Raw genomic sequence first — 72,089 nt, forward strand, 5'->3', positions numbered from 1 at the left:
TAAATATTATTGGATTGTTGATGCCATAGGCATGTATAGATGTTTTATTATGTTATTATTATCAAATTAAGTTCATCAATTAACTAATATAACTAAAAGTTTTGGCTTACGGTCCCCACATTATTTAACTAAGACAGGGACATAATTATTGAACTTGTAATTAGTTAAGCAAGATTAAAAATAAATTGAAATACTGTAAAAAGAAAGCCTACGAATTAAGAGCAAGTTTCTTTTCTCACTTTGAGCATGCAAGTCATTAATTAAACGTGCATGAAATTTCAAATATATTATCTTGAAGCTCAAAAAGCAAGAAGCATTCAGAACCTAAAATAAAGAACAAACACATTATTGGTTTAGAGAATACTAGTGTGTGAAATTATTATATATTAGTTAAGCAGCCATGATTCCTTAAAAGTTATGTCCGACTAAGTTATCTGCCAATGAAAAATAATCACTACTACATACAGGGCTAGGCGGTGTGATTCTTTGAGTCATGAATCACGCGGTGAAAAAGAAGCCATGAAGAAAAAGGAATAATAAGCCAAACTTCTATTTGTGCTTTCATGCCATTTCTAATGGGAAGGGAACAAAATTCTGGCAGCAATACCCAAAAAATTAAAGCAGATTAACATTAACTAAACTGTATTTTAGGGCTTTAATTAAATAAGACTTTACCATTTTATTAATACAGCAAATTTTATTTATTTTATTCTTTAGTCGCTCATTTACTCATTTATTTATACTCATTTGTCTATTTTAGATGAATACGAAGATAGTACACGCCTTCATTTATTAGTAAAGGATGTGCATAATTTGGCAGAAGGTTTGTGCATAATTGTCAATTTCGATAAATATTATGCAGCAATAGGAGAAGCAGCTGGACTCCTTGCAAGAGTTTGTGGGCAATTGGCCACTGATTGTGTAGCATTTTCAATCAGTTTTGAAAAGTGGTCAGACATTCTAGCAAGCTTTTTTGAAAATCAATGGAATATTTTTATTCTAGTAAGAAGATTACTCAAACTCTAAAGCTTATTTCTTTGCCATTATTTAGTTATATTTGCTGGTTAATATATGTTCTTTGTTATAATATTGAAGGCTCGATTTTGCTTCAAAGTGAGTGATAACTTGGCCAAATGATTTTTGCTCCAATCGCTTGGCAAAAAATAGAGGGAACATAGGATAAAGCTTTGGAATGATTTTTATGATCCGAGGTTGAGTAAAACCAAGATCATAAATAATGCACCAGAAGATATTGCTCCTGATCAATGGGCTTTACTCGTAGAATATCGTTTGAAGCCTGAAACTCAGGTAAGTACTTACTCTCCTAGTTAAATGTTGTCCTTTTTTACAGCCTTTGGAATATATATAATTATTAGGCATACCCACTAAAAAGCCTTATATGAAGCAGATATTGCTGCTGCCTGCTCTTGTATTTTATTTTATATAAAGTTGATAATGAACTAGTGATAGCTTCTCATGCAGTAGTGCTGCACTCTTTTGCTCTCTTGAAACCATTATTATTGTTATTATTATTATTTTCTTGACTCTCTTTTTATAAGCTTTGTTATATGTTGAATGCATGTTTGCCTCTATTTAATTGTGTCTAAATTTAACTTGCAGAAACTTTGTAAGAGAAATCAAGAAATTCGGCAAAAACAAATAATTCCTCATACTTTAGGTGCTAAATCAATTGCACGAAGAAGGGCTGAATTGGTAATCAATTAATGCATGCATATCTAATCTATCTCAAATATAATGCATGCATTATCTCTTAATTTTCTGCATATCTAATCTATCTCAAATAATAATTAGATGAATTATATATACATGATTGAAGTTAGTAGGCTGCTATTTTTTGATCGAGTCTTTCTACTTTTCTTAAATTTTAGACGGAAGAGACGGAAAAAGAAGTTAGTAGGGTTCAAATGTGGGATATCACTCAAAAAAAAAAAAGATGGAAGTTATGTTAATGAAAAGGCAAAAGAAATAGCGGTAAAACTAAAGTGCAATAAGTAACTTGCTTGTATTTTTTTTCTTTCTTTTTTATAAGATAATACTATTTTTTATTCTTTCTCTTTCTTTTTATATATGTAGAAGAAGATTGAAGCACATAGCAGCCAACAACCAATGGAATCAACTGTTAATTCTCCTCTTGATGCTCTTGGAGTAGTTTTTGGAAAAGAGCACCTTGGTCGTGTTCGAGGTTTAGGTATGGGAGATGTTCCAACAATTGCTTTCAAGAACAACACTACAAGGATTAGTCAAATGAATTTAGGTTCTTCAAATGATGCTGGCACATCATCTACTTGTGGTCCAAATGTGCAAAAAGAGTTGGATACCGTTAAAGCGCAATTGAAAGTGCTAGTCTCCTATATTGCTTCTAAGGAAGGAGGTAAAATTTCAATACAATTGGCTGGAATGTTCCCTACTCAACAAGTTTTACAGGTACAAATACAATTATCCTCTTTTTTTTCTTTTGCTTTATCTCCTTCAGTATTTCTTAGGTTCATAGTAAGAAAATCCTTCCTCAATTCATTAATGGAATGTTGTTAGATTAGGAAGTTATAATCCTATAGCTATTTATGGATTAATTCATAAATTAAAAACATTACAAGAAATATGTTGAATATTGATATAGTTTTCTGTATCAATTATAACTTTAATATGCTACAGCCTACATAAAATAGTGTTTGGGATTGTTGTTGCTCCTCATATATTACTAAATTCTTTTATAATTGCTGAAATGTAAATGGTTGTCGGATCTTTTGATACTTTGTTTAAGTGGATTTTGTTGGTTTGGATAATCGTTTTTGTGCTAGTTCTCTTAGTAGATCCTTTGGTAAGGGTCACTCTCCGCATCCTTTTCTTGAAGGTTTGGAGGATGAGAAGGAATGCATTACCACTGGCTCTGATAAAGATGAAACTAAGTAGTTCAATTCCTCCTATTTAAATATATATATATACACCATCTAATAACTAGCATTATATATTCCCATAATTAAGTTATATATATATATATATATATGGTTTTAAATTATGGTTGCAAATTTAATGCTTCGAAATATGTAGAGAGAGATATGCATGCATGGATGATGAATTAGTTTGCTTATTTGATTGTTGATTAATGAATAAGAAGGTTATCTCACAGTGATGAAGCATATAGATTTTTTTCAGAGATCAGAATTAATTAGCATGTATGTGTGCCTGTATTGAATGAAAGAAATTTAAATGCTTCATTATTGAACTATTATGTAATCCTCAGTTATTATTAAGGATTTAATTGAAGTGTTTGAAATCTTTCTCATATTTTGATTTTGATTGATTTTTTTTAATTTAGTGTGTATGATGAGTGTTTGAAATCTTTTTCATATTTAATTTGCTCTTTTATGTGATTTTTTTTAGATGAATTCAAATTCATAATTATCCACTTATTATTAATATATTTCTTTTTCTTGCATTTTTCGTGGTCATAATAATTATATTTTTGTTGTAGGAATTGGATCAAGAGAGTGAGATTCCATCACCAAAAGAGTTAGGAAGTAGGTCTTCTAGAACAAGTAACAAGGAAGCATGACCTTGCTTGATATGTTAAGACGTATATTAAGGATTATATGTTAAGACGTATTATTGAAAAATGTTACTTTGATACTTTGTTTTTGGATTATGACATTTCAATTATGACTTGGATTATGACTTTTGGATCATGGATGAATTAAAAATCATCTTATGATGTTCATTTATTGCTATGCCTTTTGGTTATTATGAGATTTTTGAGTGAGTTTCGAAAATATCACTTTAAATTAGTGGTTTCAATCTTATTTTAAAAAGCATAAAATTATCATCATAATTAGGTACAAACGGCGATTAGAAACCCTCATTTTAAATGAAAACGATGCTATTATACGCTGGTAAAAATAGCGGTTAAAAACTGTCATTTTAAACAAAAATGATGCCATTATAACCTAGTAAAAACGGTGGTTAGAAATTGCCATTTTAAACATAAAAGATATCATTATAACCTGGTAAAAATAGCGGTTAGAAACCGCCATTTTAAACAGAAATGATGCCACAACATCCTGGTAAAAACGGCCGTTATAGCCGCCATTTTAAACAATTCAAAAAACTTTTATTTTAACCCTCACAAAATCGCCATCATAACCAAAATGGCGCCCAGAATAACGGCGTTTCTTGGAGGCACCATTTTTTGTAATAATGATGGTTCTAACTACCGTAATTTTCAAAAATAACCGTTATTTTAATCCTATTTTTTTGTAGTGAATTACCATACACTCGTTAGTTATTTAGAAAAATTGTGTTTGAGAAAAAGAATAAAGAATAGATGAAAGGTGAAAGTTATTAAGAAGGATGATATATATATATATATTGCAAGAAGTTCCGATTCAATATCGTAGACAACAATCACTATATTTTTTTGATACATATAATAATTTTGTTAGAGACTGCGCTATAATAATATTACGATGGCAGCGGCTATATTATCGCTTCTTAGTTTATGTCGCAGTTATTGCCTGTCATATAATAATTGTATGTTTAAAATAGTAAAAAATTTAAAAATTGTTAAAAAAGTATAAACATGAAATTTTTTATTTTTGTAAAAAACCAAAATATTCTACATATAATAGTTTATATTCTTGTAATTAAAGATACTTTACATTTCTTTCCTAACAATCTAAAAATTAATTCCATTAGGTACATATAGTAAATATTAAAACTATAGCACTTTTTCTATTGTCCACTTGTCAACTTCTTGCTGAAAATGCCTAGCTCATAGATACAAAGCCAAAAAAAAAAGAATGCATCTAATTTTAGATAAAATAAAATCAGTATCTATGATTCAGAGTATTTTCCAAAACAATACCAGCTATAATACCAAATTCTTTTAGTTTTCTCTAATAACTAAATTAATGATTAGCATGTGAAAAGATCACGTGATACCATAGTTACTCAATTAAAACTAAGACATAATTGCATTCCACTCTCATTTTTTCTTTCCGAATTTTTTTTATAAAATATAAAAATTTTAATTTCCAAAACAAATTAAAAATATATAATTTTTTAATATCTATTTTTTGGTGTTGTCATAAAATTTGTTTAACAGATAGACAAACTTGTCCATTTATATAAAATTTGCTTATGCATTTGGCAAATTTACTTAAGTTATGGTATAATTTGGATTGTATTGGTATATTTTTATTTTTTTAATTAGTCTAATTTTATTTAAATAATTTAAATTTTAGATTATCAAATTTAATTTTAAAATTTAAATAGATATAATTTAAATAATTAATAATTTAATTTAATAAAAATAAAAACACTCATTATTATTGTACTCATATGATTAATTATATTTATTCAGTTTTCAAAAAGTTAACTATCTGAAACTATTAATTTTAAATTAAAAAAAGTATACTTGTATTATTTTTAAATTAAATAAACATACACGTATTATTTTAAATTTTGTTAATTTAAATAAACGTACTCGTATTATTTTAAATAATTTTACAATGAATAAAAGTAGATTTATTTAAAAATTTTAAATTTTAAATAAACGTACGCGTACTATAAGTATAATTATATTTTAATTTAAATTTAATGGTTTTAAACTGTTAATTTTTAAAATAAATAAATATAATTAATAATATGAATATAATATTATGATTATGTTTATTTTTATCAAATTAAATTAAATTGTTAAATTTAAATTATATCTATTTAAATATTAGATTATTTAAATAAAATAAGAATAATTAAAAAAATAAAATATATCAATAGGATTTAAATTATAGCATTATCTAAGTAAATTGGCTGAATTTTATGAAAACACACAAAAAATGGATCTTGAAAAATAATAATGTATTTTTAAATTTTAATTAGGTTTGGGAATTAAAATTTTTATTTATTTTATAAAAGAAAAAAAAATTCTCTCTCGAATATATTATCTTTGATAAACAAATAACAGTCTTGAAACTATACCAAAAGCTTAACGAAATTGCTGGATTCTTGGCCAACCAATTTCAATTATTCATGTGATGTGATTTGGCATTTCTCTCACGTTAACCCACCCCCTTCCATGTAACTAATTAAATTAGCATCATAATACAAAGTTTTTTATCGTGTTTAGTTCACTAAATACCCATTTTTCTCTCGTTTCCCATAGTGACATGGCCAATCCAACACAAACCTCTCTTTTCTGTTTGGTGCATTCCACAGACCATTCCCATTAATAGAGCTCTTTCCAATTTCCACACACACAAAACAAACAGAGCCCCACGTTTGGCTTCAATTTAACTCCTCTCATATAAAACCACCTACGGCCCCTTCCTTCTAGTTCTCTACTTTCTCCTCCATTCTCGTAAATAAAAAAAAAATAAAACAAAATTTGGAAAAATAATAAAAGAAGATGGGAGAAGAGAAGGGTTGGTCTGTGAACGTGCCCTTGCTGAACGGGGGAAATGAAGAAGGGTCTCGGCAACCGAGCAGAAGGGTTGTGATTGGGGCAGTGTGCGGGTTCTTGGTACTGATTTCGTTAGCGGCATTGATAGGATTTCACAATGCATATAGTGGGGAGACCTTGTATTGTGCGGTTCAAGGAACAACGCATGGACAGCCAATTCTTTCGCGAGGGGTATCGGCCGGTGTATCGGAGAAGACCAATAGGCATTTGGGAGCAAAGCCATTCCCTGGCTGGAGCAACACCATGCTCTCGTGGCAGAGGACTGCCTTCCACTTCCAGCCCGATAAGAACTGGATGAACGGTAATGCCTCCTCTTTCTTCTTCTTCTCATTCATACTTGTTAATTAATTAATCAATAGAAAGAGCATATATATGTTTTTCTTAATGCCCTCATATATGTATACCCCTATAACAATCACTAAATTAATTATTTATATAAAATATATATTAAAAATAAACTAAACAGTTTATGTATTCATACATAAATATATAATGATTTGATTTGATAGTTAATTTTTTCTGTTAGCGTAACATTTTTGTTTTCTTAAACGAAAATGTTCAATCAATTTAAAAATAAAATAAAATGAAGATTTTTTTTATTTGTTTGTTTAGTCTTCTACGTTCCATGGAGATAGAACAATGGAGATGGAACAGAGGCAAACCTACGTGCAATTATATATCTTTCATGTTTAAACACAAGCTAAATTCAAATGTTAAGTGACGACAATATCAAACATAATCAACTATAATATTGAATAGGAGGGATTGGTACACGTTTCTTTATATATAAAAAATATGTTTTTGTTCTTTCAAAATTTGAATTTAGGAATTTTTATTAAAAGAAAAATTATTTATTAAAATTAAAAGAAAAATTATTTGAATGGAAATTGTATTGGAATGAAATAAGTATTGAGTATACTCACACATTTTGTAAAACAGGTAGATACTTGTTAGCTATTCATTAAGTCTCCGATCTTTTCATTTCTTATTAATACAAAATTACTCTAAAAATATTAAAAATAATTACCAAATATACAACTATTCTAATATATGTTCAAGTGCAATATATTTTATTACTGTATTACAATAAAAATTATTTTTTTCATTTAAATTTAAATTATAAAGCACTTTTATTCTAGACTTTCTTATCTCAACTTAACATTTTCCGTCCCTTATTTTTGTTTGACTTCTTTGGTTTGCTCTCTGGTTTGCTCTGATGGTGTGGAAAACGTACTTGACTCCCTTCAGATCCTAATGGTAAGAGGATTTTTATCTCATTTTATTATTTAGAATATATATTTACAAGTAAAGAAAAAAAAAAGAGTACGCTTTAAGAAAATATATTGAAATAATTTGAATGAAAATAGCCCTACTTGCACAATTTTGAAGTTTTGTTAACAAATTTTTATTTTTAGTAATGTTATATATGTGCGTTAGACTAATATTATTAGTCAATAGAATTAAGGCTTATTTGGGTGAACTTCTAAAAAAAATATTTTTTTAAAATATTTTTTTTTCAAAAAATCTTTTATATTTAGATATAATCATATAAAAGTACGTATTTATTTATTTATTTATTTATTTATTACCTAAAAAACATTTTTTGTTTTTAAAGAAAAAATCTTTTTAAAAAGGATAAAAATGATAACTTCTTAAAAAAAGATATATTTTTTTTTAATTTTTCTAATATTTTTATTTTTACTATTAAAAATTTACTAAATACGTTAAATATAAAAAAATATTTTTTTGTTAATTTAATAGTGCTCAAACAAACACTTAATGGAATTCCTGTTCTCTTTCTTAAATGAATTAACATTTTAATGTATAATTTGAATTATATTTATTAATTTTAGTGACTATTGATAAAAATGAGTTCTCTATTCTCTTTACCTCTCGTTTACCAGAGTGCTGCTAAAAGTTTTAATTTAATGTCAATATTTTTTTCCTCATTTAAATTGTGTTTTGTTTATGTTTTATTTTTTATTTTTATTTTAATATTTTTGTTTCTTTTTATAAAAAAATAAAAACAAAAGAAAATAATTATTTTTTATTTTATAAAATTATAAAAATATAAAATGCTAAAAATATAAACAAAAAATAAGTAGCACTTTACTTTTTAAGACCAAGTTATGTTTTCATGGATGAATGATGAATCATAAAGTTTTTAAATTGATCACATTGTTAGTATTTATTTTTTTTATTTTTAGGTATTTTTCTTATAATTAACTTATTGATAAAATTTGTATTTATTTTTTATTTACACTTTAAATCATTTTATTCGTAAAAAGTTTTAATATTCAAACATCATTATAATATCTCAGGTCCTGTATACTACAAGGAATGGTATCACTTCTTCTACCAGTATAATCCAAACGATGCCGTTTGGGGTGACATAGTTTGGGGCCACGCAGTGTCAAGGGACATGATACATTGGCTTTACCTTCCAATCGCAATGGTTCCAGACCAATGGTACGATGCAAATGGTGTGTGGACCGGCTCAGCCACCATCTTATCCGATGGCCAACTCGTCATGCTCTACACCGGTTCGACCAACGAGTCGGTTCAAGTACAAAACCTGGCTTATCCGGCTGATCCTTCCGACCCTCTCCTTCTGAATTGGACCAAGTACGACAAAAACCCGGTTCTATCCCCTCCTCCGGGCATTCATTACCGCGACTTCCGCGATCCGACGACGGCCATGCTGACGTCGGAAGGCAAGTGGCGTATCAGCATTGGGTCCAAGATCAACAAAACCGGCATTGCGCTTATCTATGATACTGAGGATTTCAAAAATTTCGAGCTCAAGAATGGGTGGCTCCGGGCCGTGCAGGGAACCGGTATGTGGGAGTGCGTTGACTTTTATCCAGTGTCAAGCATCAATGATGTTGGATTGGATACCTCTGCCTATGGGGATGGTGTTAAGCATGTGGTGAAGGTGAGCTTGGATGATGATAGAAATGATTACTATGCAATTGGTTCTTATGATGAGAAGCTTGCAAGCTTCTTGCCTGATGATGTTAAGAATGATGTTGGTATTGGACTGAGGTATGACTATGGTAATTTCTATGCTTCCAAGACATTCTTTGATCCAAGTAAGCAAAGGAGAATCTTGTGGGGTTGGATTACAGAGTATGATAGCGAGTGTGTTGATAGAACCAAGGGCTGGGCATCACTTCAGGTATTGCGTTTTGTAGCCTTCAGTTTCGTCTTTTATATTTTAACAATAGTGTCTTTCAAACTTATGTTTGATAAAATTAAACTCAAAATAATATTTAATAAGTATAAATAATAATTGTGTTTGGTGAAATAATTTTTAATATTTAAAAAAATTGTAGAAAATATAAATATAAAACAAGTATAAGTATATATTTTTTTATGGGTTAGTAGTCAAATTAGTTCATGAAAGATAAGACAATCTTTAAATTCATCTTTTAAAGATTTTTTTAATCAAATTGGTCCTTCAAAGATTACGAATTAATCATATATGTCCTTCAATTACTTCACTCACAATTTTCGTTAACAATTGATGATGTGAAATGTTAACTGATGATAGCATACATGACACATAACATGTACAATTTGGACGTTGACTAAATATGCTTACTGAAAATTTATCAATTTAGTCATTAGGTTATATTAGGAATAAGATTTTTGTAATTGAAAAAAATGGCTAAATTAATAAATTTTCATAAATATATTTGATCAATATCCAATTACACATATTAGATATTATATATGTTATTAAGTAACGTTTTACAATATCAATCATTAAAAAAATTATTAATAGAGTGACTAGAGCATAAATATGATTAATTTGTAATCTTTAAAGGACTAATTTGATTAAAAAAATCTTTCAGGAATAAATTTAAAAAATATCTTATCTTTTATCGACTAATTTAATTATTAATCTATTTTTTTATTTATGTTAGATGTCAAATTTAACAATTTGTATAAAATATATGGTGAAATATAAAATATATTTTAAAAATAAATTAAACAATATATATTTATACACAAATATATTATGACTAATTTTAATATATATATATATATATATATATATATATATATATATATATATATATATATAGTATTTTTGTTTTTTTTATTCATTAAACAAAAGATGATATGTTTGCTTTTTAAAAGGCTTTACCAAACTAAGCATTGTTTGGTTTCGATTCTTCTATATTATACTAAAAAATATACCGCTATATTTTAATTGTGCAGGGCATTCCGAGGACAGTGAGACTTGATAGGAAGACATGGAGCAATTTGATTCAGTGGCCTGTTGAGGAGGTGAATAGTTTAAGATTGAGAAGCAGTGAGTTTAAGGATTTGAAGGCCAAGCCTGGTTCAGTTGTTCCACTACAAGTTGAAACAGCCACACAGGTTAGCGTCCATGTTGTCATATTGACTAAGAAGGAATTGAGTGAATACATCACTATGGTGGCAATTATTTTGAAAAGACAGACAAAAAAAATATTTAATCTGATCTTTGATATTTTTGTTTTGGGATTGATTAATTTGTGTGAAAAAAAAATAACATTAATTTTTTTTAATATAAGAGTTAATCAATTCCATAAAAATAAAATTCAAGAGTTCAGTTGAATATTTTTTTTTTGTCAAAATCTCATTATTTTTTAAAATAATTTTAAGAGCTGTTTTAGATTTTTTTCTATATATAATATGATGAACAAATATATCAAAAGGAAAAAGATTAAAGATTAATTCTTTTACAATTAATAATCAGTGCTAATATTTTGAGTGTGTCTAAAAATAAGCTTAAATAATTTTGTGCACATTATAGACAGATATAATTTTTTTTATTTATTAAAATCACAATTAAGTATAATCTTTGCTTTTTTTTTGTGACATAATCTTTTGCTTTTAAATACATAAAAGAAATATATAAAACGTAAAATATTTAAAATATTTTATATTACTTAACAAATGATTAAATTATTATTTCATTAAAAGTTTAAAAACATATTAAATCAATCATATTATTATAAATGAAATTAATTATGTAAAATAAAAATTAATTTTATTTCAAAATTGATAAAATTATTATTTGGCTTTATATTTTTTTCATTTATTTAATATACATTTTTCATCACCACCAATAACCATGACCACCATTAGATTATTGTGGATCTTTACCACGTCTTTTCTTCTCCAAACTCTTCTCTTTTATATAAATAACTAGATGATAAAATTAATTTTTATATTTTTAACATACTAGATCATTTCAATTTCAACTGTTTCTATAAAAGAAAATGGAGAGATTCTTGTTTACTTATAATGTAAATTCCCCGAATTTACAAATTAATTCAATTCGTATTTCTTATTCATTTCAAACAAAGAATTTAATTTTAAAATCAAATTAAGAATTCTAACTCTTGTATTCCAAACACAACCTAAGGGGTTCTTTCATTCATATGTAATGATATTTCTTTAAAAAAAAAAAACATTCGTACTCTTGTTCTTATTCATTTTTTCTAAAAATAAATCATTTAATTTTCTTGTAAAATCAAAATAATAACTTATTAGAAGTTAATATATTTAAGTATTATAATTTACTTAATAAAATACATAAAACAATACTTTACCAAATGATACATTTGGTGAAAGACAAATTGTTCTTAATAATATTAATTTGATAACAAATTAGTCTAAAAATATTTTTCAAGTACGAAATGAATTACAAAAGTATTATTTAATTATTTTATTCAATTTTCTAATATATTTTTATATTACAACGTATATTTCTAAATAGCTATTTATTTAACTACATGTTAAGTAATTATTGTAAAAGATTTATTTGAGTTTGTTAATTTTTGCCTCTTATATAGTTATATTACTATGAGATTCCTGCCTCCGTAGCTTGCCTAATGTATATTTGTTGGATAATGTAACAGTTGGATATTGTTGCGGAATTTGAAGTAGACAAGGAAGCACTGAAGACAACATTACCGGAGAGCGATACAGACTACATTTGCGAAAGCAGCGGCGGAGCTTCTGGCCGTGGTGCCTTGGGACCTTTTGGTCTTCTTGTGTTAGCAGATGCTGGACTTTCTGAATTTACTCCTTTGTACTTCTATGTCTCCAAAGGACTCAATGGAAGTCTTCGCACTACTTTCTGCTCTGACCAGTCAAGGTATTGTTTAAATCAACTATCATTTATTAATGTATAAATATATGTGTTTAATTTACTTTCAAATGTATATTTCATATTTTAATATGTATTTTATATTGAAATTTTGTTACGCTGGTTTTTTGTAGGTCTTCTGTAGCAACGAATGTTAACAAGAAGGTGTTAGGTAGCGTTGTGCCAGTTTTTGGAGGTGAAAAGTTGTCTTTAAGAGTACTGGTGGACCATTCTATAGTTGAAAGCTTTGCTCAAGGTGGAAGGACTTGTGTCACATCTCGGGTGTATCCAACAAGAGCAATCTATGGAGCTGCCAAATTATTCGTCTTCAACAATGCAACTGATGCCACTGTCACAGCATCAATCAAAGTTTGGCAGATGAACTCCGCATTTATTCGCCCATACCACCCTGAAACTGACACTTAGAATATCTTCATCTTGGCTCATCAAAATTATTCTTGAACATTTTTCGGTTTTTAGTTAGAGAGGACACAAAAGAAAAAAGGCCTTGTAGTGAATTACCCAGAGTTTGTTACCGGTTCTTCTTCAAAGGCTAATACCCGCGATTTTTAGTTTGATTAATGACTGGTAAAGTAGTTGTAATTTGATCATGTCAATGCAATTGTACTTGCAAGAATTCCATTTATGACTGAGAGTATTTGATATCAACAATGCTAGAAACAAAAGGCTATTAGCAAAAAATCAGACAAATATCTTTGAGTGAATCCAAAATCTCTACGAGTTAATATATATGAATGTTTCTTTTACTAAATATTAGAATATTTCTTTTTCATACTAAATGGATGTTCTTTTATATATTTTTCAAATTTTATTGCATTACAAATATGAATGTTTCTATTTCTTTAAGAATTTCATATTTTTTTTAAAATTTTATAGATATTTAATTATTTTTGCTAAAATATAACTAGATATTTCTTTTGTTAAGTATTAGAATTTTTTTTCATATTAAATAAATATTTTTTTATATTTCTGTAATTGTTCAAGAACTCCTTTTGGTTAAGATCAAGTGTGTAGTTTGCAATCTCTTTAATCATCAAGTGTGTAGTTTGCATTAGCCACATCATATGCTCGAACAATATTGAATCCACATCCACAAATATCACTCTCTTCTTGTTGCTCGTGAAGTGGAAGTGATTCTTCTCCGCCTTCTTCATCGAAATTTTCATCAAAACCCTGAATGGATTCTCTCGCAAGATGAAAGGCTCCACCATAAACACCCTCCTCTCTTTTCCAACCACAACAGTCACCAGCCTCTCATGACCATCAAATAGCCCATCATTGCCTACTGGCCTATATCCCATCCGAGAGTTCATGGAGCGTCACCAGATCAACGAGACCGGCATCACCAAGCAATCCATGGAAGGGGCCAGAAGAATAGAGCTTCAAAATTGGAACAAGAAGAGGAGATCGGTTCTTATCAACAGTGGCGAATACGATGAGCCAAATGTCTGGTGATAGAAGAGGAGTGGGTCGCGATGGAAAGGCGGAGAGGGCTGACGGTGAGAGAGAGGGGTCTGTGTGTGTGATTGTTGGAGGAGCGTAGGTTAATGTGAGAGAGAAGAGGAATGTTTTTATAGGTTTTAATTAGGTTTACTTAATCAATTTTAAATTTTTTAAATTTTGAATTTAAAAAATTTAAAATTAATGAATTATTAATATAAATTAATGTAGTTTTGTTTAGTTTTTAGCTGGTAACCTCTTGATTCCATATACTTTTTCATATAAAAAATATTCGTTTAATATGAAAAAATATTCTAATACTTAACAAAAGAAATATCCAGTTATATTTTAACAAAAATAATTAAATATCTATAAAATTTAAAAAAAATTATGAAATTCTTAAAGAAATAGAAACATTCATATTTATAATACAATAAAATTCAAAAAATATATAAAAAAGTATCCATTTAGTATGAAAAAGAAACATTCTGATATTTAACAGAAAAAACATTCATATATATTAACTCGTAGAGATTTTGAATTCATCCAAAGATATTTGAAGTCAGTTTAGTATATGGGTAAAACAGTGGGCTGGGCCGATTATTGTAAAGAGTAGGTTGGGCGGTTTCTTCATATTTGCATCTATAAAGCCCACGTCATAATTAGCAAAAATCGTACTGGTAGAGGGGATTTCGTGGATTTTATAGATTTACCTCCTTTGGTTTTAAAGCAGATCATAGCTGATGATAGAGAGGGGGCTTCTATACCTCCGGTATATTGCAGAAGTTTGTATTGAATCCTAATTTCCTTTGGGAATTTTAGCCCATAATCTCACAACAAAAGAAGTGGCTCTTTAGAATTGTCCAAAGTAATATCATAGGGTTTACAACAAAACAAAATTTGCAAGACCAGCACCAAAAAGTTTATTTAGAACCTTTCTATCTGATTTACGTAGCAATTTCACCATCCAAGTAACAAGTTCCTTCTCAATATTTCAAATTAATTGTTTCCAGGTGAACAAAAATAAATATGATTCGCCCAACCCACAAATTTGAATTTTACGGATCATTCCAGCTTCACTAGACTATCATGTCATATTCAAAACCGAATCTTTATCAGATCAGTCCTCAAAGTCCTCAAACTTACACTTTATGAGTTCTGATAATGAACAAGCCCAAAATTTTTTACTTTTATATATTTGACTCACATGGCTTTATACTTAACACAATAAGGGATAAACTCGCAAAGTTTAATCTCAAATTCGATGATGGTATATTTTTAAAACATTCACAGTTATCTAAAGCATACAGAGTATATAGTAAAAAGACTTTGAATTGAAAAAACTATCCATATAAAGTTTAAAGAGCTTGAAAATGATCTTAAGACAAATATGAAGAAGATTAAAAATAAAAGACAATTCCAGAATTTCAGATATTATTGTAGCTGCATTAGAATCTTAAAAGACAGAATTTGAGATGATATCCTCACCTCATCACTTTAAACTCTTGAAGATGAAGAATCGAAAGAGAAATGTATAAAAGAACCGAGGAAGACTCAAAACTACGAAGACGTATGTAACGGATTGAAAAGTTGTCTCAAGAAGAGAAGGGTTTATGGACGAGGAAATAGTCAAATTTATTTTTGAAAGATTACTCATTTTTTAAATTAGTCTCAAAAATATTTTTTTTTAATCATGTTTGTTCTTTAAATATTTTAGTTGGTCATATTAATCTTTCCGTCACTTCTGTTGTTGATGGCGTCGAAATTCATTGATATGCCACGTTAAGTGGCATCACATTGCACACCTAGCAGCCCTAATTAGCTGCTAACATAATAGGATTTGAAATTTGATCAAACCAATTCTAAATTGAAGAATTTTAATACCTCAAGGTCCCTTTATATTTGAGATTGAATTGATCTAATTTAAAAAACTTATCAATTTATCGAATTAGTAGTTAATTAGAATTGTCAGGTATGTTCAGTATGGTATCACTTAATGTGCTAGATCGATAAATTTTGATAAAATCAATAGCAAAAGTGATAAAAGGACTAATGTAACTAACTATGAATTTGATTAAAAAATTATTTTAGAGTCTAATTTAAAAAATGACTAATCAGAGACGAATTTGATCATTTACTCATTTATGAACTTTATGTTATGAAGTTAAATAGACTTTAAAAAGAAGTGGCACATGAATTGATTTTTAGGCCAATTTGTTATTGTCTAACTTGGTTGGATTTAATCACAAAAAAGATTTAATCACTCAGTATTTTTATCAATTTTAAATGTGATATAATAATAATAATAATAATAATAATAATAATAATAATAATAATTTAAACTTTTAAATTTTAGAGTATATATCCATTTTGGTCCTCAAAGAATTTCAAACTGGACACTTTACTCCTCAACTAAAATTAATTACTCGATTGGTCCCTAATAATTAATTCCGTCAGTCACTTAGGTCCTTTACTCCGTTAACTCTAACGGAGGACAAAATAGTCTCTGACAATTCTAATAGGGGACAAAATGGTCCCTAACAACTCTAACAAGGACAAATGATCCCTGACCCCTTTATTCGAAAACGACACTATTCTTCCCCAATTTTTATCATATCTTGCATAACCCTAACATTCATACTCTCCTTCTTCACCTTCACAGTCTTCTTTTCTATCTTTTCCTTCCTCCTCTTTAACTCCAAGATTAAGCCATGGTGTAATTGTCACACGTGTCGCACCTACCTCAACATGTCATGGACCACACACTTCCTAAATCTTTGTGACTCGTACATCCACCCCCTCTACACTTCACCCACCAAAAACATCCACTTCCACGTCTTCGATAACATAACCTTCAACCCCGACACGTCCACGACATCCTCAAGACCAAGTTCCACAACTACTCCAAGGGTACACCTTTCTCCACTCTCCGACAAGCAATATAGATTGTTGGACATTAGGACATCATGAGAAGATTCTCCTTCGACATCATATGCAAATTCTCATTTGAAATAGACACCGAATGCTTCATTCCTTCTTTTCCAGAGTCCAAGTTGGCAGACAGCTTTGACCTCACATCCAAGCTATCAGTACAACGAGCAATGTCGCCGTTGCCGCTTATATGGAAACTGAAGCGATTACTGAACATTGGTTCAGAGAAGAAGTTGAAAGAAGCGATCGGAGTGGTGGACAATGTGGTCATGGTGATGATAGGGCAGAGGAGGAGGAAAATGGCAACGACGACGACGGGTCTTAACAAATCAGACTTGCTGTCAAGATTCATGGGATCCATCAAAGACGATAACTAGTTGAGAGACATAGGCATTAATTTCCTGAATATGAATTGGTTGAGAACAAGTTGAGGATTTTTTTCTTATGAACATTAAATTTATAGAGTGTGCATTGTGTAGTTTGAAGTTACAGTGTTAGACTGCTAGTGTTATGCGAGATATGATGGAAATTGGGAGAGAACAATGTCGTTTCTGAACAGAGGAGATCAGGGACCATTTTGTCCCCTGTTAGAGTTGTCAGGGACTATTTTGTCCTCCGTTAGAGTTAACGGAGTAAAGGACCTAAGTGACTGACGAAATTAATTGTTAGGGGCCAATCGAGTAATTAATTTTAGTTGGGGACTAAAGTATCCAGTCTAAAATTCTTTGAGGAACAAAATGGGTATATTCTCTAAATTTTATAACAAGCATATAAGTAAGATACAGCATAAATAACATATATACGACTGTTTTTTGTAAGTAGTTATGGCATGCATATGGGCCAAGAAATGGACATGTATTATATTAAATTATTAATAAACATGTAACATACTTGTAAGATGTAAGTCCTAACATACTACTATAACTTGATGCAATATAATTACTCTTTTCTTGAAGAAACAAATATTCATGGATTGGCTTGGCTTGGCTTGACATCGTTGGATGTTGACTCTTGTCAGATTAAATTAGTATTATCACTCTCAACTCCGTACTTTACAATCTGTCTGGCCATATCAACTGCAGTACAAATAATAAATAGCATTTTGTTGAGAATTATAAATTATTAGAGCGTGGGAGGTGCCTTCTATTCATGGTATTCGTTCCTCGTCTAGTTTTTCTTTTCAAATAAAATATTCTCGTTTGTTTTAAAATTGATAAAGTATGTAATACTTCACAGAAGGCATTAGAAGTTTTATTATTCGATTAGTAACTAAGTATTCTATTTACTAAAACATTAAATTTCTTAGTTTAAAATTAAGCTTATTTTGTATACTTTTTCTTTTCAATACAAACAGGCATAAATGGACCATAGAGTGGGGAATAAATAATTCAATTCCACTACTCTACAACACTAGAAAAACAAATTATTAAACCAAACATAGTAATTAAACCATGTTGGCTATGAATAATTATTATGATCAAGATTTGCATATCTAAGACGCATAACTTGGCTTGGAAAAGGATCAACCAAAACCATGTTGGCCACGAAAGATGCCATTATTTCAGCCACTCCATTACTTCATAACCAAGTACAGACTACTAGCACTATATTAATATCAACTCCCAAAGCATAATCATGTACATTCAATTCAAATTTACAGCTGGTTTCAATTAAAAATGGTATAATTTTTTATTCATTTTTGGGTGGTCTTTAGAGATGCAATATGTTCCGAAAAGCTTAAAGACCAAAGCACCAGCTACTGTAAATTTGCTCGTTTTATCACTTCCATGAATTCTGTGATCTCTCTGCTGCATTCTTCTTCTCGCTAGAGCTTATCGTAATTCTTTAGGTTAACTAGTAGGGATAGAAGACTTTGTTCGGTGAAATGCCAGCTTCAAAAATCATATAGTAGTATACCACCCTAAGAAGAGTAAGGTTATTTCGCCAATTAAAATTATCAAACAGTTTTTATTATAGGTAAGAAAAGTGTCACTACAAGAAATAATGGATTTAGCGACGGTTTTAATTGTTAATGAGAAATGAAATCATTTTCAAAATGGAGATTTAGGTTTGGTAACGAATTGGGTGTTTGAGTGACTTGATGGAGTAGTGTAAATGATGGCTGAAGTTTGGTTTATGTTGGTGTTAAAAGAGGTGGATTTGAAAAAATGACAAAAATGAATTATGCAAAAATTTTTGGTAAAAAGTCATTTTTAGCCAATTTGGACAAGCCATAATTTGGCAGTTGGAGTTTGAAATTGAGTGAAACTTGTCTTGAATTAAAGCTGGTGATAAGTACTTTAAAACCATCGAAGAACGAAGAAAAAATAAATTTTGTAGCAAAAGTTATAAAGGTTTAAAAATCTGTGTCGATAAATAAAAATTACAGATTTTACAGCACACCAAAAAACTTTCTGATGTTTGCATGTGCACAGGGATGTGCGTAGCACAAGACAAAATAATGGACTTGTACGTACGCACAGGGTGGTGCGTAGCACCACTCTGGGAAGCTTGCTGATCGGTGTGCGTTCACAGAGGTGTGCGTGTGCACACGACCTGTTTTCTACAAAATGCTATTTTTTTTATTGTTTAACCTTCTCGACAAGCTTGTAACCCCCCGTAACCTCCATATCACATCCGATGACCAATTTTAAAGCTTTGAAAAGAGAATGGGTAAATCTAATGAATTGAATTGATAAATTCCCGGATAAACACTTGGGTAACCGGATGAAAATGTTGTAGGGACGGTGGTTCGTCTCACCTACGTGAGGACGGTGGTTTTTTATCCCACTCACAGCCTGAGAATATTCATTCTTGTGATAAATGTGAACCTAAATGATTATGAATTTTAATTTGATTTCTAAAATAATAATAGATATATTTGATTGCGATTATATTCCCGATTGTGATTGAAGCACCTGCATCGGGTAAGGATGGTGGTCTTATCCTACTTGTCCGTGGTTGCGGTGTGATGTGGGGATGATAGTTTGTCCCACCACGGTGAGGACGGTGGCACTACAAAAAATTTGATTTTTACCGACAAATTTTTAGCGCCATATTAATATAGCCGTAATTTCTTTTGTTAAATGACTTCTTTTACAGCAAATAAAATAATTGCCTTTAATACTTCATTTGTAACGGCAATTAGATGAATGGCCATGAAATAATCATTAATTATGCCTGTAATTCTTCTTCTTTCAATCTTTTTTAATTACGAAGAATATCACTTTCACAGCTGAAGATATTTTCTCGTTTCTCGCTTTTCACACCTTTTTACTCTGTCACTGCCTCCACCTCACTTTGGTGTTGCAACCTCTTCACTTCGCCATTGTCGCCATCTCCTCCTCTTCCTCACACCAAGTTCTATGCCGAACGACTCACGTAACATTTTTCGCTACTACCTCATCCTCAATCTGCGTTGGTTGTTGCTGGTACATGTTACAGTTTCTGTCGATGGGTTGTAGCCTCATGCGGTGGTTTCTATCGCCACCTCTGCCATACATTATGATCTCTGGTTTCAGTTTGCATCTCAGTAACCTTTTCAACCTTCTCTTGTTTAATTGTGGTTCCTTATTTGAGAAATTCTCATTTTCTAGGGTTTATGTGATTCATGCTAATTAATTAATTCACAAGAAACATAAGTTTATAATCCCTTTATTTTTTGATGTTTTGTTTTTCATTTTATATTTTTGCTAATTCTGAAATTCATCAGGATTTTGTTGTTATCGCTGTCGCCAACGATTGTTGCTCCTCCTCTGTTTCTCTCTGGTTATGTGCAGGGCCATTAATGGATGTTTCTTGTATTCAAGACAGAGTTTTCTATTTCCCTGGGTCACAGTGAATTGGTATAACATATACTTCTTCACCTTGTTTCTGATTTTGTTTGTGAATTTCATTTTTTCCATTTTTGTTCTATGTATGCTTTCAAATTTAAGCCTTAAAGGGTGTAATTAGTGTTATATAATTTTGTTTTTTTTTTTTTTGTAGTTGCCAGAACCAGAATTGAGGTAGATGAAGAATCAGAAATCTCCCAAATACAATTTTCCATCTAAGATCTTATGTCGTGTCATTGATGTTAAGTGTCTGGTAATGTTTATCTTTTTTTGGTTCCTTATGTTGTGTTATGTGTTATTGATTGGCTCATTGGAATGATGATTTTTCATATAATGATTATAGAATCTTGTTAATTTTGTTTTGTAGGCCAAGATGAAAAGCAGTAAGGTTTATGCTCAAACCTCCTTGGAACCATCTTCAGATTGAGAATTTGATACATTTTCTGAACAATTAATTCTCTCATTAAAAATTGAAAAATGTTTAATTGATTTTTCTATTTTTTATCTGGTTTTGTTGTTGTAGGATATGACAATGGAAAATCCTACTCAGGAGTTGGTAGCAAAAGATATTCATGGGGTTGAATGGAAGTTTAAGTATATATACAGAGGTAACTTTTTTTTGGTTTATAATATTGGAAAATCTTCATTGTTTTTCTTTGAATTTATGTTTTAACTGAGAAATCCTGCTTATTGTTTTGCACAATTTGTTAAGGGCATCCGAAGAGTTACTTGCTTTCAATTGGCTGGAGTGCATTCGCAGGCTAAGAAAGAAATAAAGTTGTGGTTCAAGTAACATTAAAAGAGGTGGATGGAATTGAGTGTATTGTTTACTAGACAGAATAACTCACAATGGCCTAATTTGGACCATGAAATTTACTCCCAGTGGCTAGTATCTTGCTAGTGGAGGCCAAGACGGCATTGTTTGCATTTGGCATGTTGTATCAATTGATGTATCCAATATTTAATATGAACCATTATTAGTTTTAACTATAATATGAACTGCTATTAGCATAACTTATTTCAACACTTCAACTAGTATGATATTTAATTATTGTATCTCTTGTTTACATGGAAGCAGTGACATGCATTCAATTCAACCCTGTTGATGAAAATGACTTCAGCAGTGGCTCTATAGATGTTAAAGTTCGAATATGGGGAATGCACGAAGAGCGAGTGGTTGACTGGGCAGACATTCGAGATGTCATCACTGCCATAAGTTACCAACCAATTGAAAAGGTATGTTAATCTTACCAGTACTCAACTAAATCTTGTCAAAAAAAATTTTTGATCTATTTTTGCTTATTCTTAATATAAAAACTAAGGGATTTTGAACCTTAGATTATTTATTTGTGCAAGGATTTGTTGTTAGTTCCCTTACCAGCATATGTCGCTTTTATGTTGCTTCAGGTAAGTACTTATAGTCACTACAACATTTTCAGGTTGAGGCAACATTTAAAAAGTGTTGTCTAAAGGCTGCCAAAAGGTTGCTTTTGATCTATGGCAACACTTTTGGACCTAAGGCAACTTTTTTGGACGGCATTGCAGATGCAGCCGTTGCCTTAGATCAAGGCAACACTTTTTTGCTTCAAAAGCAATGCTTTTGAGAACAACACTTGGTAAGTGTTGCCTTTGGTTGAAAAATAACAACACTTCAAAGGTGTGTTTGAGACAACACTTTGCCTATTTTGGCCAGTACTAAAAAATGTTGCCTATTTGTAATAAAATGCAACCCTTTTATGTGTTACTTATAAGTTTGAATTTGTAAACTTTAAAGTGTTACCTATTAGTTTTGAATATGCAACCTTTTAAAGCATTGCCTTTTCTTTTGGATATGCAATCTATACAAGTGTTACCTTTTCTTTTGGATATGCAACCTATACAAGTGTTGCTTTTTCTTCTGGATATGCAACCATACAAGTGTTGTCTAATAATATACAAAATATGCAACTAATAGAAGGGTGGCTTTTTTGGTAAAAATAAAAATTATTTTTGTAATAAAAGTACAAAAAAATAAAATTTACAATAAATTTTTTTGTTCATACATGTGTAATTATTTTAATTAATAAATAAATTTGTGCACAATAGAAAAAATTTATAAAAGAGACAAAATAACTAATAATAAAGTTCTAATTAAAATAGATATTAAAAAGTTCAATTAGTATTTCAAATACATGTTCATCAATAATTCTCAACAAAATAATAAAATTCTTGTCTAATAATAATTGTCATAACAAAATAGTAATTAATATTTATCAAAAAGATGTCAATCTACTTGTATATTTTATATCCATGCTTGACTTGTCCCATATGCTAAATGCCTAAATCTGCAAATAATACACAACAAAAAATAAGCAACTTATCATTAAAACTGAAAAATTATAATAAATTTTTTTATGACATTAAATACTATAGATATAAAAGCAATAAATAGGTCTGAAAAACTCCTTCTAATGTGGCCAAGGTATAGGACGATGGGATTTCGTTGAAACAAAAGATATATTCAAACACAATCAATGCGAAAAATGAAAGCTTAGTTAATGTCATGAGGCCACAGTCCAAAATTTAATCAATTTAGCAACAAATTCCACATCTAACTACATATATATGTTCACTAAGATCTAACGAACACATACTAAAAGTCTTCTCATTAATGATTTTATTAAATTTAAATTTTTCTTAAATTTATCTTAAAGTTTTCTCAAATAGTTAATCATTCTCAATCTGCAACTCTTGCCACATCTTAGTAACCATTCATGAAGAAGAAGAAGAATAAGAGGCTGATGATGAAAGAAATAAAAAGAATAATAGAGATGGTGCTGTTGCATGAAAGGGAACCCAGTAGAAGAAGAAGAGGCACCAGCTCCGAGTGCAAGCAACTGTTTTCGTTTTCTAGAAGATTCCAAAGCTTGTGCTTCTTTCAATCTCTTAGCAGCACCACCTCCAATTGGGAGAGCATTGCTTTCAAGAATGGCTTTGTCGTCATAACAGCTCACGTCGAAGTTTGTAATGACCTTAAGGCCTTTGAACTTGATGGCTGCTATGTCATAAGCTTCTGCAGCCTTTTCTTCCGTACCTGCTGGTGGACGAAATTGTGATCAACAATAATGGCTCTTTGGCATGTACCTAAAAACTAACTCAACACTTTCTTTCCACAATTCCATTCAACTTAACCAGCAAGTGTACTGGGTCATCCAAGTAATACCTTACGTGAGTAAGGGTCGATCCCACAGAGATTGTTGGTATGAAGCAAGCTATGGTCACCTTGTAAATCTCAGTTAGGCAGATTAAATGGTTATGGGTTTCGAAAATTAATAATAAATAGAAAATAAAAAGGGATAGAAATACTTATGTAAATCAATAGTGGGAATTTCAGATAGGCGTGTGGAGATGCTAGAATCCTTTCGAATCTCTACTTTCTTATTGCTTTCATCCAATCCTTCTTACTCCTTTCCATGGCAAGCTGTATGTAGGGCATCACCATCATCAATGGCTACTTTTAATCCTCTTGGGAAAATGGTCCTATGCGCTGTCACTGCACGGCTAATCGTCTGGAGGCATCACCCTTGTTGATAGCTACATCCCATCCTCTCAGTGAAAATGGTCCAAATGCTCTGTCACAGCACGGCTAATCATCTGTCGGTTCTCAATCAGGTTGGAGTAGAATCCCTTGATTCTTTTGCATTTGTCATCACGCCCAGCCTTCAGGAGTTTGAAGCTCGTCACAGTCATTCAATACCGGAATTCTACTCGGAATACCACAGACAAGGTTAGACTTTCCAGATTCCCGGGATCCTACGCGGAATACCACAGACAAGGTTAGACTTTCCGAATCCCCATGAATGCCGCCATCTATCTAGCTTATACCACGGAGATTTTGTTGGGGAATCTAAGAGATATGCGCCCGGCCTAAGGTAGAACAGAAGTGGTTGTCAGTCACGCGCGTTCATAGGTGAGAATGATGATGAGTGTCACAGATCATCACATTTATCAAAGTGTTATGCAGCGTATATCTTGGAAAAAGAATAAAAGAGAATTGAATAGAAAGTAATAGTAATTGTATTGAAACTTGAGGTACAGCAGAGCTCCACACCCTTAATCTATGGTGTGCAGAAACTCCACTGTTGAAAATACAGAAGTGAAAAGTTCAGGCATGGCCGAATGGCCAGCCTCCTGAATGATCAGAAGACCGAATGATCAAAGACTAAACAGTCAAAAGATTAAACTGTCAAAAGATGTCTAATACAATAGTAAATTATCCTATTTATACTAGACTAGCTACTAGGGTTTACATGAGTAAGTAATTAATGCATAAATCCACTTCCGGGGCCCACTTGGTGTATGCTTGGGCTGAGCTTGATCTATCCACGAGCTGAGGGTTTTCTTGGAGTTGAACTCCAAGTTATAACGTGTTTTGGGCGTTCAACTCCGGATCATGACGTGTTTCTGGCGTTTAACTCCAGACAGCAGCATGTACTTGGCGTTCAACGCCAAGTTACGTCATCAATTTCCGAATAAAGTATGGACTATTATATATTGCGGGAAAGCTCTGGATGTCTACTTTTCAACGCCGTTGAGAGCGTGCCATTTGGAGTTCTAGAGCTCCAGAAAATCCATTTCGAGTGCAGGGAGGTCAGATTCCAACAGCATCAGCAGTCCTTTTGTCAGCCTTTTTCAGAGTTTTGCTCAAGTCCCTCAATTTCAGCCAGAAATTACCTGAAATCACAGAAAAACACACAAGCTCATAGTAAAGTCCAGAAATGTGAGTTTAACATAAAAACTAATGAAAATATCCCTAAAAGTAGCTTGAACTTACTAAAAACTACCTAAAAACAATGCCAAAAAGCATATAAATTATCCGCTCATCACAACGCCAAACTTAAATTGTTGCTTGTCCCCAAGCAACTGAAAATCAATTAGGATAAAAAGAAGAGAATATACTATAAATTTTAGAATATCAATGAATATTAATTATAATTAGATGAGCGGGACTTGTAGCTTTTTGCTACTGAACAGTTTTGGCATCTCACTTTTTTCTTTGAAGTTTAGAATGATTGGCTTCTCTAGGAACTTAGAATTTTGGATAGTGTTATTGACTTTCCTAGTTAAGCATATTGATTCTTGAACACAGCTACTTATGAGTCTTGGCCGTGGCCCTAAGCATTTTGTTTTCCAGTATTACCACCGGATTCATAAATGCCACAGACACATGACTGGGTGAACCTTTTCAGATTGTGACTCAGCTTTGCTAGAGTCCCCAGTTAGAGGTGTCCAGAGCTCTTAAGCACACTCTTTTTGCTTTGGATCACGACTTTAACCACTCAGTCTCAAGCTTTTCACTTGGACCTTCATGACACAAGCACATAGTTAGGGACAGCTTGATTTAGCCGCTTAGGCCTGGATTTTATTTCCTTGGGTCCTCCTATCCATTGATGCTCAAAGCCTTGGATCCTTTTTACCCTTGCCTTTTGGTTTTAAGGGCTATTGGCTTTTTCTGCTTGCTTTTTCTTTTTCTTTCTATTTTTTTCGCCATATATATATATATATATATATATATATATATATATATTTTTTCGCAAGCTTTCTTTTTCACTGCTTTTTCTTGCTTCAAGAATCAATTTCATGATTTTTCAGATCATCAATAACATTTCTCCTTGTTTATCATTCTTTCAAGAGCCAACAATTTTAACATTCATAAACAACAAGATCAAAAGACATATGCACTGTTCAAGCATTCATTCAGAAAACAAAAGGTATTGTCACCACATCAATATAATTAAACTAAATTCAAGGATAAATTTGAAATTCATGTACTTCTTGTTCTTTTGAATTAAAAATATTTTTCTTTTAAGAGAGGTGAAGGATTAATGGATTTTATTCATAGCTTTAAGACATAGTTACTAAACACTAATGATCATGAAGTAGAGACACAAAACATAAATGAACACAACATAAAAACCGAAAAGCAGAAAGAGATAAGAACAAGGAATGAATCCACCTTAGTGAGGTTGGCGCCTTCTTGAAGGACCAATGGTGCTTTTTGAGCTCTTTTATGTCTTTTCCTTGCTTTTGTTGCATGATTCCTAGTAATTTTGGTGTTCCTATCCTTAGTTGCTCCCAATAATTGTGTGGAGGGCAATTTATCCCCTGAGGTATCTCAGGGATCTCTTGATTTGCAGTCAAATGTTCTACCACTGAGCTATAAACCCTTTACATGAGTCTTTCCATCTCCCATGACTCAGAGGTGGAAGCTTTTGTCTTCTCCCTTTTTTTTCTCTCTTTTTTTTGGATGTCTCTGGCCTCAGGTGCCATTAATGGTTATGGAAAAGCAAAAGGCTATGCTTTTACCACACCAAACTTAGAAAATTGCTCGCCCTCGAGCAAGAGAAGAAAGAATAGAAAAAGAAGAAGATATGGAGGAGATGGAGGGATGTGTGTATTCGGCTATATGGGTGGGATTGGGTGGGAAAGAGAATTTGAATTGTAAAGGTAGGTGGCGTGTATGGGGAAGAGTGGATAGATGTGAGTGGTGAATGAAAAACAGAAGGGATGACCATGAATGTAGAGAGAGAGGGTGAGGTAGGTGGGGATCCTGTGGGGTCCACAGATCCTGAGGTGATCCTGTGGGGTCCACAGATCCTGAGGTGTCAAGAAATTCCATCCCTGCACCAAATAGGCATGTAAAATGCCTTTGCACACCATTCTGGCATTTAAACGCCGAGTGGTGCACATTCTGGGCGTTCAACACCCATATGTAACATGTTTCTGGCGTTGAACGCCAGTTTCATGCTTGTTACTGGCGTTCAGCGCCAGCTTTTCCTCTAGGCACATTCCTGGCGTTCAAACACCAGAATGTTGCTTGTTTCTGGCGTTCAGCGCCAGATTCATGCTCTGTTCTGGCGTTGAACGCCAGCCAGATGCTCCTTACTGGCGTTGAACGCCAGTCTATGCTTCCTCTAAGGTGTGGTTTTTCTTCTGCTATTTTTGATTCTGTTTTTAATTTTTATATTTTTTTCGTGACTCCACATGATCATGTACCTAATAAAACACAAAATAACAATAAAATAAAATAAAATAAAAATTAGATAAATAAAATTGGGTTGCCTCCCAACAAGCGCTTCTTTAATGTCAATAGCTTGACAGTGGCTCTCGTGGAGCCACAAGGTGATCCGGTCAATGTTGTATAGTCCCAACACCAAACTTAGAGTTTGGATATGGGGTCTTAACACCAAACTTAGAGTTTGGTTGTGGCCTCCCAACACCAAACTTAGAGTTTGACTGTGGGGGCTCTTCTTGACTCTGAACTGAGAGAAGCTCTTCATGCTTACTCTCTTTTGTCACAGAGGGATGGCCATGTGCCTGAAACACAAAGTAGTCCCCATTTAATTGAAGGACTAATTCACCTCTGTTGACATCTATCACAGCTCCTGCTGTGGCTAGGAAAGGTCTTCCAAGGATGATGCATTCATCCTCTTCCTTCCTAGTGTCTAAGATTATGAAATCAGCAGGGATGTAAAGGCCTTCAACCTTTACTAACACGTCCTCCACTATTCCATAAGCTTGTCTCAATGACTTGTCTGCCAATTGTAATGAGAACAAGGCAGGTTGTACCTCAATGATCCCCAGCTTCTCCATTACAGAGAGTGGCATAAGATTTATCCCTGACCCCAGATCACACAGAGCTTTTGCAAAGGTCATGGTGCCTATGGTACAAGGTATTAAAAACTTGCTAGGATCTTGTCTCTTTTGAGGTAAAGTTTGCTGAATCCAGGTATCCAGTTCACTAATGAGCAAGGGAGGTTCACTTTCCCAAGTCTCATTACCAAACAACTTGGCATTCAGCTTCATGATAGCTCCTAAATATTGAGCAACTTGCTCTCCAATCACATCTTCATCCTCTTCAGAGGAAGAATAGTCTTCAGAGCTCATGAATGGCAGAAGGAGATTTAATGGAATCTCTATGGTCTCTATATGAGCCTCAGATTCCTTTGGATCCTTAACAGGAAAGTCCTTCTTGCTTGAGGGACGTCCCAGGAGGTCTTCCTCACTAGGATTTTCGTCCTCCTCCTCCCTTGTGCATTCGGCCATATTGATTATATCAATGGCCTTGCACTCTCCTTTTGGATTATCTTCTATATTGCTTGGGAGAATACTGGGAGGAGTTTCAATGACTTTCTTACTCAACTGGCCCACTTGTGCCTCCAGATTTCTGATGGAGGATCTTGTTTCACTCATGAAACTGAAAGTGGCCTTTGACAGATCAGAGACTAGATTGGCTAAATTAGAAGTGTTTTGTTCAGAATTCTCTGTCTGTTGCTGAGAAGATGATGGGAAAGGCTTGCTATTGCTCAGCCTATTGCGTTCACCATTGTTAAAGCCTTGTTGAGGCTTTTGTTGATCCTTCCATAAGAAATTTGGATGATTTCTCCATGATGAGTTATAGGTGTTTCCATAAGGTTCACCCATGTAATTAACCTCTGCCATGGCAGGGCTCTCAGGATCATAAGCTTCTTCAGAAGCTGCCTCTTTAGTACTGTTGGATGCATGTTGCCATCCATTCAGATTTTGAGAGATCATGTTGACCTGTTGAGTCAACACTTTGTTCTGAGCCAATATGGCATTCAAAGCATCAATTTCAAGAACTCCTTTCTTCTGAGGTATCCCATTATTCACGGAATTCCTCTCAGAAGTGTACATGAATTGGTTGTTTGCAACCATGTCAATGAGTTCTTGAGCCTCTTCAGGCGTTTTCTTTAGGTGAATAGATCCACCTGCAGAATGGTCCAATGACATTTTTGAAAATTCAGATAGACCATAATAGAATATATCTAATATGGTCCATTCTAAAAACATGTCAGATGGACATCTTTTGGTCAGCTGCTTGTATCTTTCCCAAGCTTCATAGAGAGATTCACCATCTTTTTCTTTGAAGGTTTGAACATCCACTCTCAGCTTACTCAGCTTTTGAGAAGGAAAGGATTTATCTAAGAAGGCAGTGACCAGCTTATCCCAGGAGTCCAGGCTATCCTTGGGTTGTGAATCCAACCATATTCTAGCTATGTCTCTTACAGCAAAAGGGAAAATCATGAGTCTGTAGACTTCAGGATCAACTCCATTCGTCTTAACAGTCTCACAAATCTGCAAGAACTCAGTTAAAAACTGGTAAGGATCTTCAGATGGAAGTCCATAAAACTTGCAGTTCTGTTGCATTAAAGCAACTAGTTGAGGCTTAAGCTCAAAATTATTGGCTCCAATGGCAGGAATGGAGATGCTTCTTCCATCAAATTTGGACGTTGGCTTTGTGAAGTCACTAAGCATTCTCCTTGCATTATTATTATTTTCGGCTGCCATCTCCTTCTCTTGTTCTAATGTTTCTGAAAGGTTACCTTTAGATTGTTGTAATTTAGCTTCTCTTAATTTTTTCTTCAAAGTCCTTTCAGGTTCTGGATCAATTTCAACAAGAGTGCCTTTTTCCTTGTTCCTGCTCATATGAAAGAGAAGAAAACAAGAAAAGAAGAGGAATCCTCTATGTCACAGTATAGAGATTCCTTTATGTTAGTAGAAGAAAAAAGGGGAGAAGAATGTAGGAGAGTAGATTCGGATATTTAGATGGAGAGAGGTGAAGAGAAGTGTTAGTAATTAAATAATTAAATAGAATAAGTAAGAGGGGATAGAGAATTCGAAAATAATTTTAAAAAGGGGTTAGTAATTTTTGAAAATTAAAGATAAAATATAATTAAAATTAAAATTTAAAACAATTAATTAATTAAAAAGAATTTTTTGAAAAAGAGATGAGATATTTTCGAAAATTAGAGAGGGAAAAGAAGTTAGGTGGTTTTTAAAAAGATAAGAAACAAACAAAAAGTCAAAGAGTTAGTTGAAAAAGATATTAAAATCAAATTTGAAAAGATAAGAAGATAAGTAGTTAGATAAGATATTTTGAAATCAAAATTTTGAAAAAGATAAAATTTTGAAAAAGATAAGATAAAAAGGTAAGATTTTTAAGAAAAAGATATTTTGAAAAAGATTTAATTTTTAAAATGACTTAGCTAACAAGAAACTACAAGATAAGATTCTAGAATTTAAAGATTGAACCTTTCTTAACAAGAAAGTAACAAACTTCAAATTTTTGAACCAATCACATTAATTGTTAGCATATTTTTGAAAATATGATATAAAAGATAAGAAAAAGATTTTGAAAAATAATTTTTTTAAAATTTTCGAAAATAAGAAAAAAAAAATGAAAAAGATATGATTTTTGAAAAAGATTTTGAAAAGATAAGATTTTTAAAATTGAAATTTTGACTTGACTTGTAAGAAACAACTAATTTTAAAAATTTTTGACCAAGTCAACCCAAAATTTCGAAAATTTGGAGAGAAAAAAGGAAAAGATATTTTTTTGATTTTTGAAATTTTAATTATGAGAGAGAAAAACACAAACATGACCCAAAACATGAAAATTTTGGATCAAAACACAAGATGCATGCAAGAACACTATGAATGTCAAGATGAACACCAAGAACACTTTGAAGATCATGATGAACATCAAGAACATAATTTTGAAAAATTTTTGATGCAAAGAAAACATGCAAGACACCAAACTTAGAAATCTTTAATGCATGGACTCTAACAAATGAAAAATGCATATGAAAAATAACAAACAACACAAAACAAGAAATCATCAAGATCAAACAAGAAGACTTGTCAAGAACAACTTGAAGATCATGAAGAACACCATGAATGCATGAATTTTAGAAAAATGCAAGAAAAAAAAATTTTAAAGCATGCAATTGACACCAAACTTAAAAATTGACTTAAGATTCAAACAAGAAACACAAAATATTTTTGGTTTTTATGATTTTATGATTTTTTTGGATTTTTATTAATTTTTTTGAAAATATTTTTGGAAAAACGAAAAAGAAAAGAAAAATTTTGAAAAAGTTTTTGAAAAGAAAATTACCTAATCTGAGCAACAAGATGAACCGTCAGTTGTCCAAACTCGAACAATCCCCGGCAACGGCGCCAAAAACTTGGTGGACGAAATTGTGATCAACAATAATCGCTCTTTGGCATGTGCCTAAAAACTAACTCAGCACTTTCTTTCCACAATTCCTTTCAACTTAACCAGCAAGTGTATTGGGTCATCCAAGTAATACCTTACGTGAGTAAGGGTCGATCCCACAGAGATTGTTGGTATGAAGCAAGCTATGGTCACCTTGTAAATCTTAGTTAGGCAGATTAAATGGTTATGGGTTTCGAAAATTAATAATAAATAGAAAATAAAAAGGGATAGAAATACTTATGTAAATCAATAGTGGGAATTTCAGATAGGCGTGTGGAGATGCTAGAATCCTTTCGAATCTCTACTTTCTTATTGCTTTCATCCAATCCTTCTTACTCCTTTCCATGGCAAGCTGTATGTAGGGCATCACCATCATCAATGGCTACTTTTAATCTTCTCAGGAAAATGGTCCTATGCGCTGTCACTGCACGGCTAATCGTCTGGAGGCATCACCCTTGTTGATAGCTACATCCCATCCTCTCAGTGAAAATGGTCCAAATGCTCTGTCACAGCACGGCTAATCATCTGTCGATTCTCAATCAGGTTGAAGTAGAATCCCTTGATTCTTTTGCGTTTGTCATCACGCCTAGCCTTCAGGAGTTTGAAGCTCGTCACAGTCATTCAATACCGGAATCCTACTCGGAATACCACAGACAAGGTTAGACTTTCCGGATCCCCATGAATGCCGCCATCTATCTAGCTTATACCACGAAGATTCTGTTGGGGAATCTAAGAGATATGTGCCCGGCCTAAGGTAGAACGGAAGTGGTTGTCAGTCACGCGCGTTCATAGGTGAGAATGATGATGAGTGTCACAGATCATCACATTCATCAAAGTGTTGTGCAGCGTATATCTTGGAATAAGAATAAAAGAGAATTGAATAGAAAGTAATAGTAATTGTATTGAAACTTGAGGTACAGCAGAGCTCCATACCCTTAATCTATGGTGTGCAGAAACTCCACTGTTGAAAATACAGAAGTGAAAGGTTCAGGCATGGCCGAATGGCCAGCCCCCTAAATGATCAGAAGACCAAATGATCAAAGACTAAACAGTCAAAAGATTAAACTGTCAAAAGATGTCTAATACAATAGTAAATTATCCTATTTATACTAGACTAGCTACTAGGGTTTACATGAGTAAGTAATTGATGCATAAATCCACTTCCGGGGCCCACTTGGTGTATGCTTGGGCTGAGCTTGATCTATCCATGAGCTGAGGCTTTTCTTGGAGTTGAACTCCAAGTTATAACGTGTTTTGGGCGTTCAACTCCGGATCATGACGTGTTTCTGGCGTTTAACTCCAGACAGCAGCATGTACTTGGCGTTCAACGCCAAGTTATGTCGTTAATTTCCGAATAAAGTATGGACTATTATATATTGCGGGAAAGCTTTGGATGTCTACTTTCCAACGCCGTTGAGAGCGCACCATTTGGAGTTCTGTAGCTCCATAAAATCCATTTCGAGTGCAGGGAGGTCAGATTCCAACAGCATCAGCAGTCCTTTTGTCAGCCTTTTTCAGAGTTTTGCTCAAGTCCCTCAATTTCAGTCAGAAATTACCTGAAATCACAGAAAAACACACAAGCTCATAGTAAAGTACAGAAATGTGAGTTTAACATAAAAACTAATGAAAATATCCCTAAAAGTAGCTTGAACTTACTAAAAACTACCTAAAAACAATGCCAAAAAGCGTATAAATTATCCGCTCATCACCTGCATGCAACAATTTTTCTTATATTCACATTATTTATTATAATTCACCTTTCATTTTTCTCTATTATTTATCTTTCTTACTAAATGTTCCTAAGTAAAGATCTTTGTTTCCGGCGACCCTTCCAATTCTTGCTTGCCATCTCCCATGTTGGTGATGCCTAATAATAACAATAATAAATTATATAAACTCCATTGGTGATGATTACAGAATATAGATTAGATAAATTAATCTTGATTAGAAACCATGTAACTCCACGATACATTGATGCACCTCTCGAGAAACCAATACTTTTCCTGCAATTGATGAACAAAAAATAACTGAGTTTGAATAATATTCTACTCAAGAATATTCATTGCACTAGTACAACCTTCTTATGGTGGCTACAAATTCTTGTCTTGTCATGTGTTTCATTTCATCCAATTTTTCTCATAGTTGCTGATCTGTAAAAATAGTGATAGATACGGAGTTATATATAGAATTAATTGATTGAAGTGAAGCATCAAGGTACATAGAGTAAATTACAAGAAAGTTGGTAGTAGTGGATGTCCCCCAATACTTCAATGCAGCCAAATCATAAGCCCTAGCTACTTTATCTTCTTTATTATATCCACCTGCATTTATATATTCATACCAATTAAATAAACTAGATTCTCCCTAAACACATAATAACAAGAAGGAATCAAAGAGAGACTCTTACCCAAATACACTGAAGGAAGAGAGAAGTCGCATTGCATTCATGAAAATCACAAGAGAAAAGTCATAAAAACCTTGATTGAATGTAAAAATAAAATAAAATACAATAAAGTAGTAGACACACACCTACCTTTTCTTGATTGTCCTTCCCTTCTGCAGCTATTATCCCAAAGATGAGCTTCATATCTTCCAGTCCATCTATGTCTATTTATTTATTTTTTTCATTAATTAATATTGGAATATACATGGCAGGAATTTCCAAATTAAACACAAAATAATGAAATTGAAACCTTGTTACGCCATGGTATATTAAAGTTCTCTGGCCAAAGGTATCTAGAGTTCTTCTATTAGAAGGTGGGGCTTCAATAATGCTATTATTGTCACATCTGGTTGTTGATGAATCCTTATTATTATTATTATTATTATTACTACCACTTCCCATGGACAATGTGAGTGCTTGCAGATTATTATTTGTTTGAAACTGCTGCTCCTCCACCTCATAGTTGCTGTTTTGCTGTAACGGCAAGAGACTGTTACCGGTGAAGAGGTGTGTAGTGAGGGCAACAAGATCTGATGATGATGATGAATCTTCCTCTGCCTTCCTCACACTAAGAAAATTTGCTACCTTTGGAACTTGATCATTCTTATTGCTGTTCTCACCACCATTTATCACACTATTCCAATCTGTATGTAACATACAAGATAATATTAGAATCGAAGAAACATAGCTACTAAGAGCAAGGTTATTAAATAATTTCTAGATATATATACCAATGCTGATTCAGTGCAACAATCACACTTATAATTAAGTTCACACTCGCTGATTCAGTGCCTATACTCAGACACAACAATCTATATTTGGTAATTGCATATATTCGGTAATTGCTCAGTTAATTAAAACAAGTGCTAAAATAGAATTGAAAAAGAACGGTAGAATCATCAATACCTCCTGAAGAATGCCAAAAAATGAGAATCTCACAAAAAATGCGAGCAGTGATAATCGAACAGTGACTAGCGGTGATGAACACGAGTAGAGGATCGAAGCTTGACGAAAAAAGAAGCAGAGATTGAAGCTCAACGAGTAGATGATGGAAATCTCAACGACCAGGGAATCGAAACTCAACGAGAAGAGGAGCAGAGGATCGAAGCACATTCACGAGCAAAGAAGATCGAAGCTCATTCTTGAGAGAGATTGAGATTGAAGCTCAATAAAGGAACGCGCTCCATCATCGAATAGATTGAAGAACCAAAGAGGAACCAAACATTTGGAATGGATTGGGGATTTTGTGATTTTTTTAATTAAAATATTTTAGGAATTTTGTTAGGGTTGGAGTTTTAGGAACGAAACATTTTGGAATGGATTGGGATTTTCTTCTCTTTTTTTCTGCACGATATAACTTATTTTTATTTTTTAAAAATTTTTAAAATTTTAAGCAACATTTAAAAAGTGAAGTTTAAAATAAATTTAAAGACAAATTTTAAAAAAAGTAATATATTATTTTTATAATAGTTGTGTTTGTATATTTAATATAGCAACACTTGATAAGTGTCTTTTAATTTATTAAAGACATCACTTATAGTGTGTTGATTACAAACTTGTTGTTATAATTCTATTTTATTACTACTAGTATAAAATGTTGCTTATATATATATTGGACAACATTTTTTAAGTGTTGTCTTGAACATATGTTGCAATAACTAAAAAATGTTGTAGTGAGTTTAGAGATTACCATAGTTTTGATACCTGGTTTTCTGGAAAAAAAGATAGAAAATAAATTAAACGAGTGTCTAAATTTGATTACTAATGATTTAGGCAAACATTTCCATCTTGAGGCACAGATTAATAAGAACATCAATATCTTGCAACAAGATAACTGGAGTTCAGGTTTTGATCTTGACATTCCTCACTAAAAAGAATCTTATATCTTATACTTACTTTGTTAATGGTGCAACACTTGGTTCTATTGCAGTTTTTTCAAGAAAAACCACCAAAGAGTCATGATCACATCAGAAGATTCCGAAGTCCAAATATTAGAAGGCATGGAACTTGTTCAGACATTTAAAGATAGAATACTCAATACCAATGCTAGGATAGTAATATTCTACAGCACGAAAGATTCAACTAAAGTTGTCGTTTGTAACATTCATGTGCTTTATAAGAGGAAAACTTAAGCTAGGTTAGGTAACTACAGCTTGTTGTATAGGCCGTTATTTATTTATTAATTTCTATGATATCCAATAATGTCATTTATTTTATATAGCCAATTCTTTCTACTAGGATAAGAAGAAGTTGCAAGTGTCTGAAACCTTTTAAGTTCTAAATGTTTTACCATGCTAGTTTCAGGATTGAACTTTTAGCTAATTAACTTTAGTTTTCTATTCATTGTAACACCCCAATTAGCCTAAACTTTACCTTGCGTCGTAAAGCAAAGGTTAATAAGAGATTACGAAAATTCTAAGCTTATACATATAATATATAGAAATAATTAATGTAATCTAGAAGCCCGATGAAGGATATAGCTCAAAACCAGGATTTAAAAGCGCAAAACATACTAACGAAGCTTCTAACTTAGAGCACAAGAAACAGATGTGATATAACAAAAGATAAGGAGTATGATATCATAATAATCTAGCCACGGCTTGCGGAGTTTAAGCCGGCTAGTCATATATACAGACTAATAGAAACTTGACAGTAAAAAGAGCTTATACAAGTTTTGTTCTCTCAATACATGCCTCTAGGCCAAAATAAAATACAAAAGTGAGAGATATATAAACAAAATAAACCAAAAAGACTCCAAGAGTAATAGGATCCTCTGCTTCTGTCACCATCCAAGCAACTCACCGAGGTGGGTTGCGGCCTGCATCTGAAAAATACAACAGAAATATGGTATGAGAACCGGAGGTTCTCAGTATGGTAACAGTGCCCAGTGATGTAGGATATAAGACCCCGGGACGCCAAAGACAATCCTAGACTTCATATCCATCACACGATTCATCTTAAGACATAACCGAAATAATAAAGCATATATATATTCATAGAAATAAACAAGGTACTCTATCTTAGGGGATTTCTATTTTAACTAAACACCGCTGTTCCACAGCCTCCACCTGCCTATCCTCCATGCGATCGTATCGCCACCGCCTACCTAACCTCCTTAGCACCATACAATCACAATTAATACAAGCAGGTAAAACACAAGTATTTTACATATACAGCAAGTAGTGAAACTAGCATTTAATCATATTATTCATTTAGACAAGAATTACAATTAGGCAAAACAAACAAGACACATAGAAAATGCACATGATGAATGTCTATCTTATTGGCTCGTGATATCACTTGTCGGTTTATAAATGCCAACCCGACACATCCTTTCGGATGTCGCCTTTCTGCCACGTCTGAGGATATAGCGCCTGGCACGCTTTTGTTCCGAGCATATAGTGCCTGGCACACTATCGTTCCGAGGATATAGTGCCTGGCACGCTCTTGCAGTAATGGTGTTTTTGCGGAAAACGAATTTCCAACACACATAACTAATCGGCAAGTATACCGGGTCGCATCAAGTAGTAATAACTCACTTAGAGTGAGGTCGATCCCACAGGGATTGATGGATCAAGCAACTTTAGTAGGTGATTAGTTTAGTCAAGCTAACATTGATGAGTGAGAATTGTTGCAGCAGAATGTAAATAGCAATGAACTTAAATCGTAGAATGTAAATGGCAGGAAACTTAAAGAGTAAGAAAAGTAAATTGACAAAATCTTAAATGACAAGAAATGTAAATTGCATCAAATGTAAAGGGGGCTGGGTGCTGGAAATTAGAGAAAGCAATAGATTAAGCAACTGGAAATTTAAATTGCAGAAAATGTAAATGTGCAGAAAATTAAATAAAGCTCAATGTGAACAGAAATGTGAAAGTGCAGAACGCAGGAAAGGAAATTGCAGAAAAGTAAACGTAGCAGAAGACTGAGATCAATTCTCAAATCTCAAAGAGCATTTGACAATTTCAATGAAACAGTAAAAAAAACAGAAGAGTAGCAAAGAGCTCAGCTAAATTGCAAAATAAAATTGATCTCAGGGAATCAAAGAGACTAGAAAACAAGTCTAGATCTCAAACCCTTCCTTGATTCAACAGCAGATAGATTGAAGAAGAAAATGAAAATGAAAGCAGTAAGAGAACTTTGATTCAAAATTGCAATTCACTAAAATTATGCAGCAAGGCAAACAAAGAGAAATCTCAGAGGGAGAATGAAACAGAATTCCTTCACTTCTCAATCCAAGATTTTAAACAGAAAGGAAACTTAAGAGAGAGAGCTCTCAAATTCTAATACTCTCTAGTGGAGTTAGCCTTTCTAATGGAGCCTCCCCTTTTCTCTGAAATGAGAGTGATGCCTTTATATAGGCTTTACAAAGTGAAAATGAAAATGAAATTAAAATAAATTACAATAAAAATCCTAATCTAATTGATCCTTGTGCCTTTGAGAGATGATAATGGGCTTAGCTTGCTTTGGATTTGAGGGAGAATGGGTCTTGGATGGCCTTGGTTCAATTGGTGAAGATTTGAGTTCAAAGGGAATTTTAATTGAATTTTGGCCCATGTTGCTCCCAGGAGGCTGCTCTGCTCTTGTGGAGGGCAGAGCAGGGAAGCCTTGTGTGGGGATCCTGCTCGTGTGTGTTGTACGCACCAAGCCCCTTGACCGTGCCAAATTGTGCGTGACATGCTTCCCTGGGCCGTGTCATGGTGCGTGCCTTGCGCCCAAGGAATGTTGCTCTGCCCTCCTTGTGGGCAGCGCAATGGTGCTTCCAAGAAGAGTTCCCAAGTTCAAACCTTGGTGAAAGCACTCCACTCAAATTTTCTTACATTTTCTTTGGGAGAGAGCACGATACTGCTCTCCAAGAGAGCAGTCTGCTCTCCTTGAGGGCAGCATTTCCTTGGTTTCCTTGTGTCTTCCTCTTCGAGCCTTGGTGGAAGCATTTTGGTTTATTTTCACTTATTTTTGGCTCTTAAAGATGCCTTTCACTCATGCCTCAATTGTATGCCAAATATGGATTGCTATTTATCGTTGGAAAGCTCTGAATGTCAGCTTTCCAACGCAACTGGAAGCACATCAATTGGACGTTTGTAGCTCAAGTTATAGCCCTTTGAAGTAGGCATGGTCATGCTGTGAGCGCCCCAAATTTAACTTAGCGAAAATTTGCTCCAACCTTACTTTGTTTTCACGATATTGCCCTGCTTTTGGCAAGGGCAGGGCAGTGTGCGTGCTGGTTGCTTCCTCCTTTGATTTGGTCATGGGCCACGCTTTTAAAAGCGTGGCCTAAGACTCCAAAGTGTACCCCAACTTCAAAGTGTACCCCAAAGCTCTTTTTTTCTCCTTTTTGGCTTATTTTGTGCTTCTTTGCTTCTTTTTCTTCTTATTTCCTACAAGATTTATAAAATTAAAAGATCAAGGAAATATTCCAATTAAGCACAAAAGAATGCAATATTTAAGCACAAATCATCAATTTCTTGTATGAAAAAGCATAGAAAAATAGGTATATGATGACATGTCATCACAACACCAAACTTAAACCTTGCTTGTCCTCAAGCAAGAAAAGAATCATGCAATAAAGATTGACAATCCAAGGTAAGAAGAATAGCAACTCAATGGTCATGGTTAGCTAGTTTTCTATGCATGCTTCAATCACAAAAGAAATGTAAATGATTGATGCTTCTATCTAGCTCATTTTATGAAATCTTTTTCTTATAATTCTTCCTTGAAACAAGCTTTTGATTTTTTTATTAGCTTCTCCTTTTAGGTGCTTTGCCCCATGAGTTGATAACAAAGCTACGACTTCTAAATGCTTTGTTTTCAAGTATTACCACTTGATACATAAGCACCACAAGCATTTAATTAGAGGACTTCATTAAGCTCATTTTTCTTTTCTTTTCTTGACTCTCTAATCATTGATGCTCAGAGCCTTGAGCTTTGAGGGAGTGCTTTTGCACTTGAGCCTAGCCTTGACTTCTAAGTGTTTTGTTTTCAAGCATTTGGCTTGATACATAAACACCACAAGCACTTAGCAAATAAATTGCCATTGGTACTCAGAGCCTTCAGCTTTCTCATTCTTTCCCTTTTTCTTTTCTTGCTTTAATTGTATTTGCTTCTTCAAGGTTTTCATGATTTCAAAAGATTTCACAAAATGTCCTAGATAAAAACTTCAATTAAATAAAATCTAATGCAATTGAGCAACAATTAATCATACTAGCTTTCCAATACTTGTATGCACATGCTAAAATCTTCTTTAATTCCTTGTTTGTTTATGATCATGATGTTTTACTGCTTTTGAACTCACAAAACTCAAGTTGGTAGTCATAATGGTACAGCACCATGTTGTAAATCAAATTCAAGCTATGCTTAGTCATACCACACATGCATACAAAAAATATAAAGACAATCATGCAATTTAAAGTGCTGAAAATAAAGGAGAGGAAAAGGAACTTTACAACCTTGTAGTCCATCTTCTCTATTGTTGTCATTTTCCTCTCATTCTTCTCTTTCCCTTGCCAAACTCAGAATGCTTGCTCATCCTCAAGCAACAATTAGAACAATGGCTATGGGGCTAAGATGGATCATGAATGTCTTGCACAATGAAATGTGAGTAGCACATGTGTTTTAAGCAAGCAAAATTAAAGATAATAATCAAGGCACAAGAGACAGAGACATTGTGATTACAAACATAAGATGGTGTGCATGATACATTGCATAAAAATATAAGTGGCACACCAAACTTAGTGTGACACTTTCACTTGGAATTAATGCAAGTATCTTGTAAGAATTAGAACCAAATTTTGTTGCATAGCAATACCAAACTTAGAATGCAACCATATGTCAATTTATTTAAACTAAAACTAAACAAAAGAAACTGTTATTTGTTGAATACAATCACCAAGCCAAGATTTGTCATGAATAAGGATCTCTTGGTGATGTATTAACAAAAACAGTTAATAAAAGAAAACAAAAAAATTATAAAAAAATGACTAAAATAAAGAGAATGCAAACAAAATGTCAAAACAAAAGAAAAATAACAATGCAAAGGCAATATGATTATGCAGACAAGTGATGTTGCTGGATGAGTTGCATAGAAAAATAAGTGGCACACCAAACTTAGAATCTTAATGTGACACTTCCATGTAGAATTGATACAATCATCCAAAAGGGATTGAAAACAATTTGTTGCAAGGCAATACCAAACTTAGAATGTGATCATATGCCAATTTATTGAAATTTAAACACAGCAAAGAAAGAGAATAAACCAAGCAGAGAAATGAAATGTTACCTAAGGTTGGGTTGCCTCCCAACAAGCGCTCTTTTAGTGTCATTAGCTTGACATATTGTTCTTCACTTTCTTCCTCTTCTTCCAGTTTGTTAAGAGGAATGACCTCAAAGGGGGAGAAGATTCAGCTACTGTCTCTTGTCTTGGCCTTTCCTCAGCAAGCTTCCTTTTGCAAATGGCTTGATTGATCTTGCTTGCTGGATCAGGGACAGGATTGGTGCTCTTGTTAGTTGCCTTCACTTCTTTGGATTTATGAATTGGTTGCTGTGTGATTTTTGGAGTTTGATCTTCATCCAGAGCCTTTTGAATTGGTGGTTCAATGAGCTTGTCCTTCATGTGCCTCTCTGTTTTCCTTGAGTTTGGACGTTCTTGATTATCCTCCTCACTAGCTTGTTCTTCCACTTCCTCTTTTACACTCAACATTTGCTTTAATAGCTCTTTCATGGAGGAGGTTTGTTGATCTTCCCAAGCTTTCTTCATCTCCTTTTCATATTTTTCGATCAGTGTTGAGCATCTTTGGTCCAGGGGAGTTTGAGGAGGTTGTGAGTGTTCAGGTTCTCTTGTCATCTCAAGTGCAGTTTTAGGTTCAAATGTTTCCACCACCTCTTCCTTCTTTGCAATTTCACTTGATATAGGGACCTTTTGTTTTTATTTTTCCATTTTCTCCTTCCATGCTTTCGACAATTGGCCTAACTGCACTTCCATATTTTTGAGGGAGTTTTCTTGTTCTTTCTGGTACTTCTCTTTCTCCTCCGCAAATCTTTTGAGCATGGACTCAAGCTTTGAGATTCTTTGGCTATTGGAAGTTTGTGTGAGTGGTAAGTTTTGAAAGGGCTTTTTGTTGAAGCATGGTCAAGTGATGATATCTTTGGATGAATATCATATGGAGCATTAGAATTCCTTTCTTAGCCACCATTGGAATTATGACTTGCATCATTTTGTGGTGGAGGGAAATATCCCATATGGTTTTCTTGCTCATCTTGTGTCTGTGAAGCAAATCTCCATGGATTGGAGTGCTTAGAATTTGTATTTTCTTGGTGATATTCCCAAACACCATTAGAGATCGGTGATGGTGGGTGATATCCCATAAAATTTTGTTTGACCATAAGATGAGTTGAACTCCATTTGTATTTGTAAACATCAATGAAATTTGAAATTCATGTCACAGAGAAAGAATTTCTTAGTGAGGCAATAGCTCAAACACCTTGCTATCAATTTAAAATAGAGAACAAAAATAAAAAAATGCTTGATCTAGACTTCTCACCTACTTAATCATTGTTGATCTAATCAATCCCCGGCAACGACGCCAAAAACTTGATGGTGTTTTTGCGGAAAACGAATTTCCAACACACATAACTAACCGGCAAGTATACCGGGTCACATCAAGTAGTAATAACTCACTTAGAATGAGGTCGATCCCATAGGGATTGATGGATCAAGCAACTTTAGTGGGTGATTAGTTTAGTCAAGCTAACATTGATGAGTGAGAATTGTTGCAGCAGAATGTAAATAGCAATGAACTTAAATCGCAGAATGTAAATGGCAGGAAACTTAAAGAGCAAGAAAAGTAAATTGACAAAATCTTAAATGACAAGAAATGTAAATTGCATTAAATGTAAAGGGGGATGGGTGCTGGAAATTAGAGAAAGCAATAGATTAAGCAACTGGAAATTTAAATTGCAGAAAATGTAAATGTGCAGGAAATTAAATAAAGCTCAATGTGAACAGAAATGTGAAAGTGCAGAATACAGGAAAGGAAATTGCAGAAAAGTAAACGTAGCAGAAGACTGAGATCAATTCTCAAATCTCAAAGAGCATTTGACAATTTCAATGAAACAGTAAAAAAAAATAGAAGAATAGCAAAGAGCTCAGCTAAATTGCAAAATAAAATTGATCTCAGGGAATCAAAGAGACTAGAAAACAAGTCTAGATCTCAAACCCTTCCTTGATTCAACAGCAGACAGATTGAAGAAGAAAATGAAAATGAAAGCAGTAAGAGAACTTTGATTCAAAATTGCAATTCACTAAAATTATGCAGCAAGGCAAACAAAGAGAAATCTCAGAGGGAGAATGAAACAGAATTCCTTCACTTCTCAATCCAAGATTTTAAACAGAAAGGAAAATTAAGAGAGAGAGCTCTCAAATCCTAATACTCCCTAGTGGAGTTAGCCTTTCTAATGGAGCCTCCCCTTTTCTCTGAAATGAGAGTGATGCCTTTATATAGGCTTTACAAAGTGAAAATGAAAATGAAATTAAAACAAATTACAATAAAAATCCTAATCTAATTGATCCATGTGCTTTTGAGAGATGATAATGGGCTTAGCTTGCTTTGGATTTGAGGGAGAATGGGTCTTGGATGGCCTTGGTTCAATTGGTGAAGATTTGAGTTCAAAGGGAATTTTAATTGAATTTTGGCCCATGTTGCTCCCAGGAGGCTGCTCTGCTCTTGTGGAGGGCAGAGCAGGGAAGCCTTGTGTGGGGATCCTGCTCGTGTGTGTTGTACGCACCAAGCCCCTTGACCGTGCCAAATTGTGCATGACATGCTTCCCTGGGCCGTGTCATGGTGCGTGCCTTGCGCCCAAGGAATGTTGCTCTGCCCTCCTTGTGGGCAGCGCAATGGTGCTTCCAAGAAGAGTTCCCAAGTTCAAACCTTGGTGAAAGCACTCCACTCAAAATTTCTTACATTTTCTTTGGGAGAGAGCACGATACTGCCCTCCAAGAGAGCAGTCTGCTCTCCTTGAGGGCAGCATTTCCTTGGTTTCCTTGTGTCTTCCTCTTCGAGCCTTGGTGGAAGCATTTTGGTTTATTTTCACTTATTTTTGGCTCTTAAAGATGCCTTTTACTCATGCCTCAATTTTATGCCAAATATGGATTGCTATTTATCGTTGGAAAGCTCTGAATGTCAGCTTTCCAACGCAACTGGAAGCACATCAATTGGACGTTTGTAGCTCAAGTTATAGCCCTTTGAAGTAGGCATGGTCATGCTGTGAGCGCCCCAAATTTAACTTGGCGAAAATTTGCTCCAACCTTACTTTGTTTTCACGATATTGCCCTGCTCTTGGCAAGGGCAGGGCAGTGTGCATGCTGGTTGCTTCCTCCTTTGATTTGGTCATGGGCCACGCTTTTAAAAGCGTGGCCTAAGGCTCCAAAGTGTACCCCAACTTCAAAGTGTACCCCAAAGCTCTTTTTTTCTCCTTTTTGGCTTATTTTGTGCTTCTTTGCTTCTTTTTCTTCTTATTTCCTACAAGATTTATAAAATTAAAAGATCAAGGAAATATTCCAATTAAGCACAAAAGAATGCAATATTTAAGCACAAATCATCAATTTCTTGTATGAAAAAGCATAGAAAAATAGGTATATGATGACATGTCATCATGCAGCATAGAAAGAAAACAACTACAACATATACTTCATCATAAATCATTCCAAGGATATAGTGCTTGGCACACTATCATTCCAAGGATATAATTCTTGGCACACTTTCCACATCCAACAAGTCCATTCACCTTAAATCCTCACTAGTCATCACCATTTCTCATCTCAATTCACTTTCAACTTATCAATTCTCAACATTCCAAGGATATAGTGCCTGGCACACTCTCTTTCAAACACGATCATTCCAAGGATATAGTGCCTGACACACTCTCAACATTCATCAAAATTCATCATTTCCATCAACACCCTTAAACATTCATATTTCTCATGTTTATCAGTTTCTCAACTCGTTGTTAGTACTCACCAAGCTCACTGCTCTTCCCTCTCTTTTAACCAAACTCATTCTCAATATACCAAAACCTAAACCTCCGTTTGCTAATTTTTCATAAAAATCCTCAACTAAAACCCTTAGGTTATTTCCCACATCCTCATACTCAAAAACAAGCAAAAAAGTCTTAAGATGGTGTTATAGAATCTTACAATCTTGTTGGGAAGGTGAAATAGTTGAAAACAAAGTTAAAATTTAAGAAACAGGGCGTGTGCGTACGCACAAGGGTGTGCGTGCGAACGCTCAGAAGAAGTTTTTGAAAGTGTGCGTATCACAGGTACTAAATTTTGTAAGGTTTGTTCACTCGCACAAGGTGTGCTAGGGCCCCCAACAGATGACCCTTCCCAACGTGTGCGTGCGCACAGGGCTGTGCGTACCCACAGGTTGCAATTCCTCATTGGTATGCACGCGCACAAGCTGTGCTAGCGCTGCAAACAGGGAGCCTTCCCCTGCGTGTATGTATGCACAGGTCTGTGTGTCCATACAGGTCAAACTTTTCACACAGTTGTGCGTACGCACATACCAGAAATCACAAAATTCTTCAACTTTGCAGAATTTCAGATTTTTACACCATTTTTTGAATGATCATAACTCCCTCTACAAAATTCCAAATTTTACAAACTTTATATCAAATCGAAGGATTTTCAAAAATTTTTAATTCTAAGCTAGTTTCAACAAATTTTGAAAACTGAGACAAAAGTTATGATCGAATAAAGTTCACCAAAAACAACTCTTACCAAATACCATAATTTCCATAATTTCTTACAAAACACAACCAAAACCATACCAAACCATTCCAAACTCCATTTTTAACCAAATCCTATCCTCTTGGATCACAATTTCACAATCTATACTAATCTTCCACCACACTTCATCATTCTCAGTCTCAAATATCAACATATAACATTTGCAAACAATTTTCCTCCAACACATTCACCATTCATCACTTTATCATTATCAATTTCCATCATTAAACTCATTCATGCTTCATATCCATGATCAACAATTATCAAACATCCAAATTCATCATACATCATAATCTCAACATCATCATCAATCACAATAACCAATAATCAAAATCATCATCAACATCCATCTTCAAATCTCAATACCCACCAACATAAATCTTTAATAATAATCATCTAACACTATGTAACTCATCACATTCAAACCCATTTACCTACATTCAACCTATCATCAAGCATACATTTATATACAATCAAATCGTACATTCACATCTATCAGCATATCTTAGGGTCAACTAACTTAAGTGTCCATGAATATTATATACTACATAGAGGAAACCGAAATCATACCTTGGCCAATTCCCAATATGAACCAAAACCCCAAAAGAGCACAAGGTGAGCTTTTAACCAAAAGCAAGCCTCCAATATGACTCCAACAAGCTCCAAAAGCTCCCAAACTCACAACAAACAAGCTATATACATACCAATCATTACTAAATATTCTAGGGCTCAACATAAACATAAAATCACAAGAGTTTCAAGAGCTCTTACCTTGTCCAACAGTTTTGGAAGCCAAAACCTCAAACAATCAAGTGCTAGAGTTTACTTAAACACCCAAAATCAAAAGATTTTACTCAAAAACCAAACCAAAAACTCAAAATGCACAAGGGCACGAAAACTGGGCAAGGAAACTCAAAAATCTTACCACAAAGCTTGAATAGAAGTGACGGGATCAATGAGAGCTTCGCGTAGCTACTGACGGCACGCGAATCGGAGCACTGTAGCTCGAGATATCGCGGATTGAAGGGAGAAGTGAGTAGTGCTTCTCTTTTCTCCCTCTTCTCTCAAATCTGGGGTGTGTGTGTGTGTGTGTGTGTGTGTGTGTGTTATGGCTGAAGTGTTCATTAATGAACCCTTATATATGTTTGGCTTGGGCCCAACTTGGGTCCGGTCCAACCCGTTAGCGTTTTTAGCCCGTTCGGCCCAACTTTGGGCCAAACCTTTAACACTAACGCCCGGTTTTCCACTTCTAATATTTTTCTAAGGTTTTCAGCTGTTTTCACTTTTATTTGTGCAGCACCGAGCAGACTTGAACCGGTTCAACCGGTTTAACAGTCGGTCCGCAGTTTTTTTCACGGTTTTTCGCCGAAAATATATTTTCTGACTCGGAAAAGCCTACTGAGTCCAAAAATCATATTTAAATTCCCGAATTCTTGTTCTGACTTTTTGAAACCTAATTTGGGTATTTAAATTATTTTATTCATGAAAATTCTGGTTCTTACATCCTCTCTTCCTTAAAAAGATTTTCTCCCTCGAAAATGCTAATCAGCATGCTTTCGCTGCGACACTCTAATTATCGTTGTTAAGAATTTGAAATTGTTTCCTTTAAACCGAATACCAATTTTGTACCACTTTTCAAAACCTTTAAAACAAGTTCTATATAAATGAGTTCACTGTTAAAACTTTTTCAAAAGAGTCAAAAATCATTTATTTGTAAATCAATCATTTTAAAGCATGATTTTTTCTAAATTCATTGAAACCCTTAAATAAAAACCTTTCTATTTGAATCCCTTTTGGATAAGTGAAATTACAACCCAAAATCACAAGTGAACAAAATCATACATCGCACTTTCCTTTTTAAATCGTATCAGTTGATCAAAAGCTCCAATCCTAGTTTCAAAACCAAATCATTTAAACTAAAGCTCCAAACCAGATTTGAAAATCATTCTAAGCCTTAAAACCGTAAAAATCATAGTTAAAAATCGCAAAGGCATCAGTCGGTACTTCCGTTGCCACTAGTACTGAACCGCACCCATCACCCATACAGGGAACCGACAAGACTTCTAGTCATGCCTGGTAACCATTCCGGCACGTCCACTCTGATCGTTCGTCATCACAAGTACGAAATCCTCGGCTACCGCCACTAAAATCCTCCTTTCCCATGGTTCACTTCCAACAAAACTGTAAGCTCTTATAATCCTAACGATGGCTTCACAAAAGATAGAACTAAGCAACCCTCAAGTCCAAGAAATATAGTACTCAAAGCATACTCTTACCTCTCGTCGGAGGATCCGACCTCGTCGCATCACATGCATCCAAAGTAAGCACATGGTGGGACTGTTTTCTGACCCGTGTTCTGGTTTTTCTTACGACGGCAGTTCTTGGCTAAGTGGTCAGGTAGTCCACAAGCATAACGCAGATGACTCCCCTTCATATGGTGAAACTGGGCGTTGTCCCTTCTGTAGTCCCCTTGACTTAGCAGATGTTGAGGAGCGTATCCATCTTTCTTGAAGCTCTATCCCCTTGGTCCAAGGTGATCATCACGCTCCCTACTAGTATTTCCTCCAGAAGTCTCCTTTGACAAGGCTACCATCTTTGCGTATTCTTCAACCACTCTTGCCTTGTTCACCAAATCGGAGAAAATACGAATCTCCATAGGAGCCACAGCAGTCATGATGTCGTCCTTCAAGCCCCTTTGATACTTGATACACTTCCAACTTTCATAGGTCTCTGGGCACCCTGACACGCCTTAGAGAACTTACAAAGTTCCTCAAATTTGCTTGTATAATCTGCCATAGACAAGGAACCTTTCTTCAGCTGCATCAGTTCCATCTCCTTCGCTTCCTTTGCAGACTCATGGAAGTACTTCTTGTAGAAGGTCATTTGAAATATATCCCAAGGAACATCTGCATTCTGGAGCTGTAGCAAGAGGCATTCTGCTTGCCACCAATGCTGGGCCTCTCCCTCAAGTCGATAAGCAGAAAATTCCACATATTGGTTATTTGGGACATGCTGAGTTTGTAGTGCTCGCTCCATAGCTTGGAACCAGTTGTCTGCTTCCGTGGGATTAGTTGAACCTCGAAAACTCGGAGGATGAACCTTGAGAAAAGTCGCCAAAGTCATCGGAGTACCTCCCCTATTATCTCCATTTCCCTTAGCATCATCATTCGCGTTTCCCTCACCATTTCCATTTCCATTCCCAGCCGGTTGGCCTAACCTCTGCACAGCTTGTAGAGTGACAGCATCGTTAGCCTCCATGGTGTTCGCAAGATTTGCCATTGATGCCATGAACTCGGCATGGTTATCGGTCGGTTGTGCATTCCTACTTTCTCGTGAATGTGCTCGACCTCGTTCGTGAGTGGCCATTAGGGTTCCTGTCTACACGAAACAATCGATATCAAGGTGATCAATCTCGACATCAAAAGCCTAGTGCTTCGATTATCCCAAACAGGCACTTGCAAACAAGCATGCTATGCAATATCAAGTAGATAACCTAATAGCATCAAAGAAAAAGACACACAGAGTATGCAATGAAGCACAATCAGTCCATCCCCAATTAGCCTAAGCTTTACCTCGCATCGTAAAGCAAAGGTTAATCAGAGATTACGACAATTCTAAGCTTATACATATAATATATAGAAAGAATTAATATAATCTAGAAGCCCGATGAAGGATATAGCTCAAAAATAGGATTTAAAAGCATAAAACGTACTAACGAAGCTTCTAACATAGAGCACAAGAAATAGATGTGATATAACAAAAGATAAGGAGTATGATATCATAATAATCTAGCCACGGCTCGCAGAGTTTAAGCCGGCTACTCATATATACAGACTAACAGAAACCTGACAGTAAAAAGAGCTTATACAAGTTTTGTTCTCTCAATACATGCCTCTAGGCCAAAAACAAAATACAAAAGTGAGATATATATAAACAAAATAAACCAAAAAGACTCCAACAGTAACAGGATCCTTCGCTTCTGTCACCATCCAAGCAACTCACTGAGGTGGGTTACGACCAGCATCTGAAGAACACAACAGAAATATGGTTTGAGAATCAGAGGTTCTCAGTATGGTAACAGTGCCCAGTGATGTAGGATATAAGACCCCAGGACGCCAAAGGCAATCCTAGACTTCATATCCATCACACGATTCATCTTAAGACATAACTGGAACAATAAATCATATATATATATATACATCTTCATAGTAATAAACAGGGTACCTTATCTTAGGGGATTTCTATTTTAACTAAACACCGCTGTCCCACAACCTCCACCTGCTGGTGCACGAATTTGTGATTCGCACAACTAACCAGCAAGTGCACTGGGTCGTCCAAGTAATACCTTACGTGAGTAAGGGTCGATCCTACGGAGATTATTGGCTTGAAGCAATCAATGTTTATTTTATTAATCCTAGTCAGGATACCAATAGAGTTCTTTAGCCTCGTATTTTAATAAAGAAAAAGGGCATAAAATAAATAGTTATTACTTGAACAATAGAGTTACTTGTTTATAAAGGACTGGGGAATATGTTGGAGTTTTGGAGATGCCTTGTCCTTTGACTTCAACTCTTCCTTGAAATCCTCTTCTCACACGCAGATTCCTTCCATGGCAAGCTCTATGTAGGGTGTTGGTACACGAAATTGCAATAACACTTTTGCAATCCCGCACAACTAACCAGCAAGTGCACTGGGTCGTCCAAGTAATACCTTGCGTGAGCAAGGGTCGATCCCACGGGGATTGTCGGCTTGAAGCAAGCTATGGTTATCTTGTAAATCTTAGTCAGGATATCAGAAATTATCAGGATTGATTGTAAAAAGCAAAAGAACGTGAAAAAGGTACTTGTTTTGCAGTAATGGAGAATAGGCTGAGGCTTTGGAGATGCTCCATCTTCCGAATCTCTGCTTTCCTACTGTCTTCTTCATCAAACACGCAAGGCTCCTTCCATGGCAAGCTGTATGTAGGGTTTCACCATTGTCAGTGGCTACCTCCCATCCTCTCAGTGAAAATACGTCCCTGATGCTCTGTCACAGCATAGGCTAATCATCTGTCGGTTCTCAATCAGGCCGGAATAGAATCCAGTGATTCTTTTGCGTCTGTCACTAACGCCCCGCCTTCAGGAGTTTGAAGCACGTCACAGTCATCCAGTCATTGAATCCTACTCAGAATACCACAGACAAGGTTTAGACCTTCCGGATTCTCTTGAATGCCGCCATCAGTTCTAGCTTATACCACGAAGATTCCGATTAAAGAACCCAAGAGATATCTACTTAATCTAAGATAGAACGGAGGTGGTTGTCAGTCACACGTTCATAGTTGAGAATATGATGAGTGTCACGGATCATCACATTCATCCGGGTTAAGAGCAAGTGATATCTTAGAATGGAAGCAAGCATGATTGAATAAGAAACAGTAGTAATTGCATTAATCCATCAAGACACAGCAGAGCTCCTCACCCCCAACCATGGGGTTTAGAGGCTCATGCTGTGGAAGGTACACAATGAAACGTCTAAAATGTTATGAGGTCATAAGGTACGGATACAATGTCAAAAGATCCTATTAATAGTAAACTAGTATCCTAAGGTTTACAGAAATGAGTAAATGACAGAAAAATCCACTTCCGGGCCCACTTGGTGCGTGCTTGGGCTGAGCAATGAAGCATTTTCGTGTAGAGACCTTTTCTGGAGTTAAACGCCAGCTTTCATGCCAGTTTGGGCGTTTAACTCCAAGTTTTATGCCAGTTCCGGCGTTTAACGCTGGAATTTCTGTAGGTGACTTTGAGCGCCGGTTTGGGCCCTCAAATCTTGGGCAAAGTATGGACTATTATATATTGCTGGAAAGCCCAGGATGTCTACCTTCCAATGCCGTTGAGAGCGCGCCGATTGGGCTCCTGTAGCTCCAGAAAATCCACTTCGAGTGCAGGGAGGTCAGAATCCAACAGCATCTGCAGTCCTTTTCAGTCTCTGGATCAGATTTTTGCTCAGGACCCTCAATTTCAGCCAGAAAATACCTGAAATCACAGAAAAATACACAAACTCATAGTAAAGTCCAGAAAAGTGAATTTTACTTAAAAACTAATAAAAGTATACTAAAAACTAACTAAAAGATACTAAAAACATACTAAAAACAATGCCAAAAAGTGTACAAATTATCCGCTCATCACAATACCAAACTTAAATTGTTGCTTGTCCCCAAGCAACTGAAAATCAAAATAGGATAAAAAGAAGAGAATATACTATAGACTCCAAAATATCAAAGAAACATAGCTCCAATCAGATGAGCGGGACTAGTAGCTTTTTGCCTCCGAACAGTTTTGGCATCTCACTCTATCCTTTGAAGTTCAGAATGATTGGCATCTATGAGAACTCAGAACTCAGATAGTGTTATTGATTCTCCTAGTTAAGTATGATGATTCTTGAACATAGCTAGTGTATGAGTCTTGGCTGTGGCCCAAAGCACTCTGTCTTCCAGTATTACCACCGGATACATACATGCCACAGACACATAATTGGGTGAACCTTTTTAGATTGTGACTCAGCTTTGCTAAAGTCCCCAATTAGAGGTGTCCAGGGTTCTTAAGCACACTCTTATTGCTTTGGATCACCACTTTATTTTTTTTTCTTTTTCTTTTTTTTTTCGAAATTTTTTTTTGTATTCACTGCTTTTTCTTGCTTCAAGAATCAATTTGATGATTTTTCAGATCCTCAATAACAGTTCTCTTTCTCCTCATTCTTTCAAGAGCCAACAATTTTAACATTCTTAAAACAACAAATTCAAGAGACATATGCACTGTTCAAGCATTCATTCAGAAAACAAAAAGTATTGTCACCTCATCAAGCTAATTCAACTAGTTTCAAGGATAAATTTTGAAATCCTGTACTTCTTGTTCTTTTGTGATTAAAGCATTTTTCATTCAAGAGAGGTGATGGATTCATAGGACATTCATAGCTTTAAGGCATAAACTTAATTTTTATTAATTATGAATTAAGAACAAGACTCAGAAAATAAATATAAGATGAAACTAAAAATAGAAAAAACGAAAAAGAATAGGCTCCTAATGATAGAGGTTTTCACAGAGTTAGGACTCAACAACCTTGATTTTGAGAAGTGGATACTCCCTCAGCTTGAGAGGAGAGCTTTTGGCGTTTCATCTCTTGAATTTCACGCCCCTGCTTCTCTTGTTCCTTCAGCAATTTGCAGAGCATGCAGTTTTGATTCTGCTGTTCTTCCTTCAGTTGCTCCATAGTCTCTTGCAACTTGTTAATAGATGCTTCTAGGTTGGCCCAGTAGCCAATTTCAGGGAATTCAGGGAGGAACTCATGCGCCCTCCTTTTGATAGAGTTGTCTTGCACTTGTCCTTCCATTGACTTCTTGGTGATTGGATGCTCAATGGGTATGAACTCATCTACTCCCATCTTCACCCCAGCCTCTTTACAGAGCAAGGAGATCAAGCTTGGGTAAGCCAATTTGGCTTCAGTGGAATTCTTATTTGCAATTGTGTAGATCTCACAAGCAATCACATGATGCACCTCCACTTCTCTTCCAAGCATAATGCAATGAATCATCACTGCCCTCTTGATGGTGACCTCAGAACGGTTGCTAGTGGGCAATATGGAACGCCCTATGAAGTCTAGCCAACCTCTTGCAATTGGCTTGAGGTCTCCCCTCTTGAGTTGGTTTGGGACACCCTTTGAATTGGTTATCCACTTAGTCCCAGGGAGACATATGTCTTCTAGAACTTGATCCAACCCCTTATCTACTCTCACCATCCTCCTATTAAAGGAGTCAGGATCATCTTGCAGTTGAGGCAATTTAAAGATTTCTCTTATTTTGTCCAGATGGAAGTACATAACTTTCCCTCTGACCATAGTTCTGTAGGTATGGTAAGCGGTTCCAGTCATTCTCTGCTTATCTGTCAGCCACAGATTTGAGTAGAATTCCTGAACCATGTTCCTTCCAACCTTTGTCTCAGGATTGGTTAGAACTTCCCATCCTCTGTTTCGAATTTACTCTTGGATCCCCGGATATTCATCTTCTTTCAGATCAAATTTCACTTCCGGGATCACTGACCTCAGACCCATTATTTTGTGATAATGGTCTTCATGTTCTTTGGTTAAGAACTTCTCTTGATTCCAAAGATTCTTTGGATTATTCTCTTTCTTGCCTCTTAAATTGGTTTGTTTTCCCTTAGGAGCCATGATATTGATGAATCTTGGCTTAGTGATCACGGAAAAGCACACCAAACTTAGAGGTTTGCTTGTCCTCAAGCAAAAGAAAAGAAAAAAGAGAGAGAGAAAGAGGAAATTCGAATGGTGTGGGTAAAGGGGGTTCCAAACGTGAATTTATAAGGGGAGGGAGAAGAGATTTCGAAAAAAATAAGAATTTGAAAGAAAATTTGAGAAGATATGGAGAGAAATTGAGAAAAGGGTGAGTTTTTTTGAAGAAGATTTGGGATTAATTTGAAATAGATTTGAAGAATGGTTTTGATTTGTGAAGATTTGAAAGTGAATGATGAAAGGTTGAAGTGCATTTATGTAGAAGAGTATGGTTAAAAAGAGGAAAGTTTGAAAAAATTTGAGTTGAAAACAAAAATGTGGTCCCCCCACCAAGCTGGCGTTAAACGCCCAGAATGGCACCCATTCTGGCGTTTAACGCCCATTTGCTACCCCTTTTGGGCGTTTAACGCCCAGCCAGGTGCCCTGGCTGGCGTTAAACGCCAGAAAACCTTTATCACTGGGCGTTTTTCAGAACGCCCAGGATGCTGCACACCTGGCGTTAAACGCCCAGAATGGTGCCCATTCTGGCGTTTAACGCCCAAAATGGCACCATTCCTGGCGTTAAACGCCTAGAATGGTACCCATTCTGGCGTTTAACGCCCAAAATGCCCCTTACTGGCATTTTTTTCGCCAGTAAGCTCATTTTCTCTGCTTTTTGAGCTGAATCCTTCTGTAACTCTGTGAATTCCTTCATTTTTGATACTTGCCTCTGTAAGAACTAATCATATACCTTCCTAATGACTGGGTTGCCTCCCAGCAAGCGCTTCTTTACTGTCTTTAGCTGGACTTCTGCTAAGAATCACTCAAGTCTCAGTCTTGAGCATTCCTGCTCAAAATTGCTTTCAAGATAATGCTTGATTCTCTGTCCATTAACAATGAACTTCTTGTCAGAATCAATATCCTGAAGCTCAACATATCCATATGGTGATACTCCTGTAATCACATACGGACCCCTCCACCGGGATTTGAGTTTTCCTGGAAACAATTTGAGCCTGGAGTTGAAGAGCAGAACTTTTTGTCCTGGCTCAAAGACTCTGGTTGACAATCTCTTGTCATGCCACTTCTTTGCCTTTTCCTTATAAATTTTTGCATTTTCAAAGGCATTGAGTCTGAACTCCTCTAGCTCATTTAGCTGGAGCAGTCTTTTCTCACCAGCTAACTGAGCATCCATGTTTAGGAATCTGGTTGCCCAGTAAGCTTTATGTTCCAGTTCCACAGGCAAATGACAGGCCTTCCCATACACCAGTTGGTATGGAGAGGTGCCTATAGGAGTCTTGAATGCTGTTCTGTATGCCAACAGAGCATCATCCAAGCTCTTTGCCCAATCCTTTCTTCGGGCTATCACAGTCCGTTCTAGGATTCTTTTTAGCTCTCTGTTAGAGACTTCTGCTTGCCCATTTGTCTGTGGATGATACGGAGTTGCCACTTTATGGCTAATTCCATATCTAACCATAGCAGAGTATAGCTGTTTATTGCAGAAATGAGTGCCTCCGTCACTGATTAGCACTCTGGGAACGCCAAACCTGCTGAAAATGTTTTTCTGAAGGAATTTCAGCACGGTCTTGGTATCATTAGTGGGTGTAGCAATTGCTTCTACCCACTTAGATACATAGTCCACTGCCACCAGAATGTAAGTGTTTGAGTATGATGGTGGGAATGGCCCCATGAAGTCAATTCCCCATACATCAAACAATTCTATCTCTAATATCCCTTGTTGAGGCATGGCATATCCGTGAGGCAGGTTACCAGCTCTTTGGCAACTGTCACAGTTACGCACAAACTCTCGGGAATCTTTATAGAGAGTAGGCCAGTAGAATCCACACTGGAGGACTTTAGTGGCTGTTCGCTCACTTCCAAAATGTCCTCCATAATGTGATCCATGGCAGTGCCATAGGATCCTTTGTGCTTCTTCTCTGGGTATACATCTGCGGATCACTCCGTCAGCACATCTCTTAAAGAGATATGGTTCATCCCAAAGGTAGTACTTGGCATCTGAAATTAATTTCTTTCTTTGCACACTGCTATACTCCTTGGGTATGAACCTTACAGCTTTATAATTTGCAATGTCTGCAAACCATGGAGCTTCCTGGATGGCAAAGAGTTGCTCATCTGGGAAAGTCTCAGAGATCTCAGTAGAAGGGAGGGACGCCCTAGCTGCTGGTTCTATTCTGGACAGATGATCAGCCACTTGGTTCTCTGTCCCTTTTCTGTCTCTTATTTCTATATCAAACTCTTGCAGAAGCAACACCCATCTTATAAGTCTGGGTTTTGAATCCTGCTTTGTGAGTAAATATTTAAGAGCAGCATGGTCAGTGTACACAATCACTTTTGATCCCACTAGGTAGGATCTAAACTTGTCAATAGCATAGACCACTGCAAGTAATTCTTTTTCTGTGGTTGTGTAATTCTTCTGTGCGTCATTTAGAACACGGCTAGCATAATAAATGACATGCAGAAGTTTGTTATGCCTCTGTCCCAACACTGCACCAATGGCATGATCACTGGCATCACACATTAATTCAAATGGCAATGTCCAATCTGGTGCAGAGATGACTGGTGCTGTGACCAGCTTAGCTTTCAGGGTCTCAAATGCCTGTAGACATTCATTGTCAAAGATGAATGGAGTGTCAGCAGCTAGCAGGTTACTTAAAGGTTTTGCAATTTTCGAAAAATCCTTGATAACCTTCTATAGAATCCTGCATGCCCCAGAAAGCTTCTGATTGCCTTAACATTGGCAGGTGGTGGTAATTTTTCAATTACCTCTACCTTTGCCTTATCCACCTCTATTCCCCTGCTTGAAATTTTATGCCCAAGGACAATTCCTTCAGTCACCATAAAGTGACATTTCTCCCAGTTTAAAACCAGGTTAGTCTCTTGGCATCTTTTCAGGACAAGTGATAGGTGGTTAAGACAGGAGCTGAATGAGTCTCCATATACTGAAAAGTCATCCATGAAGACTTCCAGAAATTTCTCTACCATATCTGAGAAGATAGAGAGCATGCACCTCTGAAAGGTTGCAGGTGCATTGCACAGACCAAAAGGCATTCTCCTATAGGCAAACACGCCAGAAGGGCAGGTAAATGCTGTTTTCTCTTGGTCCTGGGGATCTACTGCAATTTGATTGTAGCCTGAATAGCCATCCAAAAAGCAGTAATAGTCATGACCAGCTAATCTTTCTAGCATTTGGTCTATGAATGGTAAAGGAAAATGATCCTTTCTGGTGGCTGTATTGAGCCTTCTGTAGTCAATACACATGCGCCACCCTGTGACTGTCCTTGTAGGAACCAGTTCATTTTTTTCATTATGAACCACTGTCATGCCTCCCTTTTTGGGAACAACTTGGACAGGGCTCACCCAGGGGCTATCAGAAATAGGATAAATAATCCCAGCCTCCAGTAATTTAGTGACCTCTTTCTGCACCACCTCCTTCATGGCTGGATTTAGCCTCCTCTGTGGTTGGACCACTGGTTTGGCATTATCCTCCAACAGGATCTTGTGCATGCATCTAGCTGGGCTGATGCCCTTAAGATCACTTATGGACCACCCAAGAGCTGTCTTGTGTGTCCTTAGCACTTGAATCAGTGCTTCCTCTTCCTGTGAATTTAAAGCAGAGCTTATAATCACTGGAAAAGTGTCACCCTCTCCCAGAAATGCATATTTCAGAGATGGTGGTAGAGGTTTGAGTTCAGGTTTGGAAGGTTTATCCTCCTCCTGAGGAATTTTCAAAAATTCTTTTACTTCCTCTAGTTCTTCTTGATCAGGTTGAGCATCTTTGAAGATGTCCTCAAGCTCTGATTCCAGGCTTTCAGCCATATTGATCTCTTCTACCAGAGAATCAATAATGTCAACGTCCATGCATTTATCTGGTGTGTCTGGATGCTGCATAGCTTTCACAGCATTCAACTTGAACTCATCCTCATTGACTCTCAGGGTTACTTCCCCTTTGTGTACATCAATGAGAGTTCGTCCAGTTGCTAGGAAAGGTCTTCCTAGAATGAGAGTTGCACTTTTGTGTTCCTCCATTTCCAGCACCACAAAGTCAGTTGGAAAGGCAAATGGCCCAACCTTGACAATCATGTCCTCTATTATGCCTGATGGGTGTTTAATGGAGCCATCAGCAAGTTGGAGGCATATCCTGGTTGGTTTGACTTCTCCAGCCAACCCAAGCTTTCTGATAGTGGATGCAGGTATTAGGTTGATGCTTGCTCCAAGATCACATAGAGCTGTCTTGGTGCAAACACCTTCTAATGTGCATGGTATCATAAAGCTTCCAGGATCTTGAAGCTTTTCTGGTAAGCTTTTCAGAATGACTGCACTGCATTCTTCAGTGAGAAACACTTTTTCAGTTTCTCTCCAATCCTTCTTATGACTTAAGATCTCTTTCATGAACTTAGCATAAGAAGGTATTTGCTCAAATGCCTCTGCAAACGGAATCTTTATTTCAAGAGTCCTTAGATAGTCTGCAAAGCGGGCAAATTGCTTATCCTGTTCCGCTTTGCGGAGTTTCTGAGGATAAGGCATCTTGGCTTGATATTCCTCAACCTTAGATGCTGCAGGTTTATTCCTTACAGAAGTGGTTGAAGAAGCCTTGTTAGAGGGATAATTATCAGCACTCTCAGGTGCCTGATCCTCCTTGGGCGTTTGGACGCCAGGAATGGGTGAAGATTGGGCATTAAACGCCAACTTCCCCCCCTTTTCTGGCGTTTGAACGCCAGAACTGGGAAAGGAATGGGCGTTTAACGCCAACTTTCCTTCCCTTTCTGGCGTTTGAACGCCAATAGTGTTCCTCTCTGGGCTCCTATTGTCCTCAGAGGGATTTTGAACAGTGGTTTGGTTATCCTCTGTCAATTGTTCTCTGTTTGGATTCTTGCTCCTTTGAGCAGTGGTATTCAGTGTTTTCCCACTCCTTAGTTGAACTGCTTGACACTCCTCTGTTATCTGTTTAGATAATTGCTGTTTTGCTTGATTCAACTGTAGTTCTATGCTCTTATTAGCAACTTTAGTTTCATGGAGCATCTCTTTAAATTCTGCTAACTGTTCTGTCATCAGGAGTAGTTGTTGATTAAGCTCAATTATCTGTTCTTGAGGATTAGAGTCAGTGACTACTGTCATGACTTCCTCTGTTGGAGAGAACTCATTGCTAGAGTACAAATATTGGTTTCTAGCAACAGTGTCTATAAGCTCTTGAGCTTCTTCAATTGTCTTCCTCATGTGTATAGATCCACCAGCTGAGTGGTCTAAAGACATCTGAGCTTTTTCTGTAAGCCCATAGTAGAAAATGTCTAACTGTACCCACTCTGAAAATATTTCAGAGGGACATTTTCTTAGCATACCTCTATACCTCTCCCAGGCATTGTAAAGGGATTCATTATCCTCTTGTTTAAAGCCTTGGATGTCCAGCCTTAGCTGTGTCATCCTCTTTGGAGGGTAAAAATGATTCAGGAATTTTTCTGACAACTGTTTCCATGTCTTTATGCTTGCTGTAGGTTGGTTATTTAACCACCTTTTAGCTTGATCTTTTACAGCAAATGGAAACAGTAATAGTCTGTAGACATCCTGATCTACCTCTTTATCATGTACTGTGTCAGCAATTTGTAAGAACTGTGCCAGAAACTCAGTAGGTTCTTCCTGTGGAAGACCAGAATACTGGCAATTTTGCTGCACTATGATAATGAGTTGAGGGTTTAGCTCAAAGCTGCTTGCTTTGATGGGAGGTGTACAGATGCTACTCCCATATGCAGCTGTAATGGGGTTAGCATATGACCCCAGAGTCCTCTTGGACTGATTAATCCCACTTAAGTCCATAATGGACAAAAGGGAAATGATGATGATTGCAAAGAGATGAATTTTGTTTATTTTTATTTTTTTTTTGAAATGACCGAAAAAAAATTAAAATGAAATAAAATAAAAAAAATTCGAAAATCAAAAGGAAAATGAAATCAAAGTAAATTGAGAACTGAATCAATTAGTAAGAAAAAGATTTTGAAAACAGCAATTAAAAAGATATGATTGAAAAATTTTTATGAAAAAGATTTGATTTTTTTTTAAAAAGAGGAAAGAGAAAAACACAAAAAGACACCAAACTTAAAATTTTTAGAAATCAAACACTAATTTTTCGAAAATTTTAAGAGAAAAACACAAAGAGGACACCAAACTTAGAATTTTTATGAATAAAAAAAAGACTAAGCACATGCAAAAATCGAAATTTAAAAGAAAAACAAAAACATGCAATTGACACCAAACTTAAAATATGAACTAGACTCAACTAAAAGACTCTAAACCAACAAAAAAATAAAATAGTCCTAATCTAAGCAACAAAATAAGCCGTCAGTTGTCCAAACTCGAACAATCCCCGGCAACGGCGCCAAAAACTTGGTGCACGAAATTGCAATAACACTTTTGCAATCCCGCACAACTAACCAGCAAGTGCACTGGGTCGTCCAAGTAATACCTTGCGTGAGCAAGGGTCGATCCCACGGGGATTGTCGGCTTGAAGCAAGCTATGGTTATCTTGTAAATCTTAGTCAGGATATCAGAAATTATCAGGATTGATTGTAAAAAGCAAAAGAACGTGAAAAAGGTACTTGTTTTGCAGTAATGGAGAATAGGCTGAGGCTTTGGAGATGCTCCATCTTCCGAATCTCTGCTTTCCTACTGTCTTCTTTATCAAACACGCAAGGCTCCTTCCATGGCAAGCTGTATGTAGGGTTTCACCATTGTCAGTGGCTACCTCCCATCCTCTCAGTGAAAATACGTCCCTGATGCTCTGTCACAGCATAGGCTAATCATCTATCGGTTCTCAATCAGGCCGGAATAGAATCCAGTGATTCTTTTGCGTCTGTCACTAACGCCCCGCCTTCAGGAGTTTGAAGCACGTCACAGTCATCCAGCCATTGAATCCTACTCAGAATACCACAGACAAGGTTTAGACCTTCCGGATTCTCTTGAATGCCGCCATCAGTTCTAGCTTATACCACGAAGATTCCGATTAAAGAACCCAAGAGATATCTACTTAATCTAAGATAGAACGGAGGTGGTTGTCAGTCACACGTTCATAGTTGAGAATATGATGAGTGTCACGGATCATCACATTCATCCGGGTTAAGAGCAAGTGATATCTTAGAATGGAAGCAAGCATGATTGAATAAGAAACAGTAGTAATTGCATTAATCCATCAAGACACAGCAGAGCTCCTCACCCCCAACCATGGGGTTTAGAGGCTCATGCTGTGGAAGGTACACAATGAAACGTCTAAAATGTTATGAGGTCATAAGGTACGGATACAATGTCAAAAGATCCTATTAATAGTAAACTAGTATCCTAAGGTTTACAGAAATGAGTAAATGACAGAAAAATCCACTTCCGGGCCCACTTGGTGCGTGCTTGGGCTGAGCAATGAAGCATTTTCGTGTAGAGACCTTTTCTGGAGTTAAACGCCAGCTTTCATGCCAGTTTGGGCGTTTAACTCCAAGTTTTATGCCAGTTCCGGCGTTTAACGCTGGAATTTCTGTAGGTGACTTTGAGCGCCGGTTTGGGCCCTCAAATCTTGGGCAAAGTATGGACTATTATATATTGCTGGAAAGCCCAGGATGTCTACTTTCCAATGCCGTTGAGAGCGCGCCGATTGGGCTCCTGTAGCTCCAGAAAATCCACTTCGAGTGCAGGGAGGTCAGAATCCAACAGCATCTGCAGTCCTTTTCAGTCTCTGGATCAGATTTTTGCTCAGGACCATCAATTTCAGCCAGAAAATACCTGAAATCACAGAAAAACACACAAACTCATAGTAAAGTCCAGAAAAGTGAATTTTACTTAAAAACTAATAAAAGTATACTAAAAACTAACTAAAAGATACTAAAAACATACTAAAAACAATGCCAAAAAGCGTACAAATTATCCGCTCATCAGGTGTCACCGTTGTCAGTGGCTACTTCCCATCCTCTCAGTGAAAACGTTCCTATGCTCTGTCACAGCACGGCTAATCATCTGTCGGTTCTCAATCAGGTTGGAATAGAATCCATTGATTCTTTTGCGTCTGTCACTAATGCCCAGCCCTCAGGAGTTTGAAGCACGTCACAGTCATTCAATCCCAGAATCCTACTCGGAATACCACAGACAAGGTTTAGACTTTCTGGATTCTCATGAATGCCGCCATCAATCCGGCCTATACCACGAAGATTCTGTTGGGGAATCTAAGAGATATTCATTCAGTCTAATGTAGAACGGAGGTGGTTGTCAGGCACACGTTCATAGATTGAGGAAGGTGATGAGTGTCATGGATCATCACCTTCTTCACAATTAAGCGCGAATAAACATCTTAGATAAGAACAAGCGTGTTTGAATGGAAAACAAAGGAATTGTATTAAATCATCGAGACGCTGCAGAGCTCCTCACCCCCAACAATGGAGTTTAGAGACTCATGCCGTCACAAAGTATGTAATTCAGATCTGAAAATGTCATGAGGTACAAGAAATGTCTGTAAAAGTTGTTTAAATAGTAAACTAGTAACCTAGGTTTACAGAAAAATGAATAAACTAAGATAATTGGTGCAGAAATCCACTTCTGGGGCCCACTTGGTGTGTGCTGGGGCTGAGATTAAAGCTATCCACGAGTAGAGGCCTTTCTTGGCGTTAAACTCCAGGTTATGACGTGTTTTGGGCGTTCAACTCCGGATCATGACGTTTTTTTGGCGTTTAACTCCAGACAGCAGCATGAACTTGGCGTTCAACGCCAAGTTACGTCATCTATCCTTGCGCAAAGTATGGACTATTATATATTGCTGGAAAGCCCTGGATGTCTACTTTCCAACGCCGTTGAGAGCGTGCCAATTGGACTCCTGTAGCTCCAGAAAATCCATTTCGAGTGCAGGGAGGTCAGGATCCAACAGCATCAGCAGTCCTTTTTCAGCCTAAGTCAGATTTTTGCTCAGCTCCCTCAATTTCAGCCAGAAAATATCTGAAATTACAGAAAAATACACACACTCATAGTAAAGTCCAGAAATATGATTTTTGCTTAAAAACTAATAAAATTCTATTAAAAACTAATTAAAACATACTAAAATCTACATGAAATTACCCCCAAAAAGCGTATAAAATATCCGCTCATCACAACACCAAACTTAAACTGTTGCTTGTCCTCAAGCAACTAGATGAGTAGAATAGGTTCTAACAGAAATTAAGAAGTAATAATATTTTAGAGTTTTAATTGAAGCTCATATTCTTATTAGATGAGCGGGGCTTGTAGCTTTTTGTTTCTGAACAGTTTTGGCATCCCCCTGTATCTTTAAATTTTCAGAATGATTGGCATCCTTAGGAACTCAGAATTCAGATAGTATTATTGACTCTCCTAGTGTAGTATGTTGATTCTTGAACACAGTTATTTTATGAGTCTTGGCTGTGGCCCTAAGCACTTTGTTTTCCAGTATTACCACCAGATACATAAATGCCACAGACACATAACTGGGTGAACCTTTTCAGATTGTGACTTAGCTTTGCTAAAGTCCCCAGTTAGTGGTGTCCAGAGCTCTTAAGCACACTCTTTTGCTTTGGATCACGACTTTAACCACTCAGTCTCAAGCTTGTAACTTGGACCTGCATGCCACAAGCATATGGTTAGGGACAGCTTGGTTTAGCCGCTTAGGCCTGGATTTTATTTCCTTGGGCCCTCCTATCCATTGATGCTCAAAGCCTTGGATCCCTTTTTACTCTTGCCTAGTGCTCATGGCTTGTGAATACTTTTTTTTTTTGAACTGCTTTTTCTTGCTTCAAGAATCAATTTCATGATTTTTCAGATCATCAATAATATTTTTCGTGTTCCTCATCCTTTCAGGAGCCAATATTCATCAAATTCAAAGTACAATTTATGCACTGTTCAAGCATTCATTCAGAGAACAAAAAGTATTGCCACCACAAATAATTAATTATAATTTTTATTATTAAGAACTCGAAAAATATAAATTACTTCTTTATTCTAAAAAAAATCTACTACTTTATTCATGCCTGGTGATGATGAGAAAAGTAAATTATAGCTTAATTGGAAATAAAATCAAAATAGACAAACTAAATATCTCCTAAGGTGAATTTCTATAATTATCCTATCACTAAGTTAAAAGCAGGAAAAGGAAAGGACAAAAAAAAATTGGAACTCAGCAACCTGTTGTTTTGAGGAGCAGGTGTTCCTCTAATATGTGTGGTGCTTTTTCATGGATTAATCTTTTGGCGCTTTAGCTCCCTTAGATCACGCCCTTGCTCCTCCTGTTCCTTGAGCAGTTTGCAAATCATGCTACTTTGATTATTCTGTTCTTCCTTTATTTGATCCATAGCTTCTTACAATCTGGAAATAGAAGCCTCAAGATGTTCCCAGTATTCGAATTGGGGCAGTTCTGGGAGAGCTTCTGGTGCTTTCTTCTTGGTTGAATCATCTTGTTGCTGTTGTCTGACCATTGATATTCCAGTAATGGGCTTTTCAATTAGGATATATTCAGTTATTCCCATCTTTACTCCAGCATCTTTGCAAAGCATAGAAATTAAGCTTGGATAAGCCAATCTGGCGTCCTTAGAATTCCTGTTTGCTATTTTATATAGCTCACATGAGATCAGCTGATGGACTTCCACTTCTTTTCCCAGCATGATGCAGTGAATCATGACAGCTCTTTTGATGGTAACTTCAGAACGGTTGCTGGTGGGCAATATGGAACGACTAATAAAATCCAGCCAGCCTCTGGCTACTGGTTTTAGATCTTCTCTTTTGAGTTGAACTGGGATGCCAGTTGTGCTGGTAGTCCACTTGGCTCCAGGGATGCATATATCCTCCAGGATCTTGTCCAACCCTTTATTGACCCTCATCATTCTCCTATTAAAGGAGTCTGGGTCATCCTTCAGTTGAGGAATCTTGAATATCTCCCTGATCTTGTCAGCATTGGTATGAATGATCTTTCCTCTGACTACGGTCTTATGGTCAAAGAGAGCAGCTCCAATGATTCTTTGCCTTTCTGTCTGCCATAGATTAGCATAGAATTCCTGAACCATGTTCCTTCCCACTTTCGTTTCAGGATTGGTCAGAATTTCCCAATTCCTGTTTCGAATTTGCTCTTGGATCTCCGGATATTCATCTTCTTTCAGATCAAATCTGACTTCCGGGATCACTGATCTGTGACACATTATCTTGTAGTAATGGTCTGAATGTTCTTTAGTTAAGAACTTCCCTTGATTCCAAAGTGGCTTTGGATTGCTTTCTTTCTTGCCTCTTGGATTGGGTTGTTTCCCTTTAGGAGCCATGATCAAGAGACACAATAGTTTTTGTGATCACGGGTAAAACACACCAAACTTAGAGCTTTGCTTGTCCTCAAGCAAAAGAGAAGAAAGAAGAGGGATAGGAGGAGAGCAATGTGGAATGGTGATGATGAGGAGGGCGCCGAATATAATATATAGGGAGGGGGGGTGGGAGTTTTTCGAAAAAAGAAAAAGAATTAAGATAGAAGATATGATTTTAAAAGATATGATTTTAAAGGATAAGAAAAAGATATAATTTTAAAAGAGAAAGATATGAATAATAATTTGAAAAGATAGATCTGAAATTTTTAATTTTGAAAAAAAAGATTTTAAAAAGAAAATTGAGTTTTGAAAACAAATTTTAAAAGAGTTGGATTGGATTGGAAAACCATTGGGTTTTATAAATTAAGATACATTTGATATTTTGAAAAAGGGATTATAGAAATTAGGATTTTTAGAACACTAATTTGGATTGAGGGATGATAATTTAAAATATGTTTATGCAAGAAATCATGAATTGAAACATAAAAAAAATTAGAAAAATTGTGAAGAAAAACGAATTGTACCTCCTCCCATCATCCTGGCGTTAAACGCCCACATGGTGCATGGTTTGGGCGTTTAACGCCCACATGGTGCATGTTCTGGGCGTTCAACGCCCATCTGGTGCTTCTTTCTGGCGTTGAACGCCAGAGAGTCCTTCGTCACTGGGCGTTTTTCTGAACGCCCAGAATGCTAGCAGACTGGCGTTAAACGCCCAGATGGTGCATCTTTCTGGCGTTTAACGCCCAGAAGATGCTCCTTTCTGGCGTTTAACGCCCAGATGGCTACCCTTACTGGCGTTAAACGCCCAGTAGGTGCTTCTTTTGGGCGTTTAACGCCCAAAGTATTTCTTACTGGCTTTTTCACGCCAGTGAGCTTCCAAATTTCCCTGTAACTCTGTGACTTCAACCATTTGCTATTTCACCTTTGAAGATACTTGAACTTAAACCTGTAAAGAAAGAAAATTTATTTAATTAGTAAATAAACTTAGGAAATGGCTGGGTTGCCTCCCAGCAAGCGCTTCTTTAATGTCATTAGCTGGACTGTCACTGATCTTCAATGAAGTCTCAGTCTTGAGCATTCTTGCTCGAAATTATCTTCAAGATAGTGCTTAACTCTTTGTCCATTAACAATGAACTTTTTGTTGGAGTCATTATCCTGAAGCTCTATGTATCCATATGGGGATACACTTGTGATGACATATGGACCCCTCCACCGGGATTTTAATTTTCCGGGGAATAATTTGAGCCTTGAATTAAATAGCAGAACTTTCTGTCCTGGCTCAAAGACTCTGGATGACAATTTCTTATCATGCCATCTTTTTGCTTTCTTTTTGTAAATTTTTGCATTCTCGAAAGCATTGAGTCTAAATTCCTCTAGCTCATTTAGCTGGAGCAATCGTTTTTCTCCAGCTAATTTGGCATCAAGGTTTAGGAATCTGGTTGCCCAGTAGGCCTTATGTTCCAGTTCCACTGGCAAGTGACATGCCTTTCCATACACAAGCTGGTATGGAGAGGTCCCTATAGGGGTCTTGAATGCTGTTCTGTATGCCCACAGAGCATCATCCAAGCTCCTTGCCCAATCCTTTCTACGGTTAATTACGGTCCGTTCCAGGATTCTTTTGAGTTCTCTATTTGAGACTTCGGCTTGCCCATTAGTTTGTGGGTGATATGGAGTAGCTACCCTGTGGTTGACTCCATAACGAACCAGAGCAGCATAAAGCTGTTTATTGCAGAAATGAGTGCCCCCATCACTAATTAACACTCTAGGGATACCAAATCTGCTGAAGATGTGTTTCTGGAGGAATTTTAACACTGTTTTAGTGTCATTAGTGGGCGTTGCAATAGCCTCCACCCATTTGGATACATAATCCACTGCCACCAGAATATAAGTGTTTGAGTATGATGGTGGGAAAGGTCCCATGAAGTCAATGCCCCAAACATCAAACAATTCAATCTCCAAGATCCCTTGTTGAGGCATGGCATAACTGTGAGGTAGGTTGCCGAATCTTTGGCAACTGTCACAATTAAGCACAAATGCTCGGGAATCTTTATAGAGAGTAGGCCAGTAGAAGCCACTTTGGAGGACTCTTGTGGCTGTCCGTTCACTTCCAAAATGCCCTCCATACTGTGATCCATGGCAATGCCAAAGGATCTTCTGTGCTTCTTCTTTAGGCACACATCTTCGGATTACTCCGTCTGCACATCTCTTGAAGAGATATGGTTCATCCCAAAGATAGTACTTTGCATCTGTGATTAATTTTTTTGATTGCACCCTGCTGTACTCTTTGGGTATGAATCTTACTGCCTTGTAGTTTGCAATGTCTGCAAACCATGGCACTTCCTGGATGGCAAACAGTCGCTCATCCGGAAAGGTTTCAGAGATCTCAGTGAGAGGGAGGGTCGCCCCTTCCACTGGTTCTATTCGGGACAGGTGATCTGCCACTTGATTCTCTGTCCCTTTTCTGTCTCTTATTTCTATATCAAACTCTTGCAGAAGCAACACCCATCTGATGAGTCTGGGTTTTGAATCCTGCTTTGTGAGTATATATTTAAGAGCAGCATGATCAGTGTACATAATCACTTTTGATCCTACTAAATAAGATCTGAACTTGTCAATGGCATAAACCACTGCAAGTAGCTCTTTTTCTGTGGTTGTGTAATTCTTTTGTGCATCATTTAGAACACGGCTGGCATAGTAAATGACGTGCAAAAGCTTGTCATGCCTTTGTCCCAATACTGCACCAATGGCATGGTCACTGGCATCACACATCAGTTCAAATGGTAATGTCCAGTCTGGTGCAGAGATTATTGGTGCTGTAACCAATTTAGCTTTCAGAGTCTCAAATACCTGCAGACACTCTTTGTCAAAGATAAATGGCGTGTCAGCAGCTAGCAGGTTGCTCAGAGGTTTGGCGATTTTTGAAAAATCCTTTATAAACCTCCTATAGAATCCTGCATGCCCCAGAAAGCTTCTGATTGCCTTAACATTAGCAGGTGGTGGCAATTTTTCAATTACTTCTACCTTAGCTTGATCCACCTCTATTCCCTTGTTCGAAATTTTGTGCCCAAGGACAATTCCTTCAGTCACCATAAAGTGACATTTTTCCCAGTTTAAAACCAGGTTAGTCTCTTGGCATCTTTTCAGAACAAGTGCTAAATGGTTAAGGCAGGAGCTGAATGAGTCTCCAAATACTGAAAAGTCATCCATGAAGACTTCCAGGAATTTTTCCACCATATCAGAGAAAATTAAGAGCATGCACCTCTGAAAAGTTGCAGGTGCATTGCACAGGCCAAATGGCATCCTTCTGTATGCAAATACTCCGGATGGGCATGTGAATGCCGTTTTCTCCTGATCCTGGGGATCTACTGCAATTTGATTATATCCTGAATATCCATACAGGAAGCAGTAGTATTCATGACCTGCTAGTCTTTCTAGCATCTGGTCTATGAATGGTAAAGGAAAATGATCCTTTCTGGTGGCTGTATTGAGCCTTCTATAATCAATGCACATACGCCACCCTGTAACTGTTCTTGTAGGAACCAGTTCATTTTTTTCATTATGAATCACTGTCATGCCACCTTTCTTAGGGACAACTTGGACAGGGCTCACCCAGGGGCTGTCAGAAATAGGATAAATAATCCCAGCCTCTAGTAATTTAGTGACCTCTTTCTGTACTACTTCCTTCATTGCTGGGTTCAGCCGCCTTTGTGGTTGAACCACTGGTTTGGCGTCATCCTCCAGCAAGATCTTGTGCATGCATCTGGCTGGGCTAATGCCCTTAAGATCACTGATGGACCACCCAAGAGCTGTCTTGTGTGTCCTTAGCACTTGAATTAGTGCGTCCTCTTCCTGTGGCTCTAAGGTAGAGCTTATAATTACAGGAAAGGTATCACCTTCTCCCAGAAATGCATATTTTAGGGATGGTGGTAATGGTTTGAGCTCGGGTTTAGGAGGTTTCTCCTCTTCCTGAGGGATTTTCAGAGGTGCTATTATCTTCTCTGATTCCTCCAAATCAGGCTGAACATCTTTAAAGATGTCCTCTAGCTCTGATTCGAGACTCTCAGCCATATTGACCTCTCTTACCAGAGAGTCAATAATATCAACACTCATGCAGTCATTTGGGGTGTCTGGGTGTTGCATTGCTTTGACAACATTCAACTTGAACTCTTCCTCATTGACTCTCAAGGTTACTTCCCCTTTTTGGACATCAATGAGGGTTCGGCCAGTTGCTAGGAAAGGCCTTCCTAGAATGAGAGTTGCACTCTTGTGCTCCTCCATTTCCAGCACCACAAAGTCAGTAGGAAAGGCGAATGGCCCAACCTTGACAATCATGTCTTCAATCACACCTGATGGGTATTTAATGGACCCATCAGCAAGTTGAAGACATATCCTAGTTGGTTTAATTTCTTCAGTTAAACCAAGCTTTCTGATAGTAGATGCAGGTATTAAGTTGATACTTGCCCCAAGATCACATAAAGCTTGCTTGGTACAATTACCTTCTAATGTGCATGGTATCATAAAGCTCCCAGGATCTTTAAGCTTCTCAGGTAAGCTTTTCAGAATGACTGCACTGCATTCTTCAGTGAGGTAGACTTTTTCAGTTTCCCTCCAATCCTTCTTATGACTTAAAATTTCCTTCATGAACTTAGCATAAGAAGGTATTTGCTCAAGTGCTTCTGCAAACGGAATCTTTATTTCAAGAGTCCTGAGATAGTCTGCAAAGCGGGCAAATTGCTTATCCTGTTCCGCTTGGCGGAGTTTTTGAGGATAAGGCATTTTGGCTTTGTATTCCTCAACCTTAGTTGCTGCAGGTTTATTACCTACATAAGTGGGTTGGGAAGCCTTTTTAGAAGGGTTATCATCAGCACTCGTAGGTGACTGATCCCCCACTGGCATTTGAATGCCAGAGGTGGGAGCTGGAGTGGCGTTAGACGCCATTTCCTTGTTTGTTACTGGCGTTTGAACACCAGAACCATGTTCCCTTTGGGCGTTCAACGCCAGATCCATGCTTGTTTCTGGCGTTGAACGCCAGGAATGAGCATGGGCTGGGCGTTCAGCGCCAGCATTATTCCTCTCTGGGCTCTGATTGTCCTCAGAAGGATTTTGAGTATCCACCTGTTCATTTCTTGGTTTCCTGCTACTTTGAAGTGAGGTATTTAATGTTTTCCCACTTCTTAATTGAACTGCTTGGCATTCTTCTGTTATTTGTTTTCACAGTTGCTTTTCTGTCTGCTTTAATTGTACTTCCATGTTCCTGTTAGCCATTCTTGTTTCCTGTAATATTTCCTTGAATTCGGCTAGCTGCTGAGTTAGAAAATCTAATTGCTGATTGAATTCATTAGCCTGATCCACCGGACTGAGTTCAGCAGTTACTGTTTTAGCTTCTTCTTTCACAGAAGATTCACTGCTTAGGTACAGATGCTGATTTCTGGCAACTGTATCAATAAGCTCTTGAGCTTCTTCAATTATTTTTCTCATATGTATAGATCCACCAGCTGAGTGGTCTAGAGAAATCTAAGCTTTTTCTGTAAGCCCATAATAGAAGATGTCTAATTGCACCCATTCTGAAAACATTTCAGAGGGGCATTTTCTTAGCATCTCTCTGTATATCTCCCAGGCATCATAAAGGGATTCATTATCTCCTTGTTTGAAGCCTTGGATGTTTAGCCTTAGCTGTGTCATCCGTTTGGGAGGGAAATAGTGATTCAGGAATTTTTCTGACAGCTGTTTCCATGTTTTTATGCTGTTCTTAGGCTGGTTATTTAACCACCTCTTAGCTTGATCTCTTACAGCAAATGGAAACAGTAATAATCTGTAGACATCCTGATCCACTTCCTTATCATGTACTGTGTCAGCAATTTGCAAAAATTGTGCCAGAAACTCTGTAGGTTCTTCATGTGGAAGACCAGAATACTGGCAGTTTTGCTGCACCATGATAATGAGCTGAGGATTCAGCTCAAAGCTACTAACTCCAATGGAAGGTATACAGATACTACTCCCATATGAAGCAGTAGTGGGGTTAGCATATGACCCCAGAGTCCTCTTGTCTTGTCCATTCATACTTACTGCCATAATGGAATACAAGGGATAATTTATATGTTGATTTTATTTATTTTATAGTAGTGGAATAACAAAAAATGGAATATATGAAAAATATTTTGAAAATACTTTGTGAAAATTTTTCGAAAAAATTGAAATTGAAATTTGGATTTTATATTAAAAATTTCGAAAATGTAGTTTTAAAATTGGTTAGAAAATAAAATAAATTTTTTTTTTAAATTTTGAATTTTATGATGGAAGAGAAAAACACACAAAAGACACAAGACTTAAAATTTTTAGATCTAATGTTCCTTATTTTCGAAAATTTTTGG

At 35.9% G+C, this 72,089-nt stretch overlaps 1 protein-coding gene and 1 pseudogene across 2 annotated transcripts; one reads left to right on the forward strand and one right to left on the reverse strand.

Annotated features, from left to right (window-relative positions):
* Positions 1-6,637: 6,637 nt before the first annotated feature.
* Positions 6,638-13,049, forward strand: LOC130961139 (acid beta-fructofuranosidase-like). Of its 2 annotated transcripts, XM_057886886.1 has the most exons (6): positions 6,638-6,776; positions 7,724-7,732; positions 8,797-9,653; positions 10,703-10,864; positions 12,394-12,632; positions 12,758-13,049. In XM_057886886.1, the coding sequence occupies exons 1-6, from the start codon at positions 6,719-6,721 to the stop codon at positions 13,047-13,049; spliced, it is 1,617 nt and encodes a 538-aa protein (XP_057742869.1). In that variant the 5' UTR covers positions 6,638-6,718. The 2 variants fall into 2 exon arrangements, with proteins under 2 accessions (XP_057742869.1, XP_057742929.1); XM_057886946.1 differs by lacking the exon at positions 7,724-7,732 and having other exon boundaries at positions 6,707-6,776.
* Positions 13,050-23,129: 10,080 nt separating this feature from the next.
* Positions 23,130-48,806, reverse strand: LOC130979621 (AP2-like ethylene-responsive transcription factor PLT1; annotated as a pseudogene).
* Between the last annotated feature and the right edge of the window lie 23,283 nt (positions 48,807-72,089).

This window comes from Arachis stenosperma, chromosome 1, assembly GCF_014773155.1.
Source record: "Arachis stenosperma cultivar V10309 chromosome 1, arast.V10309.gnm1.PFL2, whole genome shotgun sequence".
Taxonomy (NCBI): Eukaryota; Viridiplantae; Streptophyta; class Magnoliopsida; order Fabales; family Fabaceae; genus Arachis; species Arachis stenosperma.

What these genes read in the sequence shown, in the direction of transcription:
- LOC130961139 (XM_057886886.1), top strand. Translation starts at nt 6,719, where the DNA reads ATGCTCTCGTGGCAGAGGACTGCCTTCCACTTCCAGCCCGATAAGAAC. An exon ending in AAGTTGAAACAGCCACACAG is followed by an intron (nt 10,865 to 12,393) that starts GTTAGCGTCCAT and finishes ATAATGTAACAG; the next exon opens with TTGGATATTGTTGCGGAATT. An exon ending in TTCTGCTCTGACCAGTCAAG is followed by an intron (nt 12,633 to 12,757) that starts GTATTGTTTAAA and finishes GGTTTTTTGTAG; the next exon opens with GTCTTCTGTAGCAACGAATG.